Genomic DNA, 60,948 nt, shown 5'->3' on the forward strand with positions numbered 1-60,948 from the left:
TCCTAAATAATTCATAAAACAAAATACTGGATGAGTTAAACGTCTATATTTTACATTTTTCTTGTATTTTATTTGAAGTGTTGAGCCATAAAAACATGTATTTGTTGTTTTAAGAACCAAAAAGCATCTCTGGTTTCTCTCTGGAGCCAATCAGAGGAGAGGAGGCTCTAAGCTTCTCTTCTGATTGGCTGACGGTTTTGTCAGCGATCCAATAAAAATAGAGCAGATCTCAGGTAAAATAAACAAGAAACTCTACCCACTGTGTTACTACAGACATGGTCTAAGTACAGTGTGTGTGTGTGTGCGTGCGTGCGTGTGTGTGTGTTTTTCAGGTACATGGCCATGAACCACCCAGTGTCCGTCCACCTCTACTTCCTGTCGGACCAGTTCCAGGGCTACCTCGTGCGTCACGTGGCCACAAACCGAGCGTCCACACAGCTGGAGACTCTGGAGACCTGGGTCACTCCCAAAGACCACTACACGCCGGCCAGCCCCCCCACCCCCACCCCCACCAACAGGCTGCAGCACGTCCAGGTCAGACTCACACTAACCTCCTCAGTCCCGTCACTGTTTACTGTCTGAACATACAGGGGGTTTATTCTACTGCTGCTACTCACACTGCAAGATTATAGAATATTTATCCGACATGAATTTATCACTGGACAGAAATTATGTATGATATTTGGTTTTTTGCTATAGTACATAGACAATATTTAAAGGGATAGTTCAACATTTTGGCTAATTGGCCCATTGCCATAATCCCTATAGTCACAGCAGTAGGTTTGTTACCTTTAATTGTCGGTGCAAGCTGTTTTTAGAACGGCGGAGCAGAGCCGCAAGCTGCTCAGAGCTACGCTACGGAGGCTCATGGGATTTCTTGGTTTCCCTCATCAAACTCATCAAATACACAATCCATCAACTCCAAAACGCTCTGGTGGACAAGTTGTGACCTGCACATTCACCACGCTATGAGATAATAACAGAACGTTACGAGACAGAGTTGTTTTTGAGGTAAATTCAGAGACTGCTTGATGAAAAACTGTTCCTGAAGGCACTGCGCATCAGCGGTTTTGCATCAATTTAAAACAACTCTGTCCGGTAACGTTCTGTTATTATCTCATAGCGTGGTGAAAGTGCAGGTCACAACTTGTCCACCAGAGCGTTTTGGAGTTGTTGGATTGTGTATATTGTGTATCCGTAGCGTAGCTCTGAGCAGCTCGCGGCTCTGCTCCGCTGTTCTAAAAAATAGCTTGCACTGACAATTAAAGGTAACGAACCTACTGCTATGACTATAGGGATTATGGCAAAATGTTGAACAATCCCTTTAATCTCATTATCTCATCAAAAATATCTGTAATTAATGTTGTTTGAAATGAAAACAAATGTAAATGTGATGCTCAGAATCTAAAATAATCCTCAAAGTGAGAACATGCATCTCCTACGTCGTCCACTTATCATAAACAAATGACTCATGTTCGTAACAAAGAGGTGCGACCGTTATGAGTCACTGCTGTCGAGTTGTATTGAACGAACAGAAAATGAACAATACATGCCAAAGTAATAAACAACACACATGATGGAGAAAATATTCTAATTTCCTGGAGTCTGAGGTCGTTCAGTCACTCTGCCCCTCTTCCTCCTCCCGTTCCTCAGGTGGGTGCGGACTGGGACCCTAAGGAGCGTCTCTTCAGGAACTGGGGGGGTCTCCTGGGGCCCGAGGACGAGCCGGTGGCGGTGCAGCGCTGGAGCCGCGGTCAGAGCAACCTGACGGCCACCGTGGTGTGGGTCGACCCCACCAACGTCATCGCCGCCACCTACGACATCCTGGTGGACGCCTCGGCCGAGGTCACCCACTACCGGCCGCCGCTCAGCGCGCCGCTGAGGCCCGGCGTGTGGACGCTCCGCGTGCTGCACCACTGGAACCCGCTGGGCCAGACCAGCTTCGTCGTGGCGCCGCTGGAGTTTCACCGCCAGCAGCCCATAGGACAAGGTGAGCGAGCACAACAACAACACTGCTGCTGCTGCTGAGTTTTATGTTTTTTAATTTTTCTTTGCACGATTATAAAAGCCACAATGAAATAGAAAAAAATTTAAATTAAAAAAACATGTGCAGGTGAGGTAGAAACCCACTACAGGCTTATATTAAAACCTCACCTATAAAAGCAATTGCACAAATAACAAAGCAAAACAAAGCAAAAGAAACATATGATATATCTTGAATAGCATTATAAACAGTAAGTAAGAAATACAAAAGACGATAAAATAAAGGAAAAAAAATCATTTTAAATTTTAAAAAAAAGAAAAGAAAAAAATATATATAATAGGAACAAACAAACCAAAAAATACAAATTACAAGGCATTACAAAAAGTCAGTATCATGTGCAACAATGTTTTGTGATCAGAGCATTTTTTAGTCTCGATTTGAATCTGGGTAAAGACAGAATTAGTAAATAAATGCATATTTTTGTTCCATAAATGGGCTCCTCTGTATCTTATTGAAAACTGTCCACGAGATGTCTGATACAAAGGTAGGTATAGGTTATTGATTTGTCGAGTGGAATATTGATGAACCTGACAAGTACAAATGAAAAATGTTGTGAGGCTGTCTGGTAAAGCTGAAGGCATCATGTGTTTAGACTTAAAAATAAAAGTACATAGTTGAAAGATGTTATATCAAAAATAGATAATACATAATACATGTCAAGAAAAGTGGAGCGGTGGCATCATAATGTTTGGAAAAAGTTGCCATTGTGTTTATAAAGTAGCCAGACAAGGCAAGGCATCTTTATTTATATAGCACATTTCATACTAAGGCAACTCAATGTGCTTTACATAGAGACAAAACATTTCAAAAGAACAGCATAAAACAGCATTAAAACAATAAATAATATAATAATAATAATTTAAAAAAATTGTAAACATTAAACATAGACAAAGCGAAAACATTTGCCAAGAATGTTTTCATTCATCAAGAATGAAAGTCAGAGGTTCGAAGACGATCAGATACCGTCGTAGTTCCGACCATAAACGGCGATCCGGCGGCGTTATTCCCATGACCCGCCGGGCAGCGTCCGGGAAACCAAAACTAGGAAATGCTGGGCGAGTCGACCACTAAATAATAATATCAAAATAACTATAAAGACAAAACGATATATTTATCGAAAATGGACCCATTAACAAGTGGTAACGTAGATTCATCCACATTAATATGAGACTCTTTTATAGCCAAAAACAAACTCCTCGGGGTCTCTTTAAAAGCAAGAGCAAAGAAGAATAAAAAAGTAGGAGAAAAGAAAAGAAATACATTTTTAAGTTCTTAAAAAGAGCTCAGCCGTAAGCACATGAAAAAAGAAATGTTTTTAACCTGGATGTAAAAGTGCTCACAGTTGGGGCTGGTTTCAGTTCAGCTGGTAGTTTGTTCCAGTTGTGTGCAGCATAACGACTAAACGCTGCTTCACCATGTTGTCATGCCATGATCTCATTCATGTATTCTGGACCTGAACCATTCAGTGGTTTGTCGACCAGTAGCAGAACTTTGAAATCTATTCTGCAGCCGACTGGGAGCCAGTGTTAGGATGTTATAAAGGAAAGTGTAGTGTGATTACAGTACTCTGTATTTAGACTCATGAGTGTAAAGTCCTGCAGGAAATCCAGATCTAAAGAGCTGCTGACTGGGCTGCACCACTGTCATAAATGCAGGTGTGTGTTATTTAAACACACCATAATACACAGCCTCACACTGTTTACTCATCACCTCTTTAACTGAGCTTCAACACAAACTTTTATTTAATAACCTTCATGAAGGAGGATTTATTACGCCGCCGTTTTACTAGACAGCATGTTGTGGATAGATGTTCCCAATAAACTGGTGTACACAGTATATTACCGTAAATCTAATTTTCTGTTTATTCAGTTAAGGAAGCATTTACACACACACACACACACACACACACACACACACACACACACACACACACACACACACACACAGCACTCAGGTTTTCCAGAGCTTCTCTAATGAAACGAATGAGCAGTTAGTTCGCTCAGTTCAGGAGTAAACTCACAGCACATCATGTCCTGTACACTGTTGGTGAGAGATGAGACTGTAAAAGTAATTTCAGTAACATTTATTTATTTATTTATTTATTTGAATGGGACAGTGCACATTAATGGACATAAGAACATGTAAATATGCTGGATTACAGCAGGACGCTAGTTTCCATCCGTAGTCCCAATAACATAAACAGTTCAAAACAATACAACAACATAGTAAAAAAGGCAGCAATTTTCTCTTTTAATAATTTGCAGATCGATATATATTTTATTTAATGTTTTTATGTTGTAGTTGTTCGTGTTTTTATTATTATAATATAATATTTAGTTATTTACTTATTTTATTTTTCATTCCATTACTCACTTGATACCTGTGTTATGTCATTATTACTGGTATTATTAATTCGATGACTTGTAACATCCTTTATTATTGTATTAATCAGTATGTACGCATGAGAGGGTACGCTTTGTTTTTTTGTGTATGTGTATATATGATATGAATAAATTGAAGAAAGAAAAAAAAAAAAGAAAATCACATTGAGAGACACAAGTTATAATTCATTCATCACCTTTATTTATTCAGGGGGGCCAATTGAGAGCAAGCTCTCATTTCCAATGGCGCCCTGATTACAGCACAATACAAATCAATACCAGTTAAACACATTACAATACATATCCCTAATATATACATTCAACATTCAACATAGCACATTGTGAATTTAAGAAGCACATGTACATTCATAATATACATACAGGTAATTTACAAAGTGACTGTGGATGATGAAGTAGTCATATTTCATTAAATTCCTCAAGATCAAGATCCTACAGACACAGTTTTGTCTGAATCTGAATCCTGCGGCCAGGTGTGTCCACCTGTAAATCTGGTGATGACATCACTGGTCGGTAAAAAACACAAACTGCACCTCGTCATCTGGATGTAACGTCACATGTTCAGACACCTGTTGATGTGAGCTTTAGAGAGGTCACCGAGGTTCACACGTCAATAACACACACACACACACACACATACATACATATGAGTGGAGGCCTTTCTGTCACAGCTGTCAACACTATGCATACTTATATTTATAGTGCACGTATCCAGTCTCACACACACACACACACACACACACACACACACACACACACACACAGGGTCACCTCTGTCTAAATTAGCCTCCCCTGGGCAACAGTTTGATTTGCTTGACCTCTGTGTGTGTGTGTGTGTGTGTGTGTGTGTGTGTGTGTCTCAGTAAATCCCAGAGCACGAATAGACGGTGAGGTTTTTATGGGTCGGTGTTATAAAGTGAAGGAGACATGTGATGTGATCTGATCTGAGTGTGTGTCATTGTGTTTTTTCTGTGCTCTGGGATCCACTGCACTAAAACTAGTGCCGGTGCGTTCAAAGACAAAAAAGCTTGTTTAACTCCACATTTACAGACTCCACAAAGACAAACTGGTTTTAAAAATGTTCCTTTGGACGTTAAAAATACTTTTTTTTTTTTACATCTGGACCTTATTTCTAGCATAAAATACGATCATTGTGTGTCATTACAAGTCGTTGTGACGAAATTATATCCAGCCGAGAGCCTCTAAATAACACATTATCTGTCGCAAAACTCGTTCATTTCACCAATATTTTGTTATGATAGGCTAGTGCTATTCCCCTCTGAGTCCGGGGTTAGCTGTTATCAACATCCGGGGTCTGTAGGTTGACCTACTGACCTCTGACCTGGATGATGTCATCTCCGAGCGCCGCCCGGCTCATTCTGATAATAATCATTCCACTTTGGCATTTGGGTCCATTTTTATCTCAATTAGCCGGAGCTTTAGTGAGTCCAGGCTGCGGAGAGGAAGCCTGTGGAAGCTGAACTTCATCCAGCTGCTCATTTTGTTCTGACAAGTCGGAAACACGCAGAAACGAACCGTAGCATTAGCCGTAGCAACAAGAGATGACATCATCCAGGTCAGAGGTCAGTAGGTCAACCTACAGACCCCGGATGTTGATAACAGCTAACCCCGGACTCGGAGGGGAATAGCACTAGCATATCAGAACTAAATATTGGTGAAATGAATGAGTTCCGTGGCAGATAATGTGTTATTTAGAGGCTGCCTTGCATGCCCCGTGTTCTCACATTATACGGATATACACGGCTCTCGGCTGGAGCTAATTTCGTCAGAACGACTTGTAATGACACCAAAGTTATCTAGGTGAGTAAATGATCGTATTTTATGCTAGAAATAAGGTCCAGATTGTAAAAAAAAACAGCACCCTTTAATACATAATTAAAATCTGCTAAAATACACCTATAAAGAAAAACATTTTCTGTTTGCTTCACGGCCGATTCACCGTGTTTGAGTTTCGAGCTGCTACCTGGAAAACAAGATAAAAATCAGCAGGAAGAAGATTTTGTTCTGTGTTGATTCTGGACAAACCTTTGGATCAGTTTAAGTTCTGTTAAACAAACGTACGGTTCGGATAAAGTTGGGCTTTTATTTACTTTCTGGGAAAAATCATTACACAACTTGTAAGCTTTTTTTTTTTAAACCTTAAAGGAGAAAATGTTGGTCCTTGGCACAACCTGCTCTCTGAGGAAATACCTGGTGAAAACACTGGTTTCACTCTGAGGAAAATGATCTAGTTTCAAATCCACCATGAAGTAGCAGGTGCAAATCAAGATATGTCTGTCAGTGCAGACAGCCAAACAAAATACAAACTTATAAAGATATACACATACATATACGTATACATACATCTACTGTACCACAACATTAACCAAAAATAAAAAATAAAAAAATAAGTCACACCACAAGAAATACATTAAAGCTGGGGTCTGTAATGCTGTTCAGAAGCACTTTTCGTTATACTGGGGGAAATGGCCCGTCTAATTTCAGAGGAATCAGTACATTATGTCATCAGGAAAAGGAACGGAAAAAAACAGAGCTCTGTGACAGCCGCAGGAATGAGAAAACTCCACCCAATCTGTGCTCTTCAGACCGAAGGGCACGGATTGGTCGAAGTTTGCTCGGAGAGTAAAGAACCAATCAGATGCCTCCGTGTCTCGTTCTGCACCCGCCCCCCTCCTACGCGCGCGTGCACAGTCTTCACGTCTGCTGTTGTTGCCCGGCTGGAAAAAGTCAGCACTGCTCTGCAGAAGAACGGATTTCATGCTCATTTCTGAGCAAAGGCTGAGAAAATGCAGCCCAAATCACCACTTCCACGGTTACTTGTAACGACTCGCCCTGAGAAAAAGGCAAGGAAGAGAAAGCCGGAGGAAGAAAAGGCTGGCTGCGGACAAAACGGCTCGGGATCAGTCTATGCTCTGGATGCAGCAAGAGGCTAAACCAGAGGAAACATCGGTGTAGCTTCAGGTCGGTGGAAACAACGGAGGGATCTGGGCCTGAAAAGTGATGCCGAGGTTGCTGTCTTTCTGCTGGACAGGTAATTATTTGTTTTGCTTCGGGGAGGATTTCTTATTTTCATGAAATATGTAGGCTAACCTTTGCTAACGTAGCTATTGTAGCTTGTATTAGCCAAATGCTAATATTAGCTTCTCTGTGGGTTTAAAACTGGTCGGTGACGCTAGTATTGAATAGATTCTACCATAGTCGTCAGTGTCTGCATTATTATTGTGATAAAAGACGCACATATGTTGGCTTTTACGTTTTACAACTGTTGCGTATTTATGTTTTCATAGTCATGACATGAGAAGGATCGATCAACCTCGACGCAGTCTGAACACGGATTGATTAGCCCCCGCTAGCTTCAACTACTGTTTCCAAGTCTCTGTCCACGGTGAGTTCAACTTGCTGCTGCTGCTGCTGCTGCTGCTGCTGCTGCTATGAATATGAATTTGACCAACGTTGTCTTTGGTGTGGTGTAAAAATCTGTCTTTCATATCTAGCCCTTTCTGTTTTATGTGGCTCAAAGTGCTATTTGAGGTACTTCAGAAAAGTATTATTGCACATATAGTATATATACATTATATGAAGTGATATCTGCCGTATCATTATACAGACATTGAGTAAATGTTAGTGATTATCTTTTGAGAAATATGATGGCCTGAGGATAAAACCTGTCCTTCACCTTAGGAGGTCCAACACTCCACACAGAGTTGTTAACATCAACTACAACAACCACCAACACTAAAATAAAACACAGCTACCTTAGGTTGTACCTCTAACTTTGTGTGGTGTTGGTGGAGTAATTGATAATGGTAGCCTACAAGCTTGTCTATGGACTATACTCTGTTAGCTGCTGTGCAGAGAGGATAGGGGAAAACTGAGGATCTTCTCAACAGTTTATATAAATCTTTATGCCTTTTTGTTCTGTCAAAACATCTTCCTTTCAACTGCCAAACCCAAGATTTCTATTTCTACATATAAGCAGTTCTGTGTTTTGTGCTCTATGAATGAAGGGTAAATGTATGTTGATGCTGCACTGACAGTATTCTCTAATTTTGCAATCTTCACAGAGATGATGACTTCTCAGTAGCTGGGGTTCAGGAATCAAGACATTAGCTGCCCAGAGGAGACAGCTCTTCAGCAATTGGATGCAAGGTATGTTACTGTGACGACCATCCCTGCTGCCTTGCTCTCTTCTCTCCTCACAGTAGCAGGGTGGTCAGTGGCCGAAGCTGCACCTGGGCTCTGGGGAGGCTGTGGTCTACAACTCCCTCCTGGAGTCAGCTGCTCTCCCTCTCTCCTGCCTGCAACACCTCCTGCTCTTTGGTTCATGTTTTGGTTCTGTTTTTACACTCTATAACACCCCACACACACATACTCTTCCATCCATACACCCACTTACATTACTGATCTTACAGACCACACACGCCATGCTTAGTTTGTTCTTTTTCAATCCTTTTTAATCAGGAAAAAAAGGGGCAAAAAATATTATTGGCATTTTTGAAGAGGACACTTTTGTCCCTAAATGATAAGAACGTATGTTTTTCATAAGGGTGTAGGTTATAGGTTGTATCACAGCCACCACACTAGACAGGAGTTGCCTCCTGCTCCTTATGATGTTGCTCCTTTCAGACGTTGTTCAACTGGGGCAGAGCTTTATGCTTCAGACCTTGACGCATAAAACTCCACCCCGAGTAAACTGTAAGCTAATATGAATGTATCACGCAAAGCTTATTATCTTTTCTCTTATTACAGATACGGCAAGGTGTACAATGAAAAGTCGAAGAAGTGGAGCCTTTCCACAGAAAAGGTGGAGATGGACTACAGTTACATTGCAGATCAACAGAGCTGACAAAACACTCCTCATACACAGCCTGACCTGTCTGCCTTCCCTGGAAACACCTTTTCCATGTAAACACCTTCTCCAACGTGTAGATATACTCATGTTGAAAATGTACAGATACTTATGTAACAATAAAGGGTTATACCAACTTTGTTGTAATTTTTCTGTAATCACTTATTTTTGTTGTGGTGGTGAGAAAATGTATAGCTTCTTTTGCAGAAATACTAAAATGAAAGGCATTCATCACTTTCAAATTTTTATTAAAAACAATATAAATAACAAAAGACAAAATTTAAATATAAGTCAAAAATATAAATAAGAATAATAAAATAACTTTGGAATGTACAGACTGTAAACTTCAGTGCAAATTTGACAGGAATCTAATGTAGAACACAGTATAAACGGCAGGGCTCTAGTAAATCTTACAGTGTGTTTACACTCTACAAGGGACAAAACCTTTATACTGTCCATGGGGATCTGGGTAGCGGTCTCTTTATTTTCCAGACACAGGAACTAGGTAGACGTGAAGCTGGAGGGCCTGGTGGAGGAGCATCTCCTGATGCTGACATCTGCAGGTATCAAACAGGAGGTTTGGGTTGATGAGATTCTTCCAAGCTCAAGTCGTTCATTTCTAGCCTGGAAAGACAATAGTTCATCAAGAAGATAAGACTTTCTCATCATGTTGTCCTTTATTATTACTAATATTACTGGAATTTCATTTATTATTTTTTGTATGTTTATATTTTTCCTTTTACAGTTTATGAATGACAATGAACTCTCTAACAGAAATGTAAATGGCATGTCATTGTTTACAGTTGTTTACAGTTCTTGATTATGTTGAGATCAAGAGAAAAAAAAAAGGCTCAGACTGTAGCTCGGTCTGAGCCAGTGCTGTCATCGTGTAAACTAACAATCAAACAACAAAGATATCGTTATCCTATTAGCATATCTGCCTAACTAATGTAGCCAAATTGAGATATTGGCCTAAATCTACTTTCCTAACACTTCTGCATCACCCTGCATAATTTTCAATGAAAAACTGAGTTAGGCAGATATGCTATGTGACTATTATAATACAAGTTTGTCAGTGAAAAACACATCACAATCAGGCTACAATGTAATTTTAGCTGATGGGTCTGAATCCAGCCGGATCCTCGGGAAGATTCAGCAGATTCAGACCTTCAGACCCGACCTGCCCCTGGGTCTGCACCATAGACTGTAAAAAAAAAAGTCTGCACAGACTGATGTGCTATAAAACAAACAAAAATAATAATAATAATAATAATATAGTTTACTTACAGGTACGGTAAGTGAGACATGACTGTTTGTTGTCGTCCAAAACTACTCCTAGCTCGTTAGCTCGTAGCTCGTAGCCCTTAGCTCGTAGCTGTCCTCTCCTCCGTGCTGCTTCTGTGCGCGTGCTAGTGTGTGGGGGCGTGGCTTGGACGGACTCACTGACGGGAGGGGGAGCAGGGGGGAGGAACTTTAGGAGGTGCTTTTTTCAAATCTTGCTCGCTCTCTTGCTAGTTTTCCAGCATTACAGACCCTAGCTTTAATAATAATAAATAAAAACAGATGCACACACGTATACACATACTTACGTACTTAAAGCTCCAATTATTAATCAAAATTAAAGCAGAAGTAAGCGATCCGGTCGTTTTGGCTAACTTCCTGTCAGCCGATGGAGTTAGCCGTCCCCGCCCTCGTCCCTACGTCACCACATTCATGCGCATCCCTTGGCTGCACACACAGAGAGGACCGCCCCTTTATGCCGTTCTCTCTCCTCATTGGATAAAGGTTGTAGGATACAAGGAAAGTTTTCTCCTCGGCTTACAGCAGAGCAGAGTGACTGATAGACCCGTGTTTCAGACCAAACACTCTATATAAGTGATTGCTGTCGGAAGATATAACTACTTAAGACTTATATTAACACAAACATTCTGCTTACTTCTGCTTTAACGTTGTTACTGTGAACAATTGACAAATACAAATCATAACTAAAACAATAAAAGGGGAAAAATAAAAGTAATAAAAACCATGAAGATTTTAAATATTAAATTCTCTTTTCTTCCTCCTGGTTGTTTGTTGCAGACGACACGCGGCGGCTGCACGGCGGTCCGCCCAGGAACTCCTACATGGAGCAGAGCTTCCACGGCCTGAACCCGGTGCTGCGGCTGCCGGTGAGCCTGGGCGCCGTGGAGGAGGCCGAGGCCAACGCCGCGCTGACGGGGCCGCCGCTGCGTCGCTGGCTGGACGGGCTGCTGGAGGGCCACTGGTCGGCCTCGGACGTGTGCTCCACCGGCCCCAGCGCCTGTCCCGTCATGCAGCGCTGCCGCCTCACCGTCTGGAGCTCCGCCAGCCCCGACCCCAAGTCCGAAGTCGGCGCGCCCAGAGAGGACGGACGGATCAGGTAGCAGCCGCACACACGGACGGACGGATGAACCGAGGGACGTATAAACGGAGGAGGGGAACAAATGAAGGAGGACGAGGGGCCGAGACCCTTTTTTAGTGTCATATTTATTTATTTAAAGTTTGTAAGCGAAGGCGAGGAGGCGAAACTTCAGAGGCAGCGATGAGAGGAAGAGGAGCAGATGCTTCGGTCCTCGGTCGGCTGCTCTCGCTGAGATTTGGGACTACAAAGCTGTGTGTGTGTGTTGGAGTGTGTGAGCAGAACTGTATACCTCTTGTTGTGTGAATGTGTTTTTATAGGTTGAGAAGCTCAAAAACAGACGTGGTCGCTCATTTTCAGGCCCATTATCTTCAGACAAAAGTTTCACACCACAGCTCATTTATTTTATTTCAGAACAAGAAATCCTGGATCACCTCAGTCAGTTCTTATCTAGAAAATGAACAGAAGTTATGAAAATTCAACTGCTGCTTTGGAAAAGAAAGAAAGTCGACTGTTACCTTGAGCAGCTAAATGTCGTTGTAGTTTCTCATCAGGGGTTTAAATCCTGCGAGTTTTGTTATTATGTTAAAGGGATAGTTCAACATTTTGGCAAATTGGCCCATTGCCATAATCCCTATAGTCGTTATCTATTTTTAGAACAGCGGAGCAGAGCCGTGAGCTGCTCAGAGCTACGCTACGAAGGCTAATGGGATTTCTTGGTTTCCCTCATCAAATACACAATCCAACAACTCCAAAATGCTCTGGTGGACAAGTTGTGACCTGCACATTCACCACGCTATGAGATAACAACAGAACGTTATGAGACAGAGTTGTTTTAGAGGTAAATTCGTGCAAAACCGCTGATGCACGTTTCCTTCAGGGACAGTTTTTCAACAAGCAGTCTCTGTATTTACCTCTAAAACGGAGGAGAGCGTTTTGGAGTTGTTGGATTGTGTATTTGATGAGTTTGATGAGGGAAACCAAGAAATCCCATGAGCCTCTGTAGCGTAGCTCTGAGCAGCTCGCGGCTCTGCTCCGCCGTTCTAAAAATAGCTTGCACTGACAATTACAGGTAACGAACCTACTGCTATGACTATAGGGATTATGGCAATGGGCCAATTTGCCAAAATGTTGAACTATCCCTTTAAAACTGTTACTGTCTCATTATCTTGATAACAAACTGAAAACACTGTTTAATCCGACGTCTCTAAACAAAAACCGTGAATGAAGCCGGTTGAACAGAAATAATGAGGAATCAACTCATCACCACAACATCATTTGATTTCTTACAAAAACATAATGCAGTTAAATGTTGCAAACAGCAGCATTTGTGTTCTAGATGATAATGGGTCGATATGGTACCGTACCCATGGACGACGTTGTGTTTCTGAAAACTAATTTGCACACAGTTGTTGTTTCTTCAGTTTCAGTCACTTGTTGCCCTGGAAACTAGAAGATCTTCCTCCACACAGGAACCTCAGAGTTGTTTTTCTTTACTTTAACATACTGGACTGTCGTACTTGATTAAACCACCGCTGCAAAACTACCTACGAAGAACTTGGCGAACACGTTTCCCCTTCGCAACGATCATCAGTGTGTGTGTGTGTGTGTGTGTGTGTGTGTGTGTGTGTGTCTGTGTGTGTTTCTTTCTTTGTCTTCTCTGTGTGCCATGTCTGAACCCTTCAGACCGCCTGAGACTTGAAGTGTGACGTCTGCCATGCTGGGACTCCTGTTTCTTCTTTCTTCTTCCATTTTTAAATTCTTCTTTTCTTTTTTTTTGTTCTTTTGTTGTAGCACCTGATGTGACTGTAATTTATTTTAGAAGTTTATATAAGACAAGTTAGGTTTTTTTGTTTTAGTTTTTTTTGTTAGTGACTAATTCAGTGACTAATATTTGATGCTGATTTGTGGCGTCTGCCTCAGTCAGTTTTGAATGAAATGGCCTCCTCTCCTCACTGCCTTCAACTTCACTGCTCTCATTTCAAACTTCATTGTAACATTATTTTTTAAAGTCTAAAGTCAAGTTTTTTTTTAATCTTTGATTGGGGTTGTCAGCCAATTTTATATAACCGTCGCCCATCAGCAGTTAGCAAAGCACAAGCCTTGAAAATGACTCATTGATACGATATTTTATTGATATTAATTGTGTATATATAGAAATGTAAAGAAATATTATCCAATATAAAAGCAAATCTATTTGCTGTGAACAAATTGATTAAATTGTCATGAAGTCATCTGAATATGTTGAGAGGTCAAATGAATATCAGTTGTTGTACTGATTTCTAATATTTTTTTTATATCAATTTCTGAATTTTGCAACACATTTTCTTCCGTACAGGAGTGATATAACTTCCTGTCAGTTCAGTTGGATGTAGTAGCAGGTGGAGGAGGAGGAGGCCACAGACACGTCGATGCACCTTTTAGATTTTCATGCTGCTCAGTGCTCAGTGATGCATTTAGTGCCAAAACAGCAGATATTTACACCAGGTCCGAGCTGCACCAATAAGCATTTATAAAAAACAACAAAAACAAAACATGTGATGTGTTAATAATGTCCGGTGACGCTCCTTTTTCCTGCTAAAGCTGTTTTCACAGGCAGGAAGTTGAGTTTTACTGAGAGACACTGAACATAATTCACAGTGGCAACTCCACAGTGTCCTTTTAATGTCTAATGAATTTGATTTTTAGCTAAACAGGCTAATAATAAGACAGTAGTTTGATATTTTTAAGACACGTGGTACCTCAATAACACTATACAGCCTGCAGCATGTTAGCTAGCTTAGCATCAAGAGTAGAAGCAGGTTGGAAATAAATGGTTAAACAGGTTCAGTCCAAAGGAAACAGCTCACTGACAACAAACACCTGTACAAGACGCTGTCAAGCACATAATTACAAATTATTAAGTCTTCACCTTTGGACTGACCCTTCCCAACTGTGTCTTTACGCTACGCTAAGCTAAGCTAACAGTCGATCCTTAGTGGTGCAATCCATCCTTTGTTACATTGTTCATTACAATAAAAGCTAATATTTAATAATGTTGGAATAAATGGTTTTAGTGTGTGTAGTTAGCTTATATAATGAATATAATAATAATAATAATATTGGGACCAATACTGGAAAACAGTGGAGTTCAGGGTCAGAGGTGAAAGGTGAAAGGTTAAAGGTCGAGGGGTGACCTGTTGTTCTGTGACAGTCGGCACTTAGTCAGGACTCGAACACTACGTCATATTTATTCTACTAAAGATTGTAGCTGATTTATATAGTTTTATTATTTAAAATGATGCAGAAACCTTTTGATTTTATTGATCCGACAGTCGATTGGTTTAAACTTTGCATCGTCGCATCAGAACGACTGAAATATTATTTATTATCAACAGCTTCCATACTTTTGATCTGAAGTGATGACGATTATTATTAATATTCAGACACAAAATTACAGCAAATTCAGCTTTTTTATTTATTTTCTGTTCCTGCTTGAGACAAATGGTGTTAATTTGAACGTTTTAGAGCCATTTTTTGTCCAATATGCATTTTTTTTTTTCATATGACGACTGAGTTGATGTAAATCAGTGTTTTTGTAAAATACCTATTAGAGGATGTACAGTATTAAGTTAATGATTAGCCCAGGTCCAGATGTTTGGACACAGCGCTGTGACGGTGCCGCAGGAGTCACACGTAACATTTTAATAGTGTGAAAATTAATTCACATGTTGATAAAGTTTTCAGACTTTGAGAGGTTTGTTCTTTTCAGACTTAATTTCTGCCTCATGTTGTTGCTGTTTTTCTCTTCTGCTCAGTATCCACAAGTTTTTCTCTCTGTGCCATGTCTTTGTCTCATTGACTTTGTCTTTTTCTTCATTTTATTTTATTTTTTTGCTATGTTTTTCTCTATGGTTCCCTCTCTGGGGGTAGTGTTGTGCCTTAGCTGTTCTCCTGTTTTAGGAAACCCTCTCTGAAAGCATCGACACTCTGTCTCAAATGTCCAAAAACCAAAAAAAAAAAAAAGAGAATTGTTGTGAATGCCTTATAAAATGCCCATAGTGGTTTTGAAGTACAATTTTGGAAATAAAAACAGAATCTCTCTTCATCTTGTGCCCGTTTGGTTTATTTCACCTTCAGCGTTTTTAGTTTTTTCGTGGGACAGTAACATAAATACAAAACATCACCACGGTAACGGATCAATCATACATGTTTTTTTTTCCTTTTAAACTGATCAATACATGATGTCTCTCCCCTGCTTCGTTTTAACTGAAACGATCTTGAGATTTTCCTTATTGAACTTTGATGAGTGCTTCATATCTGCGCCGAAGAGCACAAACAGCCGGCGGTGATGGAATCATCAATAAAAGCGGATCGATAACAAACAGCTGAAGGACAGAGCTAATTATTGTTTGTGTGTCCTGCAGCATGTGACGCCGGGCGGCCATCACACAGAACAACTCATGGGGATACAAAGATATTATTTATCTAGATTTTTTGTTATTAAACCCAAGTCCCAGATGTAAACAGAACATATTTATACTAAACTACAACTAATAAACTACTCATTGTTTTGTTGAGTAACAATGAATCCTTATTTATCTCAGTAGAAGCACTTCAGATTCAGGGTTTCCAGTGTTGCTGCCACATCATCAGCACCATTCACCAAAATAAGACTCCATATGTTTCATTATTGATTTTCTGCAGCCAAAATGCAGATTTCATTTATTTATCCAAACTGTTTCTAATCCATATGAAATTTTCTATAAATTTATTACAGTTTCTCTAGTAAATCATTCACCGTTGTAAGATTATAGCTGAGCAAGGATGAAAACTGGGCTTTTATTTTGGTAGTGAAAACACTACAACTGCTACTATTATCTTAGAGCAGCTACTACATGTTCTTATTTCATTTCTTTTATTAGGAATGTATTTATATATTTAAGTTAACTCATATCATTAACTTTAATTGGTAATTATTACTGCTGTGTTTGACATGGTTGTTTCTGTGTAGTACTTTTATTGTTTGTTTGCAAATTTAAATTTGATAGTGGGGAAAAAACCCTATATAATATAAAAAACGAAGTTAATCTTGAGTTTTTAAGAAATCACTGTACAAGGGATTTTTTTTTAACAATGAGCAGTCAGATGAAACAATGCCGCCCCCTTGTGTTCAATCTGTTCATTACATGAGAGAGGGACATTAAAATTATTTTTCTGTAATTACACATCACTTATATGATACAATAAAAAAAAAATATATATATATATATTTAAAAACAGCAGCATGTGATTACTGCTGAGACTGTAAATTGACTATAAGACACAGAAAAGAAGAAATCAAGAGACATGTTTTTTTTTTTTTTTTACATATATATTTAAGAAAATACTGACAGATGCTACTAATAACTATGTACAGCAGGTTTTTATAAACAGCAGGAGTTTTTGCCAGTTGAGGAGATGATATGCACAGACTGACTGACGGCGTCTCTCGCTCGTCCTCTCACTTCTTCGACAACTTGGCCTGTTTGTTTTTCGGCGGCGCCCACTTCAAACACATCGTGTCCACTGAGAAAAGAGACAAGAGGGAGAATTCACTTATCAGATATGTTATTGATTAGTTCCCTGTTAGCTTGTTGTCCAATAGTATTATAATATTTTAGCAAGATAATTGGGTTAAACATGAAGTTTGTGCTGGTCACATGTACACAATACATCTGCGTTGAACAACTAGGTACATTTTATGCTTCAGGTTACTTCATGTATACTCTTCTATAATCACGTAACTCTTTTATCATCATGTAAAAAACTATATTATTTCTCTTTATCATGTTACCACATTTACATTGTACTACTTTATATACATTTCTATAATCATGTTAATATATTTAGGATGAATGATCTTGATGTAATTCTTTGTATAAATGCTGTAATGATGTAATTGTTGTAATAATAGTTTGATTTAATGTGGACTAATGGGGATCCAAAGGATACAATACAATATAATACAAAACATGACGTCTGGACTCACCTGTGATTGGTGGTTTCTTATACTGGGCGCTCTTCAGATGCTCTTCCACCAGTTTGGGCGTCACACAGATCACGTGTTGACCTTTCCAGTACTTCACCATGTTGAGCGACTGCAGCGTGCTGATGATGTCGCTCTGCGTGATGCTGGTCATCTGGCTGCAGACAAACGGAGGGGGTGGTGACATCCCAGTAACAGCAGTAACATCACAGTATACGAGGTGTCGGGGTTGGTGCTGAGTGTGTCTACCTGAGGTCTTTGATGGACAGCGTTCCTCTGAAGTCCCTCAGGATCTCCAACAGGACCCAGGACCAGTAGCTTCTGTAGCTCAGCTTCCCCAGGTCGGACAGAGGCTTCTCCGGAGAGCCGACCGTGTTCTCCAGCTTCGACAGCTCGTAACCTCAACACGGCAACAACACAGCTCTTATTAGAAAAAGTGACAAATGTGCTTCAAATACATTTATCCACTTAATATGTGAGTCAGGACTCGAACACTACGTCATATTATTTACTCTACTAAAGATTGTAACTGATTTTATAGTTTATTATTTTAAATGATGCAGAAACCTTTCATTTTATTGATCCAACAGTCGATTTTTTTATTTATTTTCTGTTCCTGCTTGAGACAAATTGTGTTAATTTTAGAGCCATTTTTGGTCCAATATGCTTTTATATGACGACTGAGTCGATGTAAACCCATGTAAATGTGAGTGAGCCTGTGTTATTGTAGTAGATATCTGCAGTTGTTGGATGTTGCAGTTGGATGTGTACCTTAGCTGCAGCTGAGACGATGAACAAATAGACAAATTGATATCGATTTGAGTATTTCTGCTTAGACCTTTTGATCATCATGTAAGATTTAATTGTCGGCTTGTTTGGTAACTTTTCTCATCTCTCTGGTTGAGCTATTACTAAAAGACTAAGAAAAAATAAATAAAATATGTCACCCTTAGTGAAATGCTTGATGCAAACACACACATAATATAGCACCACTTACTGAAAGCTATGAGGAACTTTCCGTAGCCTCTGCGTTGGTACGGCGGCAGTGTGAGAATACACGCCACGTTGTTCCCGTCTGGAGACTCTTTCTCCTGAAAAAACACAAACCCAGCAGACACAGGGTGAGACCAACAGCCGTCAGGTCGTCTTGTCGATATAAATGTCAATATTTACACGTTAATACATGCAGAGCAGTGACGACGATACTTACTTTGGAGAAGTAGCCGACTATGTGCGCTCCCTGTTTGTTGACTTCAGTGAGGATGTAGAAGATGAACGGCTCCACGTCGAAATACAGCGTCTTGTGGTCGAGGAATAGTTTTGCTAGTAGACACAGATTCTGACAGTAGATCTGCAAAACACAGACCGACAATAAAAATCAGTGTCTCAGCATCATCAGCTGCAGTAGGAAACAGAAAATATCTTCATGTCATATTGTGTTTACCGACCTTATGGTCCCGCCCGTCCACCTCGTACACTGATATGTTGCTCCGTCTGTAGATCTCTTTACCTGGAGGCTGTTTCCACTGACAATGCGACTGAAGAGACACAAAGGTCATGAGACGAACTTCAGATGGCATGAACATGAACAAAAGTCACAATTAATCATGTGACTGATGATTACATGTTAGAAAAAAGAGACACTTTCTCCCTAAATTAATGTATGATAAATATCAGGACACTTGATAGACACTATAGTTTTAGGTGTAGGTTCGTTACCTTTAATTGTCGGTGCAAGCTATTTTTAGAACGGCGGAGCAGAGCCGTGAGCTGCTCAGAGCTACGCTACGGAGGCTCATGGGATTTCTTGGTTTCCCTCATCAAACTCATCAAATACACAATCCAACAACTCCAATACGCTCTGGTGGACAAGTTGTGACCTGCACATTCACCACGCTATGAGATAATAACAGAACGTTACGAGACAGAGATGTTTTAGAGGGAAATGCAGAGACTGCTTGCTGAAAGCCCCCGATGGAAACGTGCCTCAGCGGTTTTGCATGAATTTACCTCTAAAACAATTCTGTCTCTCATAGCGTGGTGAATGTGCAGGACACAACTTGTCCACCAGAGCGTTTTGGAGTTGTTGGATTGTGTATTTGATTAGTTTCATGAGGGAAACCAAGAAATCCCATGAGCCTCCGTAGTGTAGCTCTGAACAAGCTCACGGCTCTGCTCCGCCGTTCTAAAAATAGCTTGCACCGACAATTAAAGGTAACGAACCTGCTGCTATGACTGTAGGGATTATGGCAATGGGCCAATTTGCCAAAATGTTGAACTATCCCTTAAAAGACATTAAGCTCCACATGTCAGGTGTCTAATGTACGAACAAATGTGAAACAAAGATGTATATCAATTACAGGAGTCAATCAATGGAATAATCTAGAATTAGAAATCAAACTGTGCAACACACTTAATAGATTCAAAAAGTTATTTAAAAATAATATTATTAATAAATATAAAACTGATTTATAAATACCAGTGTGCCTATAAACTTTAAGCAATATTACCCGAGAGGGTGTGCTTTAACGTCATTTGAGCACGACGGTGATGCGGTCAGGACCGAGGCGCTTGCGCCGAGGTCCTGACCGCATCACCGAAGCGATTATACAACAATTACCAACAAAATAAAGCGTATAATTAAATAAATATTCATGTTGATGGACGTTTTAATCTCAAAATTTAAAATTTTTTGCGAGTGTGCTTCCCGTTTCCATGGAAATAAATGGGGTCTGACTAATAACTGAAACACAATCAGTCACGTCAGTAGACTCCTATGTGTAATGGAACCTAGTTCACCTCTACAGCAAATAGTCCGAACCTTAGTAACAACCTAGCAACAGAAATGATTTTCTAGTCCCAGATGAGTGAACTCTGAGCTGACGTTCATGTTTTAACGCGGTCTCGGACTTTCCTGAACTAAATCAACACTGCACAAACTCGCCCAAGTTATAACAAAGATGCCGTTTTTTTCCTTTCACAGATGTAGCTTCTACAACCGCAAACTCTGCATGTAAATGAAGTTATAGCGCCGTGTCGCCGACACAGCTGATAGAGAAAGCCAAACGATTACTCCAGATTATTTAAAAGCCCAAAAGGCGCAAGCAAGAGAGAGGGAGAGAGAGAAACATACAGGTAATCACCTCCGTTTTATCCAATGAAAATATTCAGCTCCAGGCCATATTTTAAAAAACATATTCACCGCGATCACAACTCGTGTCTCTCCGACTTTGTAACGTTACACACAAGGGAGGGAGACAATCCTCTCGGCTGTAACGGGGAAGTTTACAATATATTAACAAAAAATAAAACATAATTGTTCTATAAATATGACTTTGGCAGCTGTCAAGAACACCCTACAGGAGGTCAATGTAGTTTGTGATTTATTTTCACGAGTAATAAATGACGTTTTTCAAAATAAAAGGGGGAAAAGTCCATGTTGCCATGGAGATGTGTAAACAACATGACATGGCGAAGTAATATTTTCAGTGATGAGTCAGCCGTGCTGTAATGCTGATTTGAGCACGTTCTAAATGTCTTATTGACCAATCAGATTGCTTGGTCGGAACTACTTGTTGTATAATGCTGTATGTAGAATATGCAGGGTTTTTTCTTTTTGTTGTTGCTCTGTAAAAATTTTTTTAAATTGAGTGAACGGAAAATGTTGATTTAAGAAGGGTAGGCAAAATAAGCTGATGCTTCAGCCTACACCTTTTCAGTCAAAGTAAATTGTTTTGCTTGTTGTGTTTTTGTTCTGATTTGTTTTGTTTTGTATTTATACCTTTATATTTGTCTATTGTATTTGTTTTTATGAGACCGAAATAAACATACTAAACCTAATGTAAGCAGAAGGACAAATGAACACATGTTGTTTCTAGACGTCTTTGTTTACAAAAAGAAAAAGGTGATTCCCTGAGAGGCACAAACTTATTCTCTTAACTGAACTAGATCTGGACTGACCAGGTGATGTCTGAAGGTCTTCTCATACTTCATGTATTTAAGGCAGTACTCGCAGATCCACAGTTTGGGCTGTTTGCCGTAATCCTCTGGGAACGGCGAGAAGTACCAGGCGTCGATCTCAAAGTTTCCGATCTGGATTTTATCCACATATTTTACTTTGGTGATCTGTCAGAGAGAAGAGCAAAGAGACAGGTGAAGCTTCCTGGACATGGCGACGGTTATAAACACAAACTAACACACACACGACGTCCACCTTACCGCCTCGTGCTCCTTCTCCAGTGCAGCTGTTGTTGGGTCCATCTCTGCATACGTCTGTAAAAAAAGAAGATGCATTGAGCACCACGGACCGGCGTTTAAAGGTATAATATGTAGGAATTTCCCCCATCTAGCGGTGCGGTTGCATATCTGAACGTATTCTTGATGTTGCATTCACGTAAAATCGGGCAGACGTCAGACAGACAACAGACGCTGCATGTAACAGGATAAACAAGCGTCTATGTAAACAAGTGGACCGCCAGCACAAGGCAAAACAATACAGGCGTGACAATATGTTGTCATGGTGATGTGGTATTGTTTTACCGTCTTTCTCTGGTGGAGTAAAATGACATCCGGATGGTTTGCCGACGGCCGTCTGCCTGACTGCACCTGAATGCAACATCAGTGCCTCCGTCCTTCCTCACACTACACAGTGGTGACAGTTTTAACAGGCCGAGCCGACAGCTCCGGTGAGTTTCCGTGGTTACCTACGGTCACGCTGCCACTCAACTTAAAAAATGGCGATGCAACATGGCCGCCTCGGTTCGGTGCGTCGCCCACTTATGTATTTGTAACGACTTGTAACAACTCATTCTAAGGTACGAGAAAGCTTTCATTTGTATGCGGGTGTGATTCCACTTCAGTGAAATACGTATTTATGAAAGCAATATTTGATTTTTGCTAATAAAAAGACAAATAAGTTACACACTGGGGCTTTAACACAACAAACTACACCAGAGATAACGTCTCAAACCTTCTGCACATGGTTGATCTCGTCGTGTTTGCGTTTCTGGTTGCGGGTGATCTTCCTCTCAGGCTGGTCGCCCAAGTCTCCGACGCCTCCGATCTCCGTGCTCTTCCTCACCGCGTCCTTCACCGTCTTGGTCAGAGCCAGCCGGGCTTTCCCCACCCACTCATCCAGCCTCCTGTTGACTGCAGGCCAAAGAACAGGAGATGAAGGTGGACTCCACTGTGGAGGAGGGATGGATGGATGGAGAGGATACTGCAGGGAGGATTACTATGTGTGTGTCTGTGTGTGTGTTTGTGTGTGTGTGTGTGTACTCACATCCTACATAGTGGACGTAAAACTCCTCCCTGCCCTCCTGCTCATTCAGCCGGGACTGAATAACTTCTGCTGCGTCTGAAAAGTCAGAAAAAAATCAGATCACAGTCAGTTCACGCGAGACACTACAGGCAAAAATGGTAGAAAATCCACATTGAGGTTTTTATTTTACTTCATTTTGTCTCTTTCGTCAGTAGATTTCTCCTAAATTCACCAAAAGTTAACAGCAACTACTGACATACTGTACTGTGCCTGTTATCTGACCCATGTCATGTTGTCAGGTATCATTTCCTCCGTATCCGCAACCAATTGTAAAAGTATGATTTACATTAACAATCTATGGACTTCTACAGTACAAGTCTTTAAAGGCTGTTTTCTCAAAATGAGTTCTTCCTCAGACTCTGAGCAAGAAATCTCCACTTCAGTGGCACTTACAGACACCAAACCTTCCAGTTTTATTCCTGTCGATATTCTGAAGGTTTTTACAGAAGGGATTGTTGATATGTTTTTAGTGCTGGTGACAGTATTTTCTCATTTACAGAGTGATAAAAAGAGATATCCAAAATCCCCTCTGTAAAAACTTCTGACTCTAATGTGTCAACAAAATAAAACAAGAATTTTGAAAGTGGCTTTATCCATTGGTCAGATATCGATTCTGGGATGTATGCAAATTAGTGCGTATTTCATTAGGTATTGCCAAATTTACATATCTAAACATAAAATTTGACAAAACTTTTAATACAAAAAATATTTATCTTAATGTAAGTGATAAACTTGGAAAGTTTCATGGTGATATCTGCAAGTTAAAACTTTTACTCTATTCACCTAGTGTCCCCCTAAGAGCAGTTTACACCACAGATGCAGTTTGGAGACAAACTTCATTCAGACTTTAACTCTACATTTGCAACAGTAAACAACACTACTGTTATTTATCCTGCTAAATCTTAGATTATTGTGGATTATTACATCCATCAATCCTCTAATGGGCCAAACATTAACAGTGAAATATCAACTCTCATCAGCTCGTCCACAGTTTGTGCTAGTGTTGTGGTCAAGACCATTACTGTATTCAGCACCAGTACTCATTATAATCAAGTGGATATTTTCATTTTTCCTCAACTAAAAAGAAATGATAATCTCATATAAATCTTTACCATTTAATTGAAACAAAGTTTGGATTGAAAATAATAACACAGCAGCATATAACCTGCTGAAGTCTCCTCCCACTGTTGACACTGCTGCAAGTTTTTCAGATGGTTACACACAAGCAGATACTTTTAAAGTTATTGAAATACATTATATAAACCAAAGTGAGCGAGTGACAGATGGACATTTGAGATTAAAAACAGAAGTCACTGCAGCTGTGGTCTTGAGAAAAGGAAATCCTGAATCCAGCTCGACCGAGACCAAGATCTTGAAAATGTGGTCTCAAGTACCACAACAACACTAGTTTCTAGTTTCTGCACCGTTATGATTTTAGACATCTGTGCAGAAGTTTCCAGAAAGACACCGGTTACATAAAAGACTTTGGTTAAGTCTTGTTGTTAAAAAAATAAATGCACTCCGAGGGGAATTAGTGAGAGTTTGGCGTTGAGTCCGTCCCAAAACAAAGGAGACTCTGCGCCACCATCACCACCATCATCACAGCCTTTGACCCGCTCCATGAAAACCTGGGAGAAGAACAACGAGAAGCGGGATTGATCAACTCACGCCACGTCTTGTCGGCTCTCTGACATAAATACGTCTCTCCGATCTCCACCGACACTTCTTGCTCTCTGCCGCCGCCGCTGAGCACTACTCCTCCGCCTCCTCCCCCTCCTCCGTCCGGCGTGTGCTGACTACTCGAGCCCCCGGCTTGTCTCCCACGTCCGACGGCCTCCGCCTCGTCCTCCTCCCCGCCGCTGCCGTTGGAGGAGCACGGCGCCGGGACGCCGCTGTCCAGCTCCCCGCGCTCCGCCTCCATGTGACCGGGCTCCATGTCGACGTCCATCCCGCCGCCGCCGCCGCCGCACTCGGACTCTTTGTTGTTGTTGTTGATGTTGTTGTTGTTGCTTCCGCCGCCGCTGCTGCTGCTGTTGCTGCTGCTGTAGCTTTTGTGAAACTCGGTCCCGCCAGTCATTACCTCGGCCGTTTTGAAAACAACCACACGCCTCTTCTGTTGCTGCTGCTGCTGCTGCTGCTGCTGCTGCTGCTGCGACCCTGCGCACATCAACCGACAACAAACTGCCAAGATGGCGGCGGTAGGTTCCGGTGGCTGCTGCTGCTGTCTTCCTCCCAGGAGGCTCCTCCCCCTCCCTCAGCGTCCCACAACTACAGCTCCCATGAGCCTTTGCGCTGTGTTTACTTTCATTCCCTATGTTTCCTATGTTTCATTCGTACATTTATTTTTTTTTATATATATATATTTCAACAGTAAAAATAATTCTGTATTGGAAATTCTTTGTTTCTATTTAGAGAAAATAAATGAAGATACATTTGAATAAATAAAATAATAAATATTTTAATAGATATCACTATGAAACTTTCGGTTTGTTATGTACATAAAAACTGAGAAAATAAATGAAGATACATTTGAATAAATACAATAATAAATATTTTAATAGATATCACTATGAAACTTTCAGTTTGTTACTTAAAAACTAAGAAAAAATGTATTGCAAATTTTCTTAATTTCATGTTTATATATGCAAATGAGGCACTAACTCATTAAACATGTCTATTTTTATATATATTGTGTATTTGCCTTTTATTGTTGTATGGTGCTGGGACAAACAAACAAATTTCCCTCTTTGGGGGATCAATAAAGTTAATTCAATTCAATTCACCAACATTGGGTGATGGCAGAGTCAAAAGCTTGGTTTCATTTTGATACATATTGATGACATTAAAAGTATTTTTAATAATGGCAGCAGTAGTAACTTATGGTTAAGTACTTTTCAATGTACTTCCTTGTGTTTTTTAATTTTCTTAATTGTCATTCAGCATTAAATTAATAATAATTTGACAAATGGACACTAACATAAGAGCCTTAAAATGTAGCCCTGATGGTCTGGACCCAAAGCAGTTGCAAAGTTGTTATTTATATTTAGAAAATATAACCAGATCTGTCAGATAAATGTAATAAAATACAACATTTCCTTGTCCGGTGGCTTCGAATTACATCGTTATTGTCAAAATATTTTCAAAAGTCAGTGATGCTTATGTAAATAATATCACAGACGGACATGAAATGAAAACACGCTGACGTCCAGAGGAAATTTAATTTGTGGTTCTTTCAGGTCATATTGCATCACAACAAAAAACAACAACCATCGGTGTCTGATATCGGTGTGCATGAGAGGACGAATCAGAGACCGGGGCGATGGCGGCGGCGGCGGCGGTGGCGATGTGCAGGAGGTGAGGACACTAGAGCGAATGTCATTTCTGCTGCTGCAGGGCTTTAATCTATGTAAACTCATGATGGAGGCACACACACGTTTGTTCATCGGCCCTCCTGTTGCCCTTTGTCATAGCACCTCCTCTCGTCCTCTCTCCCTCTCCGCCGCCGCCGCCGCCTTCTGCTGGTAGCCGCGTCCGTGTCCCCTGTTGCCCCCGCCCCCTCTGCTGTACATGCTGTTGCCCCCGCCTCCTCTGCTGTACATGCTGTTGCCCCCGCCTCCTCTGCTTCTCGACGGTCGCCCGTCCCAGTGGTATCGTGAGGATCCAGGGCCGCCGCCGCTGCCGCCGCCGTGCGCTGCGGGGCGGTGAGGGCCCCTCCTCCTTCCCCGATGACCTCGGCCGCCTGCAGAGTCGGTGGCGGCGGCGGTGTCGTTTTGGCACTCGGTCTCCAGAGCCGACTCTGCGTGGTGGTGGACGACGTCCCTGCGCGGCGGCTTCACCTCGCACTTTTCAGCGTCGGCGACGTGCATCTGAGGGTCGAGGGTCGTCTGCTGAGCTCACATTTAAACAAAAAATTTGACAATTAAAACTTGTAATACAAAAAATATTTGCCTTAATGTAAGTGAAAAACTGAGAGGGACCTGTGTGCAGGGACATGGGCGCCGCCATTAGCCCAGATCCATACCGGAAGTCACGACCGGAAGTTGCTCTTCTTCGTGTATATTATTTCTATGTTATTCTAAGAACCCCCCTCTCTCTCTGGCCTGTCTAGCCTCTACCTGCTCTTTTTACTAAACTTAACCAACTCCTTTCTTCATTGCCTAACCCTAACCAAAGCACCCACCAACGACATTTCATCTCTCTCTCTCTCCTGGTCTGCTGTCAGCAGGAGCGGCGCTAGCCGTTAGCCGTTAACAGCGTTTTTTAAATAACTCAATAACTTAATAAACGATCCATGCAAAAAAATATTTTATAGCTCAATCATGTTGTAACTAAGATATCCGCTGGAAAACAATATTTTATTATGGACCATTGAGTTACTGAGTTATTTTTTTTATCTACATAGAAATTATACACATGAAGAAGAGCAACTTCCGGTCGTGACTTCCGGTCTGGATCTGGGCTAATGGCGGCGCCCATGTCCCTGCATACGGGTACTCTTGGAGAAACTTGGGAAGTTTCATGGTGATGTCTGTTAGTTAAAATGTTTACACTATTCATCTGTAGTGTCCCCCTAAGAGCAGTTTACACCACAGATGCAGTTTGGAGACAAACTTCATTCAGACTTTAACTCTACATTTGCAACAGTAAACAACACTACTGTTATTTATCCTGCTAAATCTTAGATTATTGTGGATTATTACATCCATCAATCCTCTAATCAGCCAAACTTTAACAGTGAAATATCAACTCTCATCAGCTCGTCCACAGTTTCGACTTGTGTTGTAGTCAAGACCATTACTGTATTCAGCACCAGTACTCATAATAATCAAGTGGCTTGGTATTTACATTATTCCTCAGCTTTTCAGCGTTGACGACGTGGTGCATCTGAGGGTCGAGGGTCGTCCGCTGAGCTCTGACCGGCCCTTCAGTCCAGTGCGGCCAGTCTGAGGACAGAGACAGTTTGTCCAGTTGCTCGGCGACGGGGCCCGCCGCCGCTCTGCCGTGATGGGGTCTGGACCGGCCCCCCCTCCTCGGCCCCCCCCTCGCCTGGTGCTGATGACGCCTCGGGCCCTGACCTCCTCTGCAGTGGGACAGTCCGGGGGGAACAGACGGCTCCGTCCTCAAGCCGCCGTCATCAGGGGACGCGTTAGAGGCCGAGGACACCTGGGGGCCGGGGGACGGGTCTGCGTCCAGGTTTCCGTTCTCAGCGACAGATGGAGGCTGTGGAAGCACGAATCAATTTAAATGTTTTTATTAAACATTAAAGGGATAGTTCAATAGTTCAACATTTTGGCAAATTGGGCCATTGCCATAATCCCTATAGTCATAGCAGTAGGTTCGTTTCCTTTAATTGTCGGTGCAAGCTATTTTTAGAACGGCGGAGCAGAGCCGTGAGCTGCTCAGAGCTACTCTACGGAGGCTCATGGGATATCTTGGTTTCCCTCATCAAACTCATCAAATACACAATCCAACAACTCCAAAACGCTCTGGTGGACAAGTTGTGACCTGCACATTCACCACGATATGAGATAATAACAGAACGTTACCAGACAGAGATTCATGCAAAACCGCTGATGCACGTTCCCGTCAGGAGCAGTTTTTCATCAAGCAGTCTCTGTATTTCCCTCTAAAACAACTCTGTCTACTAACGTTCTGTTATTATCTCATAGCGTGGTGAATGTGCAGGTCACAACTTGTCCACCAGAGCGTTTTGGAGTTGTTGGATTGTGTATTTGATGAGTTTGATGAGGGAAACCAAGAAATCCCATCAGCCTCCGTAGCGTAGCTCTGAGCAGCTCACGGCTCTGCTCCGCCATTCTAAAAATAGCTTGCACCGACAATTAAAGGTAACGTGCTATGACTATAGGGATTATGGCAATGGGCCAATTTGCCAAAATGTTGAAGTATCCCTTTAACACTGATTTGTAGTTGGAGAAATAAAAAGAAGATTGTGTAGCCTCATTAAAAAGGCATGTGACATTTCTGAAATAAAATATTGTTTAGTAATATTAAACTGACAATAAAATGAGCGCTGCCTTTAAAATGAATGTGTGGGTTCTTATGAAGTTGTCTGGTGATAGAGTGTTATATCGAGGCTTCGGACATGGACAGACATCATGTTACACTGCTGACATGTGTCCAGCTGATTCGTCCTCACCTCGTTGATGTGGATGAGGAAACGGTTCGATTCCTCCTCCGGGTCGATGATTCCTCCTTTTGACCTTTGTCTCTCCAGAAGCTTCTGGAGTTCAATCCACTTGCGCTGAAACTCTGAGCCGATCGCTGCTTCGTCCAGCTGAGAGACACACACAAAACAAAACACACACATTTTATTTTCCAGAAACAGCTGGAGATGTTCAAACAGTGGGTCGGAGCTGGTGTCACCTCGGGCAGCTGTGGCGCCGGGGACGTCAGGAGCAGATCGACGTCGTACGCCAGCGGCTCTCGACACACGGGACACACCACGGTCAGCTCCTGTGGGAAGACTCAGAGTCAGGACTCTATGTTTCTCAGCGACACAGAGGCTGTCATTACGCTACAGGCCTCGATGCCCAATTCCGATTTGTTGCTTATATCCGATTTTTTAAACTATCTATTTACATGTTCTATCAGAAGTGACCCAGATCTGATATCTGCATTTACACCTGCTTTGCCTGCGTGAAACAACCTGCTGAACCTGCTATTTTCGTTTCGTTGTGTTCTCAATCCATCCTAGCACAACTCCATCAAGAAACCCTGTCCTGGTCTTGCATTGTTGCATCTTCATCCATCTTATCCATCCATAAACAGTCTTTTTTTGTTTTTTCTTTTGTCATAGTAGCGTCATGTTAATTGTCTCTCTTTGTAGTTTTTTTTGTCTGTTGGTTTCTGTTGGATACATGTGCGTTTTTCCTGTTTTATGAATTCTGTTGTTATGTCTTTGTGTTTATTTTAATGGCTTTTAACACCTTGCCAGGAGGACTACAGTCGGAAACTAGCCGTTGGCTAACACTGGCACTTTTACATTTTATTATGTCCATTAATGTGCATTGTCCTCCTTAAATAAAAAATAAGTAAGAGGAAATAAGCCAGTGAACTTTTTTAAAGATGGGAGATTATAAATAATAATTATAAACGACAGGAAGTCTTGTGCTGAGAGTTTATATCCAACACGTCACTGTTTACAAAGTGAACGTCTGTCCTTACAAAATAAAGTTAGTGAAGTGGCTGCGTGGAGCGGAGCTGCTGTGAGATGATCAGCTGACAGTGACGGTTGTGCCACCGTCTGATCCTCCGTCGCTCACGTAGCGAGGACGAGACAAAGCCTCTTGGACACGTACTGTATGTGTACATTGTTTGTTTTTCCTCTCTTGATTTCTAATTGGCTCGTTTCAGTTTTTTCCGGTAGGCGAACGTGAAATCTGGTGTTTCTCTAACACGCTCTCTTTTTTCACACTCCCTCATTTGCCTTCGATTCTCATATAAATTAATCTGACAATATCCGATTCCATGCGTATTTGTCCCGTTTGCATGTTCATGTTACACATCCGATCTGAGCCACTTGAGAGGAAAAAATCGGAATTGGGCCACTTGAACCATGTAGTGTAAAGACAGCCAGAGTGACCACGGCAGCAGCAGCAGCAGCTCAAACTCAAACCTGACAGTCGGCTCTCTCTCTGGTCTTGTCCTCCTCCAGCTCCTTCTCCCTCTGCCGCAGCTCCCTCTCCGAGTGGCTGGCGTAGCGGCCGAGGCAGTGGGAGTGGAAGTAGTGGTAGCAGCTCGTCTTGGTGAACGTCTCCCCTTCCTGACCACACACACAGCAGAGGAATATGTGTGATCATTATTAAAGACAAGAGACATTAAAGCACTTTTCATTTCACTTCACTGAACAGCACGAGGACACTGTGGCCTTGTCCACACGAGCCCGGGTATTTTTGAAACCGTGAACATATGTTCCCGGTTGTATGTCCTGTCCACACGCAACCGCGCTTTTGGACCCCTGAAACCGTGGTTTTTTGAAACCGGAGTCCAGGGTGGGGTTTTCGGCCGGGGTTGGTTTCACCGGGTGCGTGTGGACACTGCAACCGACCGACAGCTCACCTTGAAGCCATAAAGGCAAATGACACAGTTTCCATGAGGAATGTTGCTTTCAGTCAAGATTTCTTTAGCTTTCTGGAGAAGAAATAAAGATGGAGGACGGTTAATGCAAACAACATCGGTAACCCTTTAATTTACAGGCTGTTAATTATGTGATAATGTGAAGAAATAGCCTAGAAATAACAATTGATTGTGTCATAATGTCAAGAAATGGCCTAGAAATAACAATTAATTGTGTCATAATGTCAAGAAATGGCCTAGAAATAACGGTCAATTTCATAGTAATATCATGTTTTTGATGAAGGTAAAAGATTACACGTGCTTTTTATGCTTTGAATTTTTTGGGAAAGGCCAGAATTTTACTCCACCAAGTCCTTGCAGTTGTCAATTACAATCAATCGTTATTTCTTGCCTCCATTTCTTGGCATTACTATGAAATTTAGACTATTTCTAGACATTATGATGCAATTACTTATTATTTCTTGGCTATTTTTTGACATTATCACATAATAACAGCCTGTAAATTAAAGGGTTACCACAACATCATGTCTTGGTATCATTAACATTAACTCCACAGACGATCATCTACATATTCTATTAAATAATATGAAGAATAAAACAGTGTAATGACCTCGATGAGCTGATACAACACCGGTGAGCCCAGACAGGACTGAGCCTCCACCTGAAGACACTTTTGGACACTGGGACAGAGAGGATGCATGTGATTATAATGCTTCACACTGGTTATATAAAACACACACACACACACACGGAGCCGACAGCTTCAGTTCATCACCTGCTGAGTTTGTCATCAGAGAGTCCGCGGGGGTTGTGGATGGAGATGGCCGGAGAAGACGACGGGTACTAGAGACAGAGACAGAGACTCTTCACTTATATTGATCAGTGTTAACAATAACAAACACTTTGCATTTAGTTTCTTTCGTGTTCCTCAATTAGAACCTGGGCCTGGACCAACACCACAGGTCAAAGGTCAAAGGTCACAGAGACAGAGACAGGTACCTGCTGATCGAGGGTCAGAGTCAGGGTGAGTCGGACGAACTGGGAGACAGAGTCCTCTCCTGTGGACGGGTACAGGACCAGACTCACCTCCCAGCTCCTGCAGGACAGAGAGCAGCAGCTGCTTTAGCAACAATACACATAACCAAAAATACAAGGAGAAACCTCTGAGGGCCGAAGTAAAGTCAGACGTCAACAAGGCCGACGCTGCAAAAACAGCATCAACAAGGTCCAACAAAGAGACACATTGTACACATTTTTTTTTTTGACAATTATTGCTTAAATTATGGTCATTGGTAAGGCAAGGCAATTTTATTTCTATAGCCCATTTTTACACACAGTTTGTCTCAAAGGGCTTTACGTGGCATCATAACAACATCCTCTGCCCTTAGACCCTCACATCGACTGAGGTAAAACTCCATGGAAAACCCTTTTAACAGGGAAAAATAGGAAAACCTCAGGGTGAGGAGGGATCCCTCACCCAGGGCGGGCAGACGTGCAATAGATGTTGTTACACACAAGAAAACTGTTTTATAGCATAGCATAGAATGCAAAACATGGGAATTTTAACATTAGTTGTGCCTTGTGAGTATTATAGCTAAATATATTATTAGTCTTTCTCTTATGAGAAGGAGCACTCATATAATATTTATTGAATCTTTGGTTTCCATTAAAACATGTGAAATTAACTGAGGTGAAACTGTGATGACAGGTACCAGGCTCTGATACAGGATATAATATCTCTCAATATCAGCTTCTATCATTTGTTTTGCAGGTATTTTTTGTTGACACAGTGGAGCCTCTGTAGGGAACAGGTAGTAAAAGCTCAGTCTGTTCCCTGTCACAGTCTGTAACTCTACATAAACAAGATGGGAGTCTCTGTGTCTGTGTGTGAGACATGTTACCAGGTGTAAAAACGCTGAAAAGGCAGATAACAGCAGCTTGTCTCACCCGTCCTCTCTCCGGTCCGCCTGCAGCTCGTCCAGGTAGATGGACTCTAGCACCTCGATCTCAGACTGGACGCTGCGGAGAAAGGAGGAGAAAAGGAGGAGAAAAGGAGGAGAAACCCGCAGCAGTTAAACCTTGCACCTGTCTGTCTGTCTGTCTGTCTGTCTGTGTATTTATTCACAGTTATTTACCGAGCTCACACCGGGAGCGAGCTAACTTAGCGTTAGCATGTTAGCTCGGACACTGTGCAGCAGCAGCAGCTCTGACCAACCCCACACTTATTTTTCTTTCTTTTCTTTTCTTTTTCTTTTTTAAAACATCAGATTTGGGATGAAGTACCGTGACAGACACCGAGCGGATTAACAGCAGGTTAAATGAACAGTGTGGTGTTATTGAGACATGCTGGCTGTCAAAACAAACTCACTCGCACTCCGCTGCCATGATGGTGTTTCTGTGAGAGCCGCTGGGTGTCCCCGGCTCCAGAGAAGCGTCGTTATCCCGATTCACCCAACCAACCAACCAACCAACCAACCAACCAACCAACCACGCTTAAGAAAAGCACGTAAACGCACCACGACCTGAATCCGGTTATTTATTTACTCCTTCCGCGGAGCGTAACCTCCGTATTCCCGTATACAAATCGCGTAACTACGGTTACGCTCAAATTGATAGTTTATTTTGAAAGTCTTTACCGGAAGGTGTAGGCCTACTTGCTGCGGCGATAACGGTCATCATGAATGTCGACTGTCCTGTAGTAAAAAATAAATAAATAAAATAAAATAAACTGTAAATTTAAAGTTATACTGTAAAAGGAGGAAAGACAATGAATTCTAAATATTAGGTCGTAGTTATCCCAAGTCTTGTGGTCACAGTGCGTAATTACATCGTTTGCAAAAGTTTTATTTTGGTGCTTTGACCGGAAGTAAATACTACACACAGGGTAAATGTCCGATTGACGGTAGTTCAGAGCAGTTGTAATTACACACTATGGCCACCAGAAGGCAGACTTATCTCCAGCGGAACAACTCTAACAACGCTAACAGGACAGTTTTTTTGTAGATTTAGTAACTTTTTACTCGTTAATGTTCATTATTATGAGTGTCCACTGTGGCCAAAATTTGTGATTGCACGGTGACGCTGTAACGTTTTACATTGGATTTTGAAACCGGAAGTAGTGCTACACTTAACATCGCTAGCTTTACGATTTTAGCATGGAATTGTAGTTGCTTATTATGACCACTAGAGGGCATAACATTAATGGTTATAAATACACAGACTGGCACTTTTCATTGGTAAATGCTAGACAGCGGCTGTTAAAAAATAACTTAGTAGTCGAATATCTACCGCTACCGTTGTCATAATTATGCTAGTAATGTTACACGGATAGCGTATGAAACCGTTACCATGGATATAAACGGGGTCTTGCAGTTCGTCGCTGTGACCACTAGAGGGCAACAAACAGGTCAGTCAAGCTAACGTCATACCTGTTGTAAAGACTTCCGGTGGATTTTCAAAATAAAACTACCTGCACCGCCAACGGTGGAGGGCGCGTCTGAGCATCTGTTTTCCGGTTTTTCCCCACAACTAATCGGAAGAAGAAGACGAAACCCACGAAGAAGTAGAAGTAAACCCGCGATACGCAAACGTTATTTCATGTTCACAACAAAAAAAAATATGACACGAGCTTATTATTAGTTTAAACATTAATACAGCACAATGTCTGCGTGTACACAGACGCGTGCGACGTTATAACACAACAACGTGTCTGTAGATTAAATGTTATTAAAGTCGCGTTGTCTCTGAGGAAAGAGCGAGAAAATGGAGGAAACTGTGATGGAATCGGACTCGGTCGAAATCTCCGGATCTTCGTCTCAACACGGGGTCGCTGATGCCTGGGAAACTGTCACCGCAGCTCTGGTGAGAGGTTTAGATGTTTATTTATCAGCCAACACGTTTCTCTATGTGTGTGTGTGTTTGTAGCAGCCGGAGGACCGTGAAGGCAGCACGGAGGGAGCCGCCGCCGCTGCTGCAGAGTCTCATTCAGATGTTAAACTATTTAATATAAACTGACTTGTGTTGTTGATCAATAGTCAGTGGGATGTGACCAAGACAAATCACCACTTAGTCCGGTTGTTCGGCTAAATTCAGCTCAGTGTATTTCCTGGAAAACCTGGAATATGGTTGTCAAATGTCCAGGAAAAGCTTGAGTGAAAACTTGAAAACCAGCGACTATTGTCTCCTCTGCTGAGTGACAGATAGATAGTTTACATAGAGCTGTGTTGGATGTGGTTTAAAAAAACAAACAAATACAACATGTTTTTGCGTTGTTCTGTGATACATTTGTCTTTATTTCTAAGCATGTAAGAGATTATTTCATAGATGAGTTAAAGCCATTGATTGCACATCTCTATACAGACTTCTGGCAGAGAGAATGAGAGAGAAGAATAAACAGAAACAAACTGGTTAAATGTCCAAAATAATCTACAACTGTGGAAAAAACTTCTCCAAAGCCTGATGTATTAGGATGTGTTGGTGTTATGGTGTGATTACATGTCTGTCAGACTGTAGCAGCTGGAAAAGTCCTGGAAAATGATTTAAAGAAAAGAGTGGGAACTCTGATTTTTGATTATTTTCTGTCACTACCAGCTCTTTACTTCTGTCTTTACACAAACCACCAACAGCCGCTGTCCCTGTTAATAATATAATATATGCGAGAGATTCACAGGACTGTGAAACAAACATAGGTAAATAATAAGTACATAAAACTTAAAATAAGATAAGAAGGACACTGACCCCAGATATAGGCCCACAATCATCTAAAAAGAAACACAAGTAGCCTACAAAACATTTCCCCTTGAAACATTGATGAGAATACAATAAAACGTATTAAAGTGCATGAAAGAGAGTATCCATGTTTAGCAGCACCATATTAAGAAAGATTCAAATAACAGTAGTAAGAATAATAAATGAATAAATACTTCTGTTCTGAGTGCAGCAGTGAATCAGATGTTTTAAGGTCAGATCGACCAGTCGTCCTGAGTCTCTTCTCTCTACTCTGTCCGTGTCCAGGTGTCTCCTGGCTCGGCGGTGGCGGACCGGACCCTGTTCGACTCCCTGGCCCTGCTGTGTGGTCAGGGTCTGGGCCCGCTGCTGGGCGGCTGGCTGCTGGAGACGCTGCAGATGAGTCTGTCCTCCTCCGTGGTTCCTGAGTTCTGGTCCGGACTCAAACAGCCGGAGAACGAGCTGGAGGAGCGGGGCCGGGCCTGGGTCCTGCTCACCGCCTTCAGGACGCTGCTGGACCGACTGGCACCGTTTCTGGGCAAGTAGAGACCGGATCCACCAATATGTTCTATAGAAAGACCTTAAGAAATGTCTTAAGATCTAAAGTTAAGAAGATCACAAGAAAGTTCTTGTGCAATTCCTCAATATTTTCTTAAGATCAGTCGTTTCTTACGAATTTCTTATTTTTCCTACATAAGAACTTCTTAAAATACGTCACTGCATTGCACACGCCAACAAACAACATATATGACATGACATCCATATAACATGGAGAAGGACAAAAAGAGATGCAGAAACCTTTCAAGGCAGGAGCTTGAGGTTATGATGGATGAAAATTAATGTACGAAAAAAAATTACTACTGGGGAAAAAGAATAATATGGGAATAACAGCGTAAAATAAGACAAGAGGGTGGGCCGAAGTGACTATGACCTACTTAGTTTAAACTTGTCGAAAATTTGTTGAAAAAGGTGATATTAGAAGCTCACCTATTCACTGTAGGAATTTTAAGACAGGTCAAGGTTGTCTTAAAGTTAAGAAAAAAGTAAAGAAGAAATTTGAGAACTTTGATTTCAAGAATACAATTTATTCTTAAAGGAATAGTTCACCAAAAAATGAAATTCAGTCATTGTTGACTGCTGATGCTGATGAATACTCTGGAGTAGTTTTTTTATTCCTCAAAGTTCATCTGGAGACCCGGGAGGCCGGTTCGTAGTCCAACGAAAACTTTATATGAGATTAATATAGGGACTGACACAAAAACGTCCATAAAACTACACAAAAACCATTTAATATTCCTCCACACTGCTCGTCTGCTGCAATCCAAGTGTCCTGAAGGGATATAGTCCAGAGTTTACTGGAAACAACGTCATTTAGGACATTTTTACAGTGTGAACCTGAGAGTGCACCCCAAGCAAATTCAATACAGGACAGTTTAGGCTGTAAAAATGTCCTAAATGACGTCGTTTCGAGTAAACTCTGGACTATATCCCTTCAGGATTCACTTGGATTGCAGTGGACGAGCAGTGTGGAGGAATATTAAATGGTTTTTGTGTAGTTTTATGGACATTTTTGTGTCTGGCCCTATTGACTCTTATATAAAGTTTTCGTTGGACTACGAACCGGCCTCCTGGGTCTCCAGATGCACTTTGAGGAATAAAAAACTACTCCGGAGTATTCATCACGGTGAGGGTGAGTCATTTTTTGGTGAACTATTCTTTTAAGAAGGTTTTGTGAATCTGGCCCCTGGACTGGATCGGTTTTGATGGGATCACTGGTTTTCTGTGAATGTGAGCAGCAGCACTCAAACCTTCCTCCTCCTCCTCCTCCTCCTCCTCCTCCTCCTCTTCCTCCTCCTCCTCCTCCTCCTCCTCCTCTTCCTCCTCTTCCTCCTCCTCCTCCTCCTCCTCTAGACGGTCTGGAGCGGTTGGGGTCGTGGCAGGACGAGGGCCGTGGCGGTCTGCGCGGCCCGGGGCCCGGCGGCCTGCGGGAACGAGCCTTCACCATCATCCGGGCGCTGCTCCTCTTCTCGCCGTCGCCCGTCCTGCAGGAGCGCGTGCTGGAGTTCTACAGCCGGACGTTCTCCGTCTACATGAACCAGGAGGGGGAGACGGAGGACGGGGCCGACGCCGCTGCCGCCGACGTTCCCGAGGGAGGCGTCTGTCCCGGCTGCGGCGTTCCCGCTCAGCGCTGCTGGTGTCAGGAGGCTCTGGAGCAGCTGCAGGAGCTCAGCCACATCCTGTCAGTGGACGCAGTCAAACATTTATCTTAGTAGTAGTAGTTAGGGTTGCAAAGGGGCGGAACATTTCCAGTAAATTTCCAGAAACTTTCCATGGGAAGTTAAGCTGGGGAATTTTGGAAATATTCCAAATTGGAAACTTTCCATGGGAATTATGGGAATTATCGGGAATTCATGGGAATTAACTGGAAATTGGGGGTAATTTAAACAAACTGTATCATTTCCAAACGTAAATATTTTGTTTTGTCATAAGCAGACATCCATGCAAAATAATACAATTAATAAAAAACATGACATTTCAACAGATTTATTTGTGAGTAGAACTTTATCAAGTTTTAATTCTTGCATGAACAATCAATTCTTTTACTGAACAACAACAATCAAAAAGTAAAATGAAATTTTCCCCAACTATATTTAAGTTCCTCGTTAAGAGCCGACCTTCAATTTTGTAAATTTCAGCTTTATTCCCATATATTCCCGTTATTTCCTGTTAATTCCCATATATTCTCGTTAATTCCCATGGAAAGTTTCCATCTTTGAAAATTCCCGGAATTTTGCAACCCTAGTAGTAGTAGTAGTTTATTCGATCTTTTACACAAAATTGTTTACAGTTGAGCATCAATCACAGTCAGTCAACCTTCCATAATACCATCATTAGGTCAACTAGTTCATAAATAGATAGAAAAGGTGAAGGCTGAAGCTATCCAGCTTATAAATGCCTACCCTTTAATTCATTATTTCAGTAAATCCATTAGAGCTCTTCATGGTTTCAGAGTCATAGAAAGAAATAATTATCCAATAAATAACAAGTGTAGCCAAAAAATAAAAGAAAGAAATAATTTAACAGCATTACAGTTGCAATCAACACCCAATTAATCAATCCTGTTTATAGCTTTCTATCATACTATGTTTTAATCTATTTCTAAATTGTGTTATGTTTTTGCTTTGTTTGAGATCCTCTGTCAAGCTATTCCACAGTTTTACTCCCACCACAGAGATACACGTGTAGTATTTATTCTTGGTTGTTTTAAGTCTTAGCTCATATCTCCCCTCTCTTTCCTTGAACATTTTTTGAATATTATTAGGGAGTAAATTATTCTTGCCTTTGTATATTATCTGTGCAGTTTAATAATTGATCATTTATTTTATCTTTTCTGTGGTTTCAGTTCCAAGCTGCAGCTGCTGGAGTGGGTCAGCTCGGAGGCCGTCACCTCCATCCTGCACAAGCTCATCGAGCAGCGGATGGAGCAGCACTGCAGGGGCGAGTACGAGTGCTCCTTCCTGCTGGAGTTTCAGGAGGTGAAACAACAACATGTGTGAAACTTAAAGGAATAGTTCAACATTTTGGCAAACTTCTCCTATCGCCATAATCCCTATAGTCGTAGCAGTAGGTTCATCACCTTTAATTATCGGTGCATGTTGTTTTGAGATCTGCGGGGCAGAGACGCGAGTTGCTCAGTGAACACAATGGAGGTGAACGGTACAGGTCCCCTGTCCCTCACCAAACTCATCAAATACACAATCCAACAACTCCACAACGCTCTGGTGGACAAGTTGTGGCCTGCACATTCACCAGACTATGAAATAATCATGCAACGTTACAAGACAGAGTTGTTTTAGAGGCAAATGCAGCCAGAACTACATTTCAGACACGGGCGGAGGGATTTCAAAAGTGCAAGTAGTTCAGAGTATTTGCTTCATGTGTCGTAAATGTTACATAATTATACATGATTATCTCGTAGCGTGGTGAAAATTAAAGGTGATGAACCTACTGCTATGACTATAGGGATTATGGCAACAGTAGAATTCACCAAAATGTTGAACTATCCCTTTAATCAAGTTTTATCTCCTCGTTAGCTGTGAGGTCTCGGGTTCATCGTGTGTTTGTTTTTGTGTCTCAGTGGCTGGAGCTGGTGCTGGGCTGGCTCAGCAAAGTGTTCGCCAGTGAGACGGACTCGGAGGGTCCTGTACCTGCTCCCAACGTTCCCAGCGTTCCCAGTGCTCCCAGCGTTCCCATGATTCCCATCACACCCGGCGCTCCCAGCAGCCAGAGCGGCCAGCCCACCAGCTCCATCCTGAAGCAGTGGAGATGCCACATGCACCAGTTCTTCTGCAGGATCTACGTCAACATGCGGATCGAGGAGTTATTCAGCATCATCAGAGGTCAGAGAGGAAACGGCTCATTACCGGTTTCGACTGGTTCTATGGATCCTTAAAAACCTGTCTCACACTACGTAAATGAACAGATGTCTTCGTCAGGTTTCTGTTTCCACATGTTGAGTTTGAGGTTTCCTTGTTTCCTGTTTCTCAGATTTCCCAGAATCCAAAGCTGCCATCGAGGATCTGAAGTTCTGCCTGGAACGAACCAATCAGAGGCAGCAGCTCCTCACCTCGTTAAAAGCAGCGTTTGAGAGTCGTCTCCTGCACCCAGGTCAGCGCCAGTCAGCAGAGTTTACAGCTCGTTTGATACCGTATTGACCCGAATATAAGACGACCCCCCTTTTTCAAGACCGGAAAATACTTTTTCAAGAAAAAATCAAAGAAAAAATGAATCTTTTTTTTTTTTAACTTAATTTTTATTTATTTTTTCACCATGGTAACATGACAAATCCATTTCTCTTCATATACATTTTTTTTCTTTTTTACAGCTGCACATTATCTTAACACTTATAATCACAAGTTGTAGAATAAAGCAGTACGATAAAATAATAATAAATGGAACATAAACTCAATTATACAGATTTAAAGTGAGAAAAAAAAGTAAAGGAAGATAAATTATGGAATATATATCTCTGTCTCTGCGTCTCCATCTGTCCTCAGGAGTTCACACGTCCGACATCCTCACCGTTTACATCTCGGCCATCAAGGCGCTCAGAGAGCTGGACCCGTCCATGGTCATCCTGCAGGTCGCCTGCCAGCCCATCCGCAAATACCTCAGGTCAGTGTCTCTTTTTCTTTTTTTATTTGCCTTCAAAGAAAGAAAAAAAGTGACATACAACTCCTTAACAATAATAAATAAATCATTATTCAAAGAGAACGACTATAAAAGATGAAATAAAAAGTGTAGAATTTAATCTAAAACACTTAAACAGACGAGTAGAGACGGTTTCTAGTCTCACACTCTAAAAAGCTGACGTTGTTTTAATCCTCTGTGGTGCGTTCAAGGACGCGTGAGGACACGGTGAGACAGATCGTCGCCGGTCTCACCGGAGACGCCGAGGGCTGCACCGACCTGGCGTCGGAGCTGTCGAGAGGAGACCCCGTCACCCTGGAGATGCAGGACAGCGACGAGGAGGGAAACCACCCGGAGGACTGGACCCCAGACCCCACCGACGCCGTGCCAGGTCAGTGAACGCATCACGGGCGTGTCACAGGGTTCCTACACATTTGAAATTTCCAAATTCCAGACTTTTTCCAGACTTCTCGGTAAAAAAAGAAAAAATTCAAATTTGTGATATCTGAGTAAATAGATGTGCATAATATAAAAAAAAATCATGCAATTAATCATTGTTTTCATTATTCTGAATATGTATGCCATTATGAAACCAAATAATTTCCAGGTAGATAGGTACAGTAGGGCATACAAAATAATTAACCCAAATAACTTCAGATTAAGACCATGTGCAGGTGGCGTTCAACGCTCTGACAAACTAACGTGTCTCTTGTGAACGTCTGTCAGATAAAATGGGCTCGAAGCGTCGCTCGTCTGACATCATCAGCCTGCTGGTCAGTATCTACGGCAGCAAGGACATCTTCATAGACGAGTACAGAGCCGTGCTCGCCGACCGCCTGCTGCACCAGCTCAACTACAACACCGCCAGGTACGTCTGCACACACACACACACACGCTGATGTCCAAGGTTCAACTTGATAGATTTTATTAGATTTTCAGATTTGAATCAACACTTTTCTGTTTGTTATGAAACCTCGACATGTTTGTGTGTTTGCAGGGAGATCCGTAACGTGGAGCTGCTGAAGCTCCGGTTCGGGGAGTCTCACATGCATTACTGTGAGGTCATGCTGAAGGTAAACACACACACACACACTCCGACACAACTGATCTGAAAACACTGACTCGGGTTTCCAGCTCCAGAAGAAACCGACTTTCACTTGTGTTTACGACAGAAAATAGATAAAATAGGATTCAACTGTAAATCTGTGATTCCCTCTGTGGACAGGGACAGGAAACAATAAAACTGTCTCCGTGATGCGTCTCAGGGCCTTTTCCCATTTCTCCACACTTGGCTGAGTGCTCACGGTCACGCACACACTTTGGTGACGTTTTGCTGGTGGAACGTACATTTGCATACAGTGTGCAGCACGTATGAAGTGGCCAAGTGCACGGGGATATTTAGAAGCAATCGGGACAAACTGCAGCCTGTCATCTGAGTGCTATTGTGCACACTAGCACAACTCCCACACACACACACACAGCAACACTTTTAATAAACAGTGCAGCTGGATCACAGTCTCATGTCTCATCTACTCCAAAAGTCTCTGTGCATAAGATTCAAATCATAAATGTGTAAACACAACTCCGTAAGAAAAAAAAAAAAAGAAAAACACATAGGGTTAAAGGGACAACGAGGAGTTTTGGAAAGCAAAGTGTTTTCACACTACATTTCCCATGAGCCTCCGTGCGCACGGTGAAATTCTTGGACCAGCGCAAGATGGACGAAAGCGAAAACATTTGCCAAGAATGTTTTCATTGATCAAGAACGAAAGTCGGAGGTTCAAAGACGATCAGATACCGTCATAGTTAAACGGCGATGCGGCGGCGTTACTCCCATGAGGAAACTGAAACTAGGAAATGCTGGACGAGTCGATAATATCAAAATAACTATAAAGACAAAACGATATATTTATCGAAAATGGACCCATTAACAAGTGGGTAACGTAGATTCATCCACATTAATATGAGACTCTTTTATAACCAAATACAAACTCCTCGTTGTCTCTTTAAACAGAGCGTGATGAAAAATATTCACATAAGTTATAATCAATAGAGAAAATTTCTTATTATGTGATAACAGGTCAAAAATGTTTTATGAAATGCACTCTCCTCTTGTATTTTTGTACTTTCTTTTTATTTTTGTACTATTTATATTGTTTGACTTGTGATATGGACCTGTGTAAAACCTGTGTGATATGGACCTGTGTAAAACCTGTGTGATATGGACCTGTGTAAAAATGATCAGTTGAAAAGGTAAATTAATCCTACAAAGTACGTTATATAAGATTAAGAGATAGAAAGTCAAATTCATTTTATTGAAATTTATCCAGTTTCCCAAACGTGGCTTGTGGCTCCCGGTGACGGCAGACTTCACCAGCTGGTGCATTGTGGGATTTATTCTTGGCCAAATACCGCTTAGGTGCCGTCTTGCTGCACATTTGGCCGTTGGAGAAATGGGACACACTTGCACACTAAGACTAAGCCCATAAACGCACACGCCAAGGCCCTAAGTAACAGTCTCTCTCTCTCTGGTCCAGGACATGGCCGACTCTCGCAGGATCAACAGCAACATTCGCGAGGAGGAGTCGCGGCTGAGCGAGGAGGAGCAGCCGCCGCTCTCGCTGTCGTCCATCATCCTGTCCTCCGAGTTCTGGCCTCAGCTGAAGGAGGAGAAGCTGGAGCTGCCGCCGGTCGTCTGCCAGGCCATGGAGGCCTACACGCACCGCTACGAGAAGCTCAAGGTGGCGCTCGCCTGCTGAGAAGCATCACACAACAATCACAAGAAAAAACTGAAGCTGAAGGAGTTTTTTTTTTGTGTATTTATTTTTATTGCTTTTTTAACAGAAAAATAGATACACATTAACAAGAGATGGTCGTGCTAAACAGAACAGTACAGATTCTTTTGACAGAGTTTCTTCTTACATGAGACAAACAGGACATATAGTATGTATAAAATAAATGGCACAACAGCAGAATAGCACTAATTCAGTTATTAGACATTAAATCGAGAAAAGGTTGTCAGACTTTAAAAAATATTTCCTCTTTGGCAGATATAATATACCTGATTTTCTCCAAGTGTAATACATTTCCCAGTTCTCTCAACCACATTTCAAATGTAGGAGTACTTTCAGATTGCCAAGACTGTAAAATTAGCTTTCTGGCTAACAATGTTGAAAGGGAAATAGCCTTAGCTTCACAACTACTTTTCACATTATCTGGATTGGCCACCCCAAACAACACGGTGAATGGGTCTGGGTTACATGGATGTTTAAAGGCCTTAGTGAAGAACTCAAACAAGCCGCCCCATAGTGATTGTAGCTTATGACATGACAAAAATAAGTGGGATAGTGTCCCTTCTTCACTTCGACACTTAATACATTGGGATGACACATCTGGAAATATTTTCTGCAATCTGGAGGGAGAATAGTGTAGTCTATGTACTACCTTGAATTGTATCAAATTATGTCTTGCATTGATTGAGCTACCATGAATATTTTTGATACAATTCTCCCATATCTCATCTGAAATTTCCCTATCGAATTCTCTCCCCCAGGCCTCTTTAAATGAGTCCGACAATGTGTTATTCACGTTCTGTATTATTCCATAGAGTTTTATTTGGAGCTGAGGTTTGTTTGCTCCTGTGTTTCAGGCCATGCGGACGCTGAGCTGGAAGCCGCACCTCGGCTCCGTGACTCTGGACGTGGAGCTGGAGGATCGAACCCTCACCAACCTCACCGTGTCGCCCATCCACGCCGCCATCATCCTGCACTTCCAGGAAAAAAGTAATGACCTCATCTCTCGTTTCCCAGTCGGCCTCACGTTTTTTTTTTCTTTCTTTTTTTCTTCTTTTTTTCCCAGAATCTGATTTTATCGTTAAGTTAAGTGAAGATCCTGGGAAGCGTTCTGGGAAATCCTCGTTTCCCAGTTCCTGTTCCCGTTCCATCTTAACGAGATTAAGATGGAACATGTTGATTTAGATTTATAATGACGATATTGTCTATTGTGTTACAGTCACCAGCAGCCGACTGCACCGAGGCTTCTTCACTGTAAACTCTATGAAGGATCGTGGTGGTTGACTTTGATTCTTCCTCCTGAACACAGCCGAGTTTAGAAAAAAACTACAAATCATTATGTTTTATAAATTTAAAGAATGAGTTCAGACACTAGTTGTGTTTCCATTACCTCTAGAAATGCGCAAAACCTAAATATCGCGATTAAAAACAGATAATGGAAACAACTACTATTCCAAAAAACCTCTCATATATCACCAAAACATTTTTACACTCTCATGAGTTGGTTTTTCACACGTGTCGATAAGTGTATCGCAAAAGTGTAATGTAAACTTTTTTTGGGGGGCATTTATACGTCACTCCAGGTCTGATAAGGTTTGATCCCGTTGGTAATTTTTTCCGTCTCCCTACATCGCCACAGTTTTTAGAACGGCGGAGCAGAGCCGCGAGCTGCTCAGAGCTACGCTACGGAGGCTAATGGGATTTCTTGGTTTCCCTCATCAAACTCATCAAATACACAATCCAACAACTCCGAAACGCTCTGGTGGACAAGTTGTGACCTGCACATTCACCACGCTATGAGATAATAACAGAACGTTACCAGACAGAGTTGTTTTAGAGGCAAATGCAGAGACTGCTTGACGAAAAACTGTCCCCGACGGAAACGCACATCAGCAGTTTTGCATGAATTTACCTCTAAAACAACTCTGTCTGGTAACGTTCTGTTATTATCTCATAGCGTGGTGAATGTGCAGGTCACAACTTGTCCACCAGAGCGTTTTGGAGTTGTTGGATTGTGTATTTATTTAATGAGTTTGATAAGGGAAACCAAGAAATCCCATGAGCCTCCGTAGCGTAGCTCTGAGCAGCTCACGGCTCTGCTCCGCCGTTGTAAAAACAGCTTGCACCGACAATTAAAGGTAACGAACCAACTGCTTTGACTATAGGGATTATGGCAATGGGCCAATTTGCCAAAAATGTTGAACTATCCCTTTAAAAACTGTGTCTCATGGGCCGTGATTTTATGAAAGTTATGGGATGTTGTCACTGTTGAAAGTCTGTTCTTCACATCTTGTACCGTTTCCACCCAACCGAGCTATTTTAATAAAACTTAGGCGTGTGAGGTTCAGTCTGATAATAACTCAGGCGGTGTCACACTATAACACGTCCCTGTGAAAAACCAAACAACAGTTCCTTCTGTTACAGTCATGAGACCTTTAGACTGTACGAGAGTTACGGCTCATTCGCTTTTTTGAAATTTAGCTTTTATTTTGTGAAAACCTGTAATGGAAACCCAGCTACTAGCTCTGCAGTCGTCATTGCTCCTGCACAGATGTGAGAACAGAAGATCCTGCAGACATGAAGTCAGGTTCAGTCCAGTCTGTGTTTGTGTTTGTGCTGTAGTCGGCGACTTTGATTCGGTGAGAACAGACCTGAGGTGTTTCAGTCCGAGCCAACGTTTGTGGTCCGTTTGTGTGTGTGCTCACTCACTCACTCACTCACTCACTCACTCACTCACTCACTCTCTCGGTCAGGTTCTTGGACGCTGGAGGAGCTGAGCATGAAGCTGGGCGCGCCGAAGGAGCTGGTGCACAGGAAGCTGGCGCTGTGGCAGCAGCAGGGCGTCCTGCGGGAGGAGGCGGGGGGGCGGTACTACGTGGTGGAGACGGGCTCGTCCAAGGAGAAGATGGAGAGAGGAGTGATGCTGATCGACAGCGACGAGGAGAGAGACTCCAACACCACCACCCAGTCGGAGCAGAGGGAGGAGAAGCTGCAGGTGCACACACACACACACACACACACACACACACCAGTGGTGGACAGTAACGGAGTAAATGTACTTGAGTACTGTACTTAAGTACATATCCAGAGGATTTGTACTTTACTTGAGTATTAGATTCCTTTGGTACTTATTACTCCTACTTGAATACATTTCCAAGACACAGATATTTTTACTTTTACTGAAAAGTACTCGTTACTTTCAGGTCTGCTCTTTTTTTTAAATTATTTATTTATTTCACTTTGGTTCAGAGAATTCACCTTACAAATCAACAATTCATAAGTGGGTTTTTCCCCCTCCCATCCCTCCCGATGTCTCCCCCACAAACAAAACTACCAAACAAATTTACAAAACAAAACAAAATAAATAAATAAATAAAGTAATAATAATAATAGCAATCATAATAATAATAATAATGTATATATATATATATGTATAAAAAAAAGAATTAAAGAAAAGAATTATAAATCATTTATCCAAAATCACATTATCAGCATGAGCACATACATAAAGCAGTTAGAAAAATACGTATTTTAATCTAGTGATGTACAATTCATATTCTCAAAATGCGATATAAGAGGTTGCCAGTGTTCATAGAATTTATCGGTGGATCCCTGAAGTGTAAAGTCTAGTCTTTTTTTTTTTTCTAAAATCCTATTGAACACAAGCTGTGTTTGTCAAAGAAGGAAACCCTGACCCCTAAAAGCAGCACATCAGTGCAGCTGGTTTCAAAGAGTTCATTCTCAGAAACAAGAGTTAAAAGGTCCTTAAATTCATTTAGAAAAAAATATAGTAATTCATTGATGTGAAAAATAAGAAATTTACTCCTACTGTTACTTTTACTTAAAGTAAATTTAAAAGCATGTAGCTTACTTTTGGATACTTAAGTACCTTTAAAAGCAAGTACTTTTTTACTCTTACTCGAGTAACATGTCGACTGAGCTACTTTTACTTAGCGGTGTAAATTTTGACCAGTAGTATTTGTACTCTTACTCAAGTACTGGGGTCGGGTACTCTGTCCATCTCTGACACACACAAACACACACACACACACACACACACACACACACACACACACACACACACACACACACAGAGTCAAACATACGACAACAGTGAGCAGGATGCCAAGACGCCTCTGAAAACACTGGCTCTCTGTCCCTGCAGCTGTTCTGGGCCTACATCCAGGCCATGCTGACCAACCTCGACACCATGACGCTGGAGCGGATCCACTCTATGCTCCGGATGTTCGTCGCCACGGGGCCCGTTGTTACGGAGATGGACGTCAACGAGCTGGAGGCCTTCCTGCAGAGGAAGGTGAGGGACCATCAGCTGATGGTCTCTGCAGGCGTCTACAGACTCCCCAAAGCCAACTGACCAGGGAGGAGGAGGAGGAGGAGGAGGTGGAGGAGGTGGCAAACTGTTCAAGTGTGATGCTGCGTTTAAGTGCTGTGGGAAATATGAGAATCCTCTTCTCCTTTGCCTTTGGGTGAGAAGAAACTCTGAAGAAAAAACTCTCACAGACTCAGATGAACTCCTCTCAGACTGGATTTTCCTGTGGGAATGAATACCATACAATATTATGAAGGCTATTACTCTGAAAAGTTTGATTTTCAAAATAAAAGCACTTCAAGACTCTTCTTGAGCTTCTGTCTAGACATTGTCAGCGCTGCTACGTTGTGTGTGTTATTGACGTAACCGACTGATAAATGATTATAAAACCTCTCGTGTGTCTTTGAGCTGTTTCATCCAGAGTTTTTTTGTTTTTTTTTGCTCACATCTTATTTCAGTTTTCCTCTGAGCTGAACGAGCAGCGCTTGTAGCAGTGTCTGCAGAACAGAAATGCGTCATCATGATCTGACAACCTGAGTCACAAGTTTGTTATCAAATTAAAATGTTATATTAAAAACCGCAATCATCTGTAATGCAGTATCTCTAAACCAAGTCTTCTTCCACCATTTTTTTTTTTAACTTTTTGGCTATTTTACTTCCTTTATTTGACAACCACAGTGGAGACAGACAGGGATCTCTGCTGCTGCTGGTCCCCGTTTTGTTTTTTCTTTTTCTTTGAAGAATCATTGACTTTCAAATTATCATCAGTGACCTGACAGAAAAAAACATTTTGAGGAACTCTGCAGGGAGCTGTGACAAAGTCATTCTTGCATTTTTTAAAGGACACTTTAATCTATTCAGTTATGATTCAGCAGTTTCCCAAAAACAGCCTGTCCTCTAACTGTCGAGAGACGTCTGGATGATTTTCCACAAAACAGGAGCTAAATGTGTTAAACTCTGCAGCAGTGTGATCATCCCTCTGATTAAATCTTTCAGTTTTACATCATTATTGTTGCAGCTGAAGCTCTGGTCTGAGTGAGGAGATGATTGTTGATACAGAGTCTGTATTTATTGCTTTATTTGGATTTGGACACATTTGCTAGGCAACATAGATTTACATTAAAAAAAAAGGAGAAAAAAGACGACAACAAACGAATGACGTGAACATTTTGGGCTCTTGTTTGTCTCGAGGTTACAAGTACTGTAGTTGTAGATTACTGGCCTCATTTGAGTGAAATAAGGCAAACACACACACACATACACACACATGTTGGACTGCACTCGTCACACCTGTTAGTGTGTCAAGGTTACGATTTAGTAACAACTGCACCCAGTTCCCTTTCAGTGGTAAAATACTTGTTCTGTATTATTAAGAAAAAAAAAAAAGACGTCGGCACACACCAGTGGTTCACTAGAGCTCAGTTAAAGGACCAGACCAGTGTTATTAGCTGTTCTACCACAGTTACACACACTCCGCACCTCTCCACCACCTCAAAGCAGATTGTCGTGGTTGCGATTTCTGAATTAAATCAACAGTTTTCTGTTTCTTTCACCACAATATGAGATTCATTTGTTGTGCAGACGTCTTTAGCATCATGTTGTCTCGAGTCGGACGTCATGTCGTGGCTAAAACTGAAGGATCAAAGTCATTTCATAAATCTTAACTTCTCATTTGATTATGTCTCTGGCCGGGACTGATGGTCAAATCTGTTTCACCTTGATTATAGGAAACTTTCCTTATGTGCTGACATTTCATATATTTGACAGTCTCCAGATTAATAGATAATAAAACTAAATTCTCAGGTTTCAGAAATCTAAATCACTACAACCTGCTTTAAATTTTGACTTGTAAGACATGAGCTTTAAAAAAAAAAAAAAAAAGGGAAAAAAACAACAGACTGGTCCTTTAACTCCTGAACCCTCCAGGCTGCTACTTATCATCATCATCATCATCATCATCAGTGCTGACGGACTGAACCCTCGGCCTCCGTAAGACGAGTGAACCGCACAGTTTCTGACTTTCATGTCCACACCTCCTCCCTAAGGCACAGTTTTCCCAATCTTCTTCTTCTTCTTCTTCTTCTCCTTCTCCGTGTGAAGCGGCGAGCGGCCTCGGCGTCCGTCTGCGTCTCAGCAGCATTTCTTCCCTCTCTTCCTGCGGTCTCTGTCCCTCTGGGCGTTCATGTTGACCGTGTCCTTCTCCCGCTCTCGTTCCCTCTCGGCCCGGTTCTGGCTCTGCTTCTTGGCCCGGAGCACCATGCGGGTGAAGGCCATGAACATCTGAACGGAGGAGCACAACAACACAACCAACCGTTAACAAACATGTAGTTCGAATCTGTTCAGCTTTAAGAAAGAATCAACAAAAAATATTAAAAGGGATACTTCACCCAAAATCAATAATTCACCAATCATCTACTCATCGTCATGCCAAGGAAGGGTTTGGAGAACTTTCAGAGTCATCAAAACACTTTAGGAGTTCCAGGGGGGGTCCGGCTGGCAACGGATTTTCATATAATGGTGGCGGATAGAGTTCACTTTTGAATCGTCCAAAACACACACTATGAAACATCCAGATACCTCCATACTGCTCGTCTGTACTGACCCAAGTGTCCTGAAGCCGCCACATGAAAAGGTTGTTGGGGAAAAAATTAATGTGATCTCTGTTTTTATCCTTGTTGTAGCAGCAGCTCCCAGTGGCTCTGTTGATGTTTGTGCTCATACGAGAGATTTACTGCGAGATGTTCTTCCGTGTTTACATCCAATGGTTTACAATGACGAACAAACATCTCGCAGCAAATTTCGCGCATTTCGTTCCAGCCACTAGGAGCTACTGCTACAACAAGGCTAAAAACAGAGACCAAATACATTTTTTCCAAACAACTTTTTCATGTGGCGGCTTCAGGACACTTGGGTCAGTACAGACGAGCAGTATGGAGGTATCTGGATGTTTCATAGTGTGTGTGTTTTGGACGATTCAAAAGTGAGCTCTATCTGCCGCCATTATAAGCAAATCCGTTGCCAGCCGGACCCCCCCTGGAACTCCTAAAGCGTTTTGATGACTCTGAAAGTTCTCCAAACCCTTCCTTGGCATGACGGGGAGTAGATGATTGGTGAATTATTGCTTTTGGGTGAAGTATCCCTTTAATATTGATGAAGAATTCAGGGTGAATATTGTAAATATGAACAAAGCAGCTGGACACAGGATGTCTTGAAGTTACCTCCTCTACGTTTACATTCTCCTTGGCGCTGGTCTCAAACACCCGGACGCCCACCGACTCCCCAAAACGCACAGCATCCTGGGTATCCACCTGTCTCCTGGCGGGGTCGTCGTTCTTGTTTCCCACTGAAAAAAGGGAACAGGAACTTCATCTCTGCACTTTAACCAACTACAGTGTGTCATTACATCATTAAAGGGATAGTTCAACATTTTGGCAAATTGGCCCATTGCCATAATCGCTATAGTCATAGCAGTAGGTTCATTACCTTTAATTGTAGGTGTAAGCTATTTTCAGTACGGCGGAGCGCAGCAGCAGGCTGCTCAGAGCTACGCTATGGAGGCTAAGGGAATTTCTTGGTTTCCCTCATTAAACTCATCAAATTCAACATCCCAAAACTCCACAGCGCTTTTGTAGACAAGTTGTGACCTGCACAACCACCACGCTATGAGATAATGACGGAACGATACGAAACGGAGCCGTTTTCGAGGTAAATACAGGGTAAATACGGAGACTGCTTGCTGAAAAACTGTCCCTGAACGCAACGCGCATCAGCGGTTTTGTATGAATTTACCTCGAAAACGGCTCCATTTCGTATCGTTCCGTCATTATCTCATAGCGTGGTGAATGTGCAGGTCACAACTTGTCTACAAAAGCGTTGTGGAGTTTTGGGATTTTGTATTTGATGAGTTTAATGAGGGAAACCAAGAAATTCCGTTAGCCTCCATAGCGTAGCTCTGAGCAGCCAGCTACTGCGCTCCGCCGTTCTAAAAATAGCTTACACCTACAATTAAAGGTAACGAACCTACTGCTATGACTATAGCAATTATGGCAATGGGCCAATTTGCCAAAATGTTGAACTATCCCTTTAACTTTCAAAGCACAGTTCATTTTAAAGGCTGGAAACCATTTTGACATTTAAAAAGCAGCATTTGGTGTTTCTGAGTGTTGCTGTTCTGTTTTTACTCCGTCACTCAGAAAACCACAAACACACAATCATCTTATGAATCCACATTTCAACTAAAACACCAGACAAATTTAAAAATAAATATCTATTCAAATCAAACAGATTGAACTTCCTGATTTTCCTCTCATGTCTTTAAACATTACTGATGCAGCAGGAACGTTTTTACTCATGTGTTCTGTATTTATTCCAACTAGTGAAACTTTTTAGTTTTGGTTCCTGGCTCATGAAGAAGTCCTGAGCAACCTTGAACAACCCAACGCTCCACGGTAGGTTGCATGACAGCATGATTTGAGTTATTATTTTGTTGTTTGTTCTGCTTTGTTCATCAATATTGTGTCTACTTTTATGTCTGTTCTTCTGTGTTTTGTGTCTTTGCAATGAAGTCTTTTGTGTGACAAGGTGCAATGTCCTTTTTAAATGAATAAATAAATAAAATAAATGATCTAACGCTGTTGACTCACCGAGGATTTTGCAGACTTGGTCACAGTTCTGGGAGATTTCATTTAACCACCTCTTCACATTCACAAACGACTCTGGATTTGTCACGTCGTAAACAATAATGACACCGTGTGTGTTTCTGTAATATCTGCAGGAGGGAGAGACGAAGCAGAATGAATGAATGAATGAATGAATGAATGGTTTGATAAACCACCGGGTTAATATCACAGTGAGTGAGGATGAAACTTACGTTGATGTGATGGTTCTGAATCTCTCCTGCCCGGCCGTGTCCCAAATCTGCAGCTTCACCCGCTCTCCCTCGATGTCGACGGTCCGGATCTTGAAGTCGACGCCGATGGTGGTGATGTAGCTGCCTGCAGGAGAGCAGCCAATCGTCAGAGAGCAGCAGGCGGCACCGACGCCAAACACTGTGCTGTATGTATGTGAGTCACATGACCTCCACACATCTGTCTTTGTCTCATGGGAAACACGGCAAATATGAGCTCCAACAGGAGGACAGGCTGTAGTCGGAGCTGTGAAACCTTTTTGGCTTTGTCCAGTTTGGGCTTTAATTTATTTTGCCCATTTTTAGCTATGAAAATAATATTTAACGTGTCATCCTGCGACAGGAAGCAACATAAACTATGACAGGTTGTAAACAAACCCAATTTTACAAGAGAGATTAAATAAAGTTAAATATAAAAAATATTCAAATCCAAACTATTTGTTGTATTTTGCAGTAAAACTGGAGTAAACTTTGACCCACTCTTTCAGTATTGAATACGAAAACATTTTTTTGGCTTTGACTGCAACAGACATTCAGACGACTGGGTTCAACTGGACACGTGTGGATTTAAGAATTTTTATAACATTTCCCACTGGAGAAGATTCACTGACCTACGAGACGAGAGGGTTTGTTCAACGCTCAACACTGAAAAACTGACCCTGTATTAAATGTTGGGATTTTAATTTATCTTCTTGTTACTCAATCATTTTTCTTTCTTTTTTTCTGTCTATTTTATCCGTTTTTATACAGTTTTGTTTGCTTGTGTTTGTTTTTTGTCCATTTGCTTCTGTCTCACCTTTATGTCACATTAATTTATTTGTATGAATATGTAACCAGTTAGGAAATTGACATGGTACAGTGACACTTTACTTTACTTTACATACCAATACTGACATTAAATACCAATAAAAAGCACTGGACATTTGTTTCTGATCGCACTGGCCTCAGAGCATCTGGTCTCCATCTGTTACCATGGACAGTCACACTCCACAACGTCCAGCTGCTGCACACGGCACTGGTTTCTTCTTCTAAGTATCTGTCACCTTGACCTATGTACTGTGTATATGATGGGATGTTTCTAAGTGCTGCTTTGTGCCTGCTGGTGATTTGATTTTAAGTTGCAAAGAAACAGTGTAAATGACTTTAATCTAATTTAGTCATTTCAACGAAAACATCAAAGATGTCTCATTCATAATGGATCATATACGCTACTATACATATTCTCACTGTATTATTAAATTACGTGGACTATAAAGGACATTAGATTTATGATGCTGAAGGTTACAGGACTGTGTTTGAGCCTATGAAGTAAGATCTACCTCGCTCTAAACAGAACTGACAGAACCTGTGTGGCGTTCAGGGTCCATAGGGTGGAAAGGTTTTAATCCAAACAGACACAAGCTCATTGATGAGGTGATCAGATATATAATTGATCTTTGAAGAGTGCTGTTGCCATTTTAAATAGTACATTTCCTACTGTTTTACTGTTCCTACTGTGTTATCTCGCTCTGTAAAGCAGATCGGGTTTTTGGTTTTACGTTTTTCTTATATGATCCCTGTGTTATTTTTATTCAATCTGTAAAGCACTTTGGAACTGTGTTTTTAAAGGTGCTATACAAATAAAGTTTATTATTATTATTTCCTGTCCTATATGCATTTATCCAACACCCAACCTTTGCCCAAAAACCTGCCTCCTCTGGATCCTCCGACAGGTTAGAACAGCTCAGATAAACCCTGCAGATAAGATGACGCGTCCTGATAAAATGCTTTTATGTCTCTGGTTTCCTACCACACGGGGAGGGGTGATAAATACAAGCTCTAATGTAACTTACACAGACTTGTGGTAACTCACCAGAGAAGGAATTGTCTGCGAAGCGGAGCAGGAGGCTGCTTTTCCCCACATCTGAGACAACAAACAGAGAGCAGAGGAGTTAACAAACAGACAAACCTGTTCACTCTGAGTGACAAGACCATCCCATCCCGACTGACTGACTCACTGACTGACGGCCTCCTCGCTGTAATGTCATAAACATTAGTGAAATGTGGGGCAGGGTAACAGAAGTGAAACTAGGCAGGAAGCCAATGGAGGTTGAACTCGTACTGGAAATGGCCGACTTAAAAGAAGCTGAAATCTGGAGAAACCTGAACAATCACCTGAAAACTCCTCTGAGAAACCCAGAGATCTGACAAACCTGGAGGAGGCAGCAGCAGCAGCAGCAGAATGGGATGCCACATTATCACTCACAATATTTTTTACAGTCAACAACAAAGGAGTCTCTGTCTCACTGAAATAACTGGGGAATAAAATGTTCCCTTTCTTTACCATAAACTGGCTAAAAGAACAGAACATGTCGTGATGGGATTTGTTCCACATCACTACGGAGTCCGAGAAGCGACAAGTGTCACCAACAGGCCGAGCAGTCAGCATCTTTGAATCCTTCATAAACAATTCATTTGTTTGTTTGTTTTAAAAATAAAGGCCAAGACATGAGATTGTGGGGAAAAAAAGCAAAAGGAATGATCACAACCTCCGACTCTGTGTCCTCAAACTATAAAACCTGTGAACACGCAGAGTTGAAACAGACTAATCCTAAAGAAACGTCTCCTCCCTTCTCCAAACCAGGAAACAGGACAGGAAACTCTCCTCGGGGGAATTGTTCCACTCAAGGAACATAAAAACCCTGATCACGCACGGTGAATTGGCCTTATAAAGAAATTAAAGTTCACAAGTAAAATGTTAAAAACAAGAACAGAGAGAAGCAGCTCTGAAGCTTCTGAAGCTCAGCAGATCGCTCGCTCACACTCAGCTTTCTGTGAGCTCAGCTGTAAATTTGTGGAATAAAAAAAAAGAAGTCAAATCCCTGAAACTAATTGTGAATTTCTGGGGGCACCGAGTTCTTCTCACCATCACCACCTGTGACTGTCCGTTACAACAACAACATAGTTTTTAACATCGTGGTCGACTGGAGCCGCAGCTCAGCAGTGTTTCAACACAACACAACAGCGATACAATGAAATCTAATCACTGTATAAAAATAATTTCCTGCAGGGAGGAAGGTGATCTACAATGACTCAGCACTTCCTGCAGAAGCTCCAAAAACAGATTTTTCTTTTTTGTTATGCTCCTATTGACAATCTTAATGTCACAGAATAAGATTTTCCAACTGGGAAAAACAGATGGTTCTGTGACTTCTTACTCTCCAGCAGCAACAGGAGTCTGAACCAGACTTTGGCTGGTATCAGGGAGCAAATACCACTCATCAAATAAAAAAATAAAATCCCAACAGCAGTGATAACGTAAGATACCAAAGCTGGGTTTTTCCACTTCTCCACAGCAGGGATGCATGAGCTGAGGACTGAAGACTGAAGCTTCAGCAGTTTGAAACCTGCTGACGGTGTGGACCGGTCTGGGGTTTTCTGGGTCAGAAGAACTTGTGACCTTCACTCTGATGACCTTCTTTTGACCTCTGATGAATCATTTTATTGTTATTTAGGCTTCAAAGAGAGAAATGTAGAGTTTCTGATTAGAACTGGAGGAAGCTAAGTTTAACCTCCAGGTTTGGGTCCAACTATTTCTAACACAGATCACTACAGAGGAACAGCAGAATATGGTTTAATTTGGATTAAATAACCAGCTGCTGAGGAAACCTCTGGAAGCATCACCAGAAACCAGGCCATTAAATGTTGCTACATATTACAAATATTACACCTCAACAAAAAAGAAATCTGAGAAAATACCAATCAATTATATGAAATATTAAACTGATTAGTCTGCTACTTAACCCTGTAGTGCTGGGCTGCAGAGGAGCACATGACCGGAGGGAGCGTGTGTGTGCAGCACTATTTAAGTTAAAGCAGAAGTAAGTGGTCCGGTCGTTTTCGCTAATGCTGCGTTCCAGGCAGGCTTTTGAAATCGTAAATTACAGCTTCAAGTCACAACTTACGACTTTGTAGCGTTTCAGGCAACCCACTCGTGTTTTTCCGACCTGTTTTACCGGTGAAAGTCACTATAACGGCCACTCGTAACTTCCGACCGGTGAACTCGTACCAGATCGAACTGGTACGACTTCACAGGTCGGAAAAATACGAGTTTTCTTGAACGCACCATAACAGTCCTCGTCCCTACGTCGCCACATTGACGGCGTCCCTTGGCTGCACACACAGCCCTGCATGCCGTTCTCTCTCCTCATTGGATAAAAACTGTAGGATACGATAAATGTTTTCTCCTCGGCTCAGAGCAGAGCAGAGTGACTGAGAGACCCGTGTTTCAGTCCAAACACTCTATGTAAGTGATTGCTGTCGGAAGATATAACTATTTAAGACTTATATTAACACAAAAATATCACTTACTTCTGCTTTAAATAGACCACCGTCACAGATAAAACGAATAACATGATTAATTGCTGCATTGCACTGCAAAAATAACTGGAACAAAGTTAATTTATCTGCAGTTATTTGTTCCACCAGTGCAACTCCTGATGTAACAAGTTAACATGCTAGCCGCTAATGAGGACCATGCTTTAAAAGGATGATGCAGTTCATTTATTTCAAATCTACTTTGGCGCCATTTTTTATCAGTTTTTTTTTTATCAGTCGAGGAAGCCGGTGAAAATCTACACGGTTGCACGCAGCCTGTTGATGCCACTCGTCTCCTCTAGGACTCCATAAAGACATTGCTTTTGTTAATAACTCAAAATGCACTAACTGGAGTCTCCAATGATGAGCAGTTTAAAGAGATGATTGTAGTCTTTCCCCGCCATCTGGATGGCCTCTTACTGTATTTCCAAGTAAAATCAGTTTCATAGGAGGAGGTGATATCCCTACTCTTCCCAGTGTTGTTTGTGTGATCCACCTCCCAATGCTACGAGCTCAAAGCAGCACCAGAGTTTGTCCAGGAATCACAGGCGTTCCCCTGCCGGTAAGAAAACATTTCCAGTTGAACTTATTATCCACTTTTTTTTTTGTTTCGATTTATCCTTGAAGTTGTTGCTCAGATGTTCACATCATTCTCCTTGGTCTCAAAGTGAAACCACAGCGGCCGGTCGAGTGTGGAACATTTCTCGAGAGTTGTGCATTTATGATTCATGCTTGACGGCTGAGACAAGCCGCGTGGTTCCACCTTAGTTCCAGTTCCACACAATGAAACGCCCTCAGGGGATTTCCAACTTGTGACGACTCATTGATTATGACATCCACGGTTCTGTCAATGCAGTGTGGACACTCCCTCCCGTCTCCTTTGGATGCAGGCCCACATTGAACTCAAACTTCTTCACGGAGGTCTCTGCTCATTTAAAACAGTGGTAGTCCCTCATCTGAGGCTCCGTGATAGAGGCGTGTGACGCTCTGAGGTTGTTGCTCCGACAGCCAAATGGACGGGTGACTTGACTTGAATCCTGTTATTGCCCTGGACTTCTCCACTGCTCGCTCATCAACTCCATCCCTTATTTAAAATTATGTGAGAAACTATGATGTTCCTCTTTTCACGTCATTCAGTAGTGGTTGCATCTGCTGAGGTTCCTTTAAGCTGGTCCCTTAATTTCACCTCACTTCCTCTGGTGGTCCGGTAAAGAGTCAACCATTCCTAGTTTCATTACAAGGCGATGGTCTCACTTCTCTCCTCTTCGTCCCAGGGTTAAAATCTGCTAAAACAAGAAAAGAGACAAAGATAAAAAATGAGGTTGGGCAAATAGCATCAATCAAGCAGCTCACCACAGTTCATTTTTGATTACTGTTTGCAGTGCATGCCCCTCCTTACCTCCCTCCCAGTTCTTCAAACAACAGCTGAGTCACTAAATATAACTTCCTCATCCTGCTTTATCCACCCCCCATCCTACAACTTAGCTCGGTAAGCTAGGAAGCAACACACAACACACAAGCAACCGACACAGTGGAGCGAGAGGCTAAATTAGGGAAGTACTGTAAGGCTAGGCTAAGCTAACACTGGGACGATTTTCCATGAAAACAGGAAAAGGCTGCCTGTGAAAGCAATTCAATGGGACCTTTCTAATGTGAGCAAATTAAAGACCCAGTGAGCGACTGTTGGTGCAGAGCTGGCTACGGATCCCCGTTTAAAAACTTTATATTAATGATTTATTGCATTGGTCTGTAAAGGTAAAAACACATTGTCAAATACAACTATACCTCTAGTTACGTTTTGCATTATCCATCCCTCAATCCGCACTCACTTTTCATAAAGAAACAACAATAACAACACGCAGTTTGACTGTAAAATCCCTCGAGTTTGGTGGTGCGTTCAGGTGAACACGAGATTTATTGTGACGTGCAGGAAATAAACACTGAAATTAGCGCACAATCAATTAGACATTAGCTCAGGTGTGATACCTACTGTGTCAGAAAACATTTAATATAAAGGTACGAGCACTTGGAAATAGAGGAGCTATTTTTTGCAAAGATTTTGAACGTAGTGTTAAAAAACAAAACAAAAAAAAAACATCATTCATCAGTGCAGGTCAACAACACCAGAGATACAACACAGGGCTGCATGAAATAAATGTGTAAAAAAAAAAAAAGAGAAAAAGGAACGTTTGTAGTTTAACCGTTGAAGCACGCGCGGGCTGCTCAACTTGTCCCTCACGTTCTAAACGTTTGTAGGAAAACGTTGGGCCAAACTTCCCATTAAAATCCTTTACTTTTCGTAAATACAACCCTAAAAAACCTTATCTTAAAGCAGAGTCAATCTGGAAAACGTGTCAAAGTCGTCTGAAAATCACGTTTTTCCAATTCGGCTCACGGTAAAATCACGTAATACTCACTCGTTAAACCGTATTTTATCCCAACGGTCGTCCAACAGCATTATTTTCACCGTAGGAGGTGAAGTGATCCACTCCACTCGGCTATGAAACAGCAGATTAATCCCGTTTGTTTTTCCCTTCGCGTTAAGCCCTGACTTCTTCTTCAGCCGGGAGTGACAAAGGAAGAAGGAGCTAAAACAACCCCCAGATTAACGTTAACGTGTCGCGCTTGTTATATTCACGGTGCGAAATGATGTCGCTCAGGGAAAAAGAAAAACGTGACAACTTCCAGATTGTTTCTCCAGCAGCAGGCTGGAGGTTGGACGGTCTCCGCCGGGCCTGACCCTGGCCTGCCCGCCCGCCTGTCTGCCTGCTGCCGCGGACTTGTCTTGCACTCAACACCCAAGAAACAACGTCAGAAAACTTCTCTCCTTGGAAAGGGGGGAAAAAAAACTTTGAGCGACAATGCTTGTTAAATCTTACCGTAGTCGTTGGTCGGTGTATTTGGTGCTCGTCGTGGTCCGGTGGCTCATGTTGGCAGATCTAAGCGGCGGTAGACGTTGTTGTTTTTGTCCCGGTGAGGTCCGCTGGATCTCCGCTCCAGTCGGAATGTCTCCCCGCCGACCGAGCGACCGACCACACCTGACTGTCTGACTGCAGCTGATGACCCTGACTCTCATCATCTGGTGCTGCGTTCAAGTCATGTGGGAAAGCCCCGTTTTCTTTCTGTCTTTCTGCAGCAGTGTCCAAACCTTGTGTGGTTTTATATTACTTAACCTCTAATTTAATAAACTGAATTTGGCTCATATGATATGACACAACGGTGGAAGAAAGAAGGATATAACAAAACAAAAATGAATAAGGCACACTGCTAATAAGAAACAAAAAATGGTTGCTTTAAGATAAGATAGTGTATAAAAAAATCTAATTTTATCTAACTCTAGTACTTTCTTACATTAGAAAAGCTAACTTATGTAAATCAGGGGTAAAGTACAAGAATTTGAAGAAGTGTGGGCACCCTTAATGGACTTTCTCAAGCAACAATAGACTATAGCCTATCTATTTGTAGAGCTATTATGTGTGTGACACTTTAATTTTATTTGATCTTATTCTATTTTATTTATTGTTGTTATTATTTT

At 41.8% G+C, this 60,948-nt stretch overlaps 5 protein-coding genes across 5 annotated transcripts in view; 2 read left to right on the top strand and 3 right to left on the bottom strand.

Annotated features, from left to right (window-relative positions):
• The window catches only part of LOC146982486 (xylosyltransferase 1-like), a 44,843-nt gene extending 32,702 nt beyond the window's left edge, over positions 1–12,141 (top strand). The window contains exons 9-11 of the mRNA XM_085783501.1: positions 333–534; positions 1,654–1,990; positions 11,393–12,141. Coding sequence (XP_085639627.1) covers positions 333–534; positions 1,654–1,990; positions 11,393–11,715 — 862 coding nt within the window. The 3' untranslated portion in view covers positions 11,716–12,141. The remainder of the gene's footprint in view (positions 1–332; positions 535–1,653; positions 1,991–11,392) is intronic.
• Positions 12,142–17,018: 4,877 nt separating this feature from the next.
• Positions 17,019–25,220, bottom strand: kat8 (K(lysine) acetyltransferase 8). Its single transcript, XM_085783484.1, has 11 exons — positions 24,686–25,220; positions 22,979–23,053; positions 22,667–22,845; positions 21,916–21,969; positions 21,658–21,822; positions 19,146–19,235; positions 18,908–19,048; positions 18,695–18,788; positions 17,947–18,097; positions 17,701–17,855; positions 17,019–17,237 (listed from the first exon to the last, which is right to left on the bottom strand). Exons 1-11 carry the CDS (start codon positions 25,182–25,184, stop codon positions 17,173–17,175), a joined length of 1,668 nt encoding a protein of 555 aa, XP_085639610.1. The 5' UTR covers positions 25,185–25,220; the 3' UTR covers positions 17,019–17,172.
• Positions 25,221–26,216: 996 nt separating this feature from the next.
• Positions 26,217–33,582, bottom strand: rnf25 (ring finger protein 25). Its single transcript, XM_085783485.1, has 11 exons — positions 33,483–33,582; positions 33,062–33,133; positions 32,114–32,210; positions 31,890–31,957; positions 31,725–31,794; positions 31,097–31,168; positions 30,654–30,800; positions 29,402–29,491; positions 29,175–29,312; positions 27,863–28,237; positions 26,217–26,904 (listed from the first exon to the last, which is right to left on the bottom strand). The coding sequence occupies exons 1-11, from the start codon at positions 33,497–33,499 to the stop codon at positions 26,482–26,484; spliced, it is 1,569 nt and encodes a 522-aa protein (XP_085639611.1). The 5' UTR covers positions 33,500–33,582; the 3' UTR covers positions 26,217–26,481.
• A 1,066-nt stretch (positions 33,583–34,648) lies between these two features.
• On the top strand, positions 34,649–48,222 carry anapc2 (anaphase promoting complex subunit 2). Its single transcript, XM_085783487.1, has 14 exons — positions 34,649–34,975; positions 36,128–36,377; positions 37,751–38,078; positions 39,243–39,375; positions 39,978–40,239; positions 40,388–40,507; positions 40,897–41,014; positions 41,242–41,420; positions 41,756–41,897; positions 42,027–42,102; positions 43,567–43,770; positions 44,679–44,811; positions 46,575–46,816; positions 47,987–48,222. The coding sequence occupies exons 1-14, from the start codon at positions 34,877–34,879 to the stop codon at positions 48,194–48,196; spliced, it is 2,496 nt and encodes an 831-aa protein (XP_085639613.1). The 5' UTR covers positions 34,649–34,876; the 3' UTR covers positions 48,197–48,222.
• A 990-nt stretch (positions 48,223–49,212) lies between these two features.
• LOC146982490 (ras-related protein Rab-35) lies at positions 49,213–60,435 on the bottom strand. Its single transcript, XM_085783488.1, has 8 exons — positions 60,293–60,435; positions 58,177–58,699; positions 57,763–57,969; positions 54,910–54,960; positions 53,022–53,145; positions 52,795–52,919; positions 51,370–51,494; positions 49,213–50,431 (listed from the first exon to the last, which is right to left on the bottom strand). The coding sequence occupies exons 3-8, from the start codon at positions 57,815–57,817 to the stop codon at positions 50,282–50,284; spliced, it is 630 nt and encodes a 209-aa protein (XP_085639614.1). The 5' UTR covers positions 57,818–57,969; positions 58,177–58,699; positions 60,293–60,435; the 3' UTR covers positions 49,213–50,281.
• Positions 60,436–60,948: the final 513 nt, after the last annotated feature.

This window comes from Trachurus japonicus, chromosome 8 (assembly GCF_045865225.1).
Source record: "Trachurus japonicus isolate A0001 chromosome 8, Traja_1.0".
NCBI lineage: Eukaryota > Metazoa > Chordata > Actinopteri > Carangiformes > Carangidae > Trachurus > Trachurus japonicus.

What these genes read in the sequence shown, in the direction of transcription:
- kat8 (XM_085783484.1), bottom strand. Translation starts at nt 25,184, where the DNA reads ATGTGCGCAGGGTCGCAGCAGCAGCAGCAGCAGCAGCAGCAGCAGCAG. An exon ending in GAGAGCCGACAAGACGTGGC is followed by an intron (nt 23,054 to 24,685) that starts GTGAGTTGATCA and finishes CTGACTTTTCAG; the next exon opens with ACGCAGCAGAAGTTATTCAG. An exon ending in AGATCAACCATGTGCAGAAG is followed by an intron (nt 21,970 to 22,666) that starts GTTTGAGACGTT and finishes CTTTTTTTACAG; the next exon opens with ACGTATGCAGAGATGGACCC.
- rnf25 (XM_085783485.1), bottom strand. An exon ending in GCGGACCGGAGAGAGGACGG is followed by an intron (nt 32,211 to 33,061) that starts GTGAGACAAGCT and finishes TCTGTCCTGCAG; the next exon opens with GAGCTGGGAGGTGAGTCTGG. An exon ending in CTCTGACCCTCGATCAGCAG is followed by an intron (nt 31,958 to 32,113) that starts GTACCTGTCTCT and finishes CTCTGTCTCTAG; the next exon opens with TACCCGTCGTCTTCTCCGGC.
- anapc2 (XM_085783487.1), top strand. Translation starts at nt 34,877, where the DNA reads ATGGAGGAAACTGTGATGGAATCGGACTCGGTCGAAATCTCCGGATCT. An exon ending in CCCATCCGCAAATACCTCAG is followed by an intron (nt 41,015 to 41,241) that starts GTCAGTGTCTCT and finishes GGTGCGTTCAAG; the next exon opens with GACGCGTGAGGACACGGTGA. An exon ending in ACCGCTACGAGAAGCTCAAG is followed by an intron (nt 43,771 to 44,678) that starts GTGGCGCTCGCC and finishes CCTGTGTTTCAG; the next exon opens with GCCATGCGGACGCTGAGCTG.
- LOC146982490 (XM_085783488.1), bottom strand. Translation starts at nt 57,817, where the DNA reads ATGGCGGGGAAAGACTACAATCATCTCTTTAAACTGCTCATCATTGGA. An exon ending in GCTCATCATTGGAGACTCCA is followed by an intron (nt 54,961 to 57,762) that starts GTTAGTGCATTT and finishes TTGTTGTCTCAG; the next exon opens with ATGTGGGGAAAAGCAGCCTC. An exon ending in CGCAGACAATTCCTTCTCTG is followed by an intron (nt 53,146 to 54,909) that starts GTGAGTTACCAC and finishes GCTCTCCTGCAG; the next exon opens with GCAGCTACATCACCACCATC.